We start from the raw sequence: 61539 nt of genomic DNA on the forward strand, positions 1-61539 counted from the left end.
CTCCAACATGGCCTGTAGCTGTCCACTGGGTGCACAAGCTATGGGGTTTCCCAGTGGTGCAGGCCAAGGTCAGCCCCTCCTTGTGTTCTGCCCAGGGCCACTCTGACTGAGCTATAAAGCAATCTGAGATGGCTGCTACTTGTGCTGGGATTGGAGTTTCCCAGGTGAAGCACAGCTGTGAATCTAGCCTGACTGCTCCATGCCAGGCCTGGGGCCACTTAACAAGAGGTACAGGGGGCTAGGAGCTCACTGAGGCCAGCTATTGCTTGTTTGAGATGATGTAGGAGGTCGTGAAGCATGAGCTAAAACCAGCCATTCATATGAAAAAGTCACTTTTAACAATTGGGGTATGCCAGTGGGTCATACCCCAAATTGGGTGGGACGGAGTACAGGAGGTTTCCAGGGTGGGTCAGTGTTAGCCAGGTTGATGGAGTCTCATATACGGCACCCACCTGCCAGCTCTGTGGCTCTGTTGGGGGGAGGTTTCAGAAAGGGGAAAATGGCTTCCACTTGCCTTTATGTCTGGGAGAAAGCTGTGCCTCAGCTCTCACCTGATGCCAGACACTTCAGTTTCTCCCCCTGTGCCACTGGTGCCTTTCAAGCTGCTACCCTGGTGCTAGAGCTCAGAGGGAATGAGTCTGAGTAGGTGAGTCCATGAGTGGGTTCTTTAAGAGGATCTGCTTGGGACTCCAGAAGTTTCTTCCACCAACTCAATCCCGGCGTGTTTTTGCATCCAGGAATTATGGGGGCTTATCATCCTGGTATTGGAACCCTGGGCTGTGGGGACTGGTATTGGGTTGGGACTCTTCACTCTCAAGATATCCGTCCCAAACTTTTATCCACCACATTGGATAGGATGAGACTGTTCCATGTCTCTGTCCCTCCTACCAGTACGGATAGATGTAGTTTCTTTAAGTCTGTAGTTGTCAGACTTCTATTCAACTCGATTTCTGACAGTTCTGATTGATGGTCGTTCTATATTTCAGTTGTAATTCTGATGTGGTTGTGCAAGGGGGCGAGCCATGTTTACCAATGCTGCCATCGTGGCCAGACTAAACATACTAAATCTTGACCTCATGGATCTTACATTCTAACCAGAAGAGACAGTTAAAAATAAATAAATATGGCCCTGGCTGGTGTACCTCAGTGGATTGGGCGCAAGCCTGCGAAGCAAAAGTAAATAAATATGTAACTAATAAAACATGAAGAGCCCAAGAAAGAAATAAAGCAGGATAAAGAAATAATAAAAGCATTATTAGGAAAAGCCTCCTTGATAATTGATATTTAGGTAGAATCTTGAACTAAGAAGGAATGAGCCTTTCCTGTTCCAAATGTATCTAAGAGAAATCTAATAATTAATGAGGGAAAAATTTTTCTTTCTAGAGATATTCTAGCTTAAAAATGAAAGCATCACCATTCCGCTACTCATAATGAAATAATGGAATTAGGCAAAATTCGATGATGACCTCTAACATCACAAAAAGAGATAACTAAGTATAATGTGCCTCCCATTAGGAACATACAACATACTCCATAACATATTTTTGGTTAGGAAAATCTGATCAGCCCATTAGATTTCATTATAATCCATAAGAAATATGAAGGTATAGAAACATGATAAGATTACAAGAATAAAAATCAGGAAAAAGTGACAGTCTTCAGAGCATAAACAAAACAAAATAGTATATTTCAACAAGTAAATTGCAAGAATGAAAATAAAGAGAAACAAAGGAAAAACCAATAGATTAAAAGAGACTTAAAAGGTATATCTACTGCAGTAGATTACAGAAATTACCCATTCTTCATCCCACCCTGTGCAATGGAACTGTAGTGCTCTCCAATGTGACACTGTGACTTGGCATAATGATTGACTCTGGCCAAAAGAATGAAACAGAATCGATGGTGTGCTAATTCTAAGTCTAAACCTCAAGATGCTTGCATACTACTGCTTGCTCGCTCACTCCTTTGCATCACCACGAGAACATGCCTGGGCAGCCTACTGGATGATGACAGACATATAGATTAAGACCGAATCATCCGAGTCACTCCAGATGAGCCAGTATGTATAACCAGCCAAACTCAGGTATGCAAATGAACCTATATAAAATCAACAGGGCTACCATGCTGACCCCACGTACATTAGCAATTTTTTTTGTTTGTTTATCTGCTTGTTTGCTTGTTTTACCTCCAAAGTATTGTGGGTTTTGTTATAAAAGTGTTGCTGTAGCAACAGACAAATGATACACCCAGAGAACTACAATATAGAGATCTTATTTGTATTTTGATCTGAACAAACTATTGAGTAAATGTGAATGAATTGGGAAATCTTAAATCAGGGGTGTTGAACTTTTTGGCGACTTTGGGCCACAATGGAAGAAGAGTTGTCTTGGGCCATGCATTAAATACACAAACACTAAGGAAAACTGATGAACAAGAAAAAGGTCTGTACATAACTTGCAAAATATCTGCCACCACAGATAAGCAAAAGTCTCGCATAATAACCCTAATTATGCAGCAGCCCTTTCAATACATCTTTTAAAATCATGGAGCAGGTCCCAAGTTTGTGATCACTAAAGTAGAAAATGTACATATCTAAGTAATAAAATGTCATTGATTGTTTTAATATGTTTTTATTATAAAAGTAAAAGGAAAGAGAGCAACATAAAACTAGTGGGATGTTGGGCACTGTATTTGAGAAATTAGCGCATCAGTATCTGGTTTGGCAGAAGTAGTTGCAGTTCCCAGTGAGTTCCCAAGGTGCTCATCAGATATTTTGATTCTAATTTTACTCTTAATGTATTTCATTCTTGAAAATACTTGCTTGCAAATGTAGGTGCTGTCAAGTAGCGATGATATGAATGAGGTGTGATTGTGAAGCCAGGGATATTTGCCTGAGAAGACAGGACCTATAAAAGTCCAGAAAGAACATGATCAAATTTTTCTTTAAGTTGAATGTCAGATTACACCTCTATGTATTCCATATGAAAATTGGCAGGTAACATATTTATGTCAATACTCATTTTAATTGATTTTATGGCAATAATTTAACTATGATAAAATTCACCAATTTTAAGTTTATAATCAGATGAGTTTTGAAAGTATAAAGTTGTATAACCAGCATTTTCATCAAGATATGAACCATTTAACTTACACCCAATAGTTCTTGCTTATTCCTTTGATTATGCATTCTTTTTTAAATGTAGCCTTAATAAAGTTTGCCAACCTCCATAGTGAACTCTAATTAGCTTGCATCAAAGATGTTAACTACATGTCCATTGCTAGTGATTGGTTCAGGAATTAATATAAAAATCTAATTAAATCAGGCTTAGGAGAGGATTACTATAGACTTCTAGTAGAGAATGACCATCCTGTTTTGGTCTTAACTAGAATAAATATCTCACCATAAACAAACAGAAAACTGGACAAAAGTAATCTAAGAACTGTTTTCAGACTTTAAAAAATAGTAGTGCAGAACTGTGATCACTTAAGGGGTACACCCCTTTTCTTCCCAAAGGAACTGTCCAGACTGCAAAGAGGGGAGGTATAAGCCATGCAGAGAAGACTTATCTACAGAGCCAAAGAAACAGCGATCGGAGTTGGGGAGGCTGAACAGCTGCAATTTTTGAGGCAGAGTACCAGAGAGAAGGGCACAGAACTAAGCAGGGGGAAAATGCCAGAAATCCATGTCCAACTCAAGAGTCTGAGCTAAATTCTAAGATACTCTATGACCGGTCAAAGAGCAACTACAATGAAAAAGCAAATATCAGGGTGCTATAAGCTGAATAGCTACCGGCAATGTTTGAACTTGGCCAGACAGACCTATGAAAACCTGAGACATTCAACAGAAACCCCAGAAAGGCCACACACTTCAGTCTATGTTCCTTTGCTTCCTCTAATAGCCTTCCAACTTAATTACTGCAGGACATGTCTTGGTCCTTCCTACCAGAGAAATAAGCAATATTTTTAGTATCAAAAGTAATTTATCCACACTGAGATAAAATGAACAAATTCATTGGCACAAATTCCAAAAGCAATACAGAAAGAAAATGAAATCTGAACAAACTGGTATCTATCAAGGAAATTTATTTTTTCCTTCTCCCATGGCTTCATTGTATCTTATTATGGTTCAATTGCAGTTGTGCCCATATCTTCCCCATCATTCTCTTCTGCCCTACCCACCACCCACCTCCCACATTCAATCCTCCTTTGTTGTCTTCGTTAGCCTTTTGTCTTTTAACAATGATGTGTCTTGCTTGGAGTGGGCCTCTTTGCATCGATCATAACTGGGATTCTATGTGCTTCCTGGACTTGCTTGTCTATTTCCTTCACCAAATTAGAAGTTTACTTTCACTGGTTTTTCAGATATTTTTCCAGCTTCTTGCTCTTTCTCCTCACATTCTGGCACCCCTATGATGAGAATATTGGAATGCTTAAAGGTCCCAGAGGCTGTTTATATTACCCTAATTTTTTTAGGCATGAAATTTATTTATTTATATTTTTAAATTACTTTATTGTTCTATTACAGTTGTCTGCATTTTCTTCCCACCCCTCCCCCCACTCCAGCCAAACCCACCTCCCTCCCTTGCTTCTGCACTCCTCCTTGGTTTTGTTCAAGTGTCCTTTATAGCAGTTCCTGAAAACCCTTCTCCCCACCATCCCCTCCCCTCTCTCCTCTGGCTATTGTTAGATTGTTCTTAATTTCAATGCCTCTGGTTGTATTTTGTTGGCTTTTTTCTTTTGTTGATTATGTTCCAGTTAAAGGTGAGATCACATGCTATTTGTCCTTCACTGCCTGGCTTATTTCACTTAGCATAATGCTCTCCAGTTCCATCCATGCTGGGGAAATTTAAATTGTGATTAGAAACCTTCCTCTGAAGAAAATTGGTGGTCTCATTTTCTATTTCACCCAGATGGAGAATTCCATTAAATATTTAGGATGCTATAACAGCAGTCTTACACAAGCTACCCTAGGACAGAGAAGAGAGAACACTCCCATGTCACTTCATGATGCCAAATAACCCTGATACCAAAACACATTACAAGAGGACAAAAGTGCTGACCAATAACCCTCAAGAATGTACATGCAAAAGTTAACAAAATATTAATAAATGGAACACATCAATGTAGAAAAAAGGATATCGTAGCTAAACTGAGATTTATCCTAGAAATGCAAAATTGGTTTAACATTTTTTTAAATATTTTATTTATTTATCTTTAGAGGGGAAGGGAAGAAGAGAGGGAGAGAAATATCAATGTATGGTTGCTTCTCATGAGTCCCCTGCTGGGAACTAGCCTGCAACCCAGGCATGTGCCCTGACTGGGAATCGAACCGCGATCCGATCGTGTGGTTCGCAGGCCCGAGCTCAATCCACTGAGCTATACCAGCCAGGGCTGGTTTAACATTTTTAAATCAATCAATATAATTCACCATATTAACATAGTAAAAGAGAACAATCATACCATTATCTGGATGAATGCACTAAATGAATTGGACAAAAACTAACATCTGTACAGAATAAAGACTCCTAGAAGACTGGAATAGAAAGAAATACAACCTGATATAAAACTTTTACCAAAAGACCCTACTGCTACATAAATCTTAATGGAGAATAAAAAGCATGCTGCCACTAAGATCAGTTTCTCTGAGTCATTTTCTATGCAATGCAATGATAAATTAATTGCTCTAGCCAGTGCAGTTAGGCAAGAAAACGACTGCAACAAAAGAAATATACTGTCCTTAGTTGCAGATGACACAATTACATAAACAGGAAATTCCATATTTTTACTTATCCATTCCCTTAGGGACAACCACCCACGTTGCCTCTGAATTCCAACAGTGAACACCCTTATTGATGCACATGGAGGAGAATTTCTGTGTGACAGACACCCAGAAATGTGATTGCTGTTTCATACGTACACTGTTAGTTTAATTTCCAGAAATTCTGCACCAGTTTCTATCCTAACCAGTAGGGAATTGTATATTTTTCTCTTAAACTTATTTTAAGTGTATTCAGCTGTTGAAAGTGACAGAATAATCTGTTGAAGTGATCATTTTGCTTTGTTTCTGGATCCTCTGCATTTATACTCATAAGGAAGAAAGGAGGAAGGAGGCACGGCCAGGCCTTGGTTTCCTAGGCCTGGACTCGGCACAAGTTCTGAGGGAAAAGAAACAATCATATTGGGTTTCAGAGCCAGAAGGAGTTGCCAACAGAAACCCACTACCTCGAAGACAGCCCCTAAAAGAGGTCTTCATGCTTCAAAGGTCTAGGTCCACTTAGAGAATTAAAGAAGCTTTGGGAAAGAGCAGAGAATGAAGCTTTATGGAGTGTGACCTGGTGGGCTCTCAGTTGCTGATTCTCTAGGACTGCAAATCGGCCGTGGGGGTCAGGGCTGATCCCCCCTAAACTGCCTTCAGTGAAAGGCTATAGAAGGCTATCATTAGGGAAGAAGTGTTACCCTCTTAGAAGTCTAAGTGAGGGTCCCCCTGGTTAAACTTGATACAGGGGAAATGAACCACACCCTAGAGTGATTGACCTTGAATAGACTGTTGTGTTGGCCTTTGAGGACCTTGTAAGTCCCCAGGGTTCTTGTAAAAGCCAAGCAATTGGAAAAGAATCTGTGAAATAAAATGCCTGATAATGAACTTTCAGGCAATCTTAGCAGGTAGGGCTAGATTTAGCCTCATTTAGAATGTCTCCCCCCCCCAAAAAGTGAGTCCCTCAGGGGGTAGTCCAAGAATCTCTTCTTATCTCATCAACCTCTTTCCCTTGTTGACTTCTAGATATCTAAAGCTTTCAATGACATCTATATGTTGATGACTTCTATTTTTACATACAATTAATGCATGTATACATTCACACTCCTCATATTCCCTATAACCAAATCCTCTTACTTTTTCTTTGTTGGACTTTTCACTGTTTTTAACGTGTTTGTTCTCTGTCTTCCCAACTAGATTGTACATGCGCCAAGGCAGATACCACACCTTTTTTATTTATCGGATACGTAACTACTTGTGCCCAGCCTAGGGCCTGGTAGACAGTACATGATTAATAAACACAAATGAATCAGCACTATCCCTAGAGTTATAGAGCACTACAGAGTTAGTACGTAAAAAAGAAAAACACTTCTTAAAATCTCCCATTAGTCACGTCATCCTACTTTCTTTATGAACAATCCTAGAGCACAGGGACATGTTTATTCTTTACTCCATCGTTTTCTTCTCTTATTTCTAATGCACAGAGGACCTTCTTCCATAAAAATGCAGCTAAGTTAATGCCCTAATACTGACTTATGACTCTGAAAAAATGTGTTTGCCTTATAGGTGGTCCATTTAAAAAAATAGGGATTCACCAACATCATTCAAACACAGAGTCTCGAAATACATTTCCTGGGGCAGCAAAATTTACGAGAACTACGCTGGAGGTAGGAGGAGACCGAACAGAGGCAATAAAAGGACAGACTGAACAAGAAAATATTTCTTGGTACCCAACTGTACTGTTAGGACTGAAGGGTAACCCAATGGCACAGAAAAGATACATTTAACATCGTTCTCTGAACTATGAATATGCTTGTACTAAGCCATTCATAAGATTAGCTTCTTTCTTGTAATGTCTGGACTCACCTTTTTCTAAATGTTTCTAGACAGAGTAACAGTCCAAAACAAACCCTCCGGTTCCGAATGAATTAGAATCATTCTTCAACTATTACTTTGCTAACATCTGACTGAGGAAATGTATGGTATCCACAGTCGAAATTTAATTTCCCACCATTCTATTTCAGATTAGAATAAACATCACAAAGGATGGGGTTAATATGTAGAGCACTGAAGAAGAAGGCTAGGGAGTAAGAAGACAAGTGATGGACAGTTCAGAATCTGTACTTAAGCAAGATGATGGGGGGAAAAGTTTTCAAGTCCTGTCTACTTTTCAGTGTGGGTTCAAGAAACTTTCTTCCAAGACAGCAGGTAAGATAATAGATAATGCCCAGCATCTTCTACTTAGCATTGCATGGTACCCCAAGCTTAAAATAACCACTATAGATAATGAATGCTGTGGTATTGCTCATTTACTTAATGAAAAGTGTACTCATCTGTGACATTACTGTCTAGGCCCAGGCAGCTACATTGCCCGAAGCAGAGAACATGCTAGCGGTTACTAGACTACTACCAATCCTGCTACGTTTAACTCATTAAAACGATTGTGGAGCCTTTTAGTATAGTGGACATGGCCTGTTTGTCACTATTTCTATTTTTATTTCTTTGGGATATCAGCTACAAGGGCTAAATCAGATCACAGCAAATGACTGCAGCTAAGTGTGAGGAGATGTGAAGAACAGTCTTCCTAACTTTACTACCTTCTCAAGAACAGTGCAATATAACACTGAGGATTTTAAACTCAGTCAGACCTGGATTTGCCAAGGGGAAGTCATTTTTACCATTCTGGGTCCTGGGTATCTTATCAGTAAAATTGGAATAATAATAAATGTGTTGTGCAATGATTAGTAATATCAGAAGCAATATATATCTAACAATAAGGCATTTCTCAGGTGGTTAATAAATGGTTCTTGTTAATATAGCTCTCAGAAGTTTGCCAAAAATAAGTGATTAAATAAAATCCTCATCAAATCTTATGAATTTTTCCAATATTTTCTTAAAGGCTTACAGATACAAGCACGACACCAGTCGTATTGATACCGAGAAACAGCTATAACTACACAGAAATACTGCTTATAATAAAGCGACTCTCCTGTCAGTTTGGTAGAGTTTACACCAGAATTAACCATGAGTGCAAGTTAAGTAGAAGGGATTCTATTCGCAGCTATAATAGCATAACTTGTAGCAAACCAATAAGTGTTCATATCAAAAAAAAAAACTAGGAAAAAGATTTTTTTTTAAATCTCTGTTTGAAAACACTGAGAGCTACGGAGGCAGCCAGGACTTACAGGGCCAAGATCCTAAAAAGAAGTAAAGCAGAGAAAGGTGAGCTGACAAAAGGTCCCCTTTGGGAATTTCCTGATACTTAGCTGGAGCTAAAAGGCGAAGAATCTGTGTTGTTCCTAAGAAGAAAAATAGCTGAAACAGTTCCTGGTAATTGCCCAGGACAAAAAAAAGTAGAGTCCAGAGTCAGGAAGACATCATGGGTAGGGGGAGAGGGAAACCTGACACAGAGCCCAATTTTTAAGATACACAAAGGAAGAGGCTCTGAATGAATCTAGGTGGACAGCCACTTAAAAGCAACGCAGAGTTTTCAATGGACTGACAGTACCAGGGAGATAAATGTAAGAGCATATGACCCAGCAATAAGAAGAGACCCTAATAAACTATCCAAGTGTAGACCCTTGGAAAGTTAGATCCCAAGAGTTTGGGCAAAGCAGTTTTACATTTGTCTTAATAAAATTACAACAAAGATCATTTATGGCAACTCGGTTGCTGATCAGATTAAGGTGATCTGACCCCCACCCTAGCTTCCTGACAAAGAATGGGGTGAGCCCTTTCTCAAAGAAGATAAAAGCATCTGGAACATAAGCAATTTTTTCATATACAATATCCATTATTTAATTAAAGATGACAAGGTATACCAAGAAACAAGACAAAAAGAAAACCCAGATGACATAAACAGACCCTCAGATTACCTAGATCACTGCTGTCCAACAGACCTTTCTGCAATAATGGAAATGTTTTATGTACATTCTGTCTCATTAAGTACTGATCCAATATGTGTGGCTACCTAACATGAAGAACTGAATTTTTTAATTTTATTTCAAATGTCCCACCCCCTCCCCCTAGGGTACTAGATGAGGAAACAACACACTATAAACCCAGAAGTGAGAGAAGTACTGACAGAACTCCTGCCAGAGTGTTCTCTCTAAAACCACAAATTTGCCTGGCTGGTGTAGCTCAGTGGACTGAGTGCGGACCTGCGAACCACATGATCACAGTCTGATTCCCAGTCAGGGCACATGCCTGGGTTGCAGGCCAGTTCCCAGCAGGGGACTCACAAGAGGCAACCATACACTGACATTTCTCTCCTTCTCTCCTTCCCTTCCCCTCTAGAGATAAATAAATGAAACCTTAAAAAAATAAAATAAATAAAACTACAAATCTGACTATGTCACTCACTGTATGAACCATTCTGAGATTCTTCAATGCTTTCAGGGTAAGTTAAACTCCTTAAAATGAGAGATCTCCCTCCTCGTCTTTCAACACTCTCTCTTTCATTTTATGTTTCAACAACACTGAACTACTTGTATTTCTCTGTATATGCCACTTTTTAATGTTTCTATGTCTTTGTTCCTCTGGCCCTTTAAACTTCCTTCACCTACTTTCTGCCTAAGTAACTATTAACAGCTGGGATTCTTGGGGCTGAATAGGAAGCCAGCTCAAACTAATGGGAAAAACAGAAATTTACTGTAAGGATAAGGAGGTGTCTCATGAAACAGAAGGGCAAAGAAGTAGTTGCGTATCTGTTATAGGCAGCATTAGAACCAGAGGCTTGAATGCTAGGAGAATGGGTTCTCTCCACAGCTTGTCTCTGCTTCTCTCTGTGTATGTCAACGTAACTTAAGACCATTGTTATTATTGTTTTCCCCCTACCAAACAGCAGAAAACAAGTAGTTGATGGTTCTCAAGCTTTGTTGAGTTATATATTTAAAAAAAAACTACAGAGGCCACAGCAATCTTGAGAAAGAACACAGTTGGAAGTGTTATGCTACCTGATATCAAGCTATACTTTGTAGCTACAGTAGTCAAAATAGCATGGTACTGGCACAAAAAAGATACAAGGATCGATGGAACAGAATAGAAAGCCCAGAAATAAGCCCAAGTCTACATTGTCAATTAATATATGACAAAGGAGGCAAGAATATACAATGCGGTAAAGACAGTCTCTTCAATAAATGGTGTTGGAAAAACTGGACAGAACATGAAAAAATGAAACTAGACCACCCCAGTAGGGGGCATGTGAGAGATAACCACACTTTGATGTTTCCCTCCTGTTCTTTCTTCTTCCTTTCCCCTCTCTCTAAAAATAAATAAAATGATAGATTTTTTTAAAAGAATTTCAGATTGGTAATTACAAAATAGTCACAGGAATGTCAAGTACAGCACAGGAAATAGAGCCAATGGTATTATGATAACAATGTCTGGCACTATGTGGGTACTATAATTATCAGAACGGTCATTTTATAAGTTATGTAAGTGTCTAACCACTGTGCTGCATACCTGAAAAAATAACAATGCAGATCCAAAAACAGAAACCCCCCCTAGGGAGGAACACTGATTGCCCCAGCGTGTTTCAGGTATCTGCTCTTGCCATAATGATATGCATGGGGGACAGAAGCACCTTGAAAAGCTGAGGAAAGAATTCAGGGCAGACTATAAATACCTTGAGTGGAATACATTCCTACTCAACCTTTATGACTTAGCTCAGGCGGCCCTCCTGCAAGCGGCATGCCCTCCACACCCGCTGTGGGTTGGATGCCTGTGTTCTATGCATTGCTGCCCCATGGATACGTCTAATTGTCTGACGCTGCCAATAAACTTTTCAATAATCTGTTTTAATGTGAGCGTCTTGTGAAGTCTTGAGGACAAAAGTGTAGTATATTCAGCTTTATACCCCCAAATTCTGAGGAAACACAAACAAACAAAGCCATAAAGAATATGTAAGTGTATTGAAGTTTTATGGAAAAATGAGGAACTGATTACTTCAATTAACTTTCACATGGATTTTATTTCTAAATCTCTAGCTATAAGAAGTTATCATTTCAAACTTCCTTTGGAGTCAGCAGTATATTTATCCTTTTTCAAGTCAAAACCAAGTGATTGAGATAATTCCAAACTTTAGTACATTATCACTTCTCTGAAATAATTAGAAGTAAAAGAATCCATGTAACTTGATTATATATATTTAAAATCACTACATTAACCTATTATGGAGAAAGAAAGCATGTGAAAGCTACACAAATAAACTCCTACTATACTTAAGAACTTTCTGAACCCAGCTCATTTGATAGCCTATTGACCAATAAGTTAAATAAAACTCCAAATCATTGATAAAAGCATTCTCTGCCCTCACCAAAAGTGCAGGAAAGGGTAGCATTTTACTCGCTACTGTTAAGGAATGCATCAAATATGGGGGGTGGTGGCAGCGGCGGGGGACAGCAATGAATAAAAGGTAAAACCGAGGAAAGGGAAGCCTGGTGAAAACCAGCAAAAACAAAGCTCTGCTCTCCCCCTGCTGGCCTTTTGGCAGTACTGCTCTTCAAAGTCTGTGGAAAGGCCCAAGGAGGAGTTCTCTCAGGGAATCCCCAAAATACTTAGAAGTCCTCCTATTATCCATATAAATAAGCCCCCTCAAGTCAAAGCATCTCCACCAAAGCCATCAGTACCTTCTCTTCCTATCGCCAATAATGGCTAATATTGGAAAGACAAAACATGTGGATATTAATGGCCTGACTCCTAATTTGCCAAGAGAGTAATTCAATAGAGAGGTGTCTATAATATTTTCTGGTTTTCTGAGATATGATCCTTACTTACAGATCATATCTCTGTATGATCCTTACTTACAGACTGAGATGCAGCCTGAGAGCATGGGGGAAAAACTGCATTTGGAATTGGAATTGGAAGACCTAGGTATGAGTCTTGGCTTTCTCCATAACCTTTACTAACTGTTACTTTTATATTGGTTAGGCAGAATTCCTGTTTTTGAAAGTGAGTTTCGTCAGCCTCTGAAGTTATGCGACAGAGCTGCTGGACACTGTAATGCAGCAACCCCAAACCAGGGGGCTGCTTAAGCGTTCACGATACTCCAAAAGGGTTAAAAGAGTCTTCAAAAAACTTAACTGAAGCCAAATGCAGCCTCTCACAATAATGCCAGCTGGTCCACTGATACAGATGGGTTCTTAAAACACTCACCTAATGGGGGAAGCCTGTATCACAGGGGACCCACCCTCCAGAAGATAATTCCAGTTTTTTGTGGGCCCCCTCTCATATAATCTAGCATAAGGCATAATGCCTGGCATGTAGCTAAGTTCTCAATAACGGTAGTTAATATACATGTATGCTAAATAACAAAATCCAACTGAGTACATTTTAAAGCTCTTACTGGCTTTACTCAGCAATTCATGAATCAGGCAGTATCCTATCTCGCAGATAGAAAGGAGTGCCAAAGAGCTGGACAAAATGAAAGTCTTTTACAGACAGAAGGGAACAAGAACAGGAAAACCATAGTAGGCATTTGCTAATTGGTTAAAGCAGAGTTATTTTCCTCATACAGAGCAAAAGGAAGTTTTGGAGGCTAGTTAGGTAACTTGCTGATCAGTCAAGTACTGATTGGTTCTGGGCCTTTTCTGGAAGAGCAAACATAGAAACGTACTTGAATTTTGGTTTCCTAACATGGGACTTAGCACAAGCCGTTCCATCTTGGGCCTAAGCTGGTTACTATAATATATTACATACCATAGTTTGCCCTGTATAATGTGGACTTGTTTGCCCAAATTTTTGAGGGAAAAATAATACATGGGTAGTACCTGAAATAACCTTGTATCTGTTCTTGTGTTTTGTAATTATTTGTTACACAAAATTTCTCGTACTATAATATGTTCAAAAATAAATGCTCAAATTCCTTAATAATACCAAAAGCAAGCATCTAAATATAACTAAATAAATAATGAATTTAAAAACTGAAGTGAAAGATTTTTTCTCCTGAAAGTTTGGCCCCAAAATGTGGATGTGCATCATACACGGCAAAGCATGGCATTATATCGATACACACACACACACATACATAAGTATATACGCATGTTATCCACACACACATTCATTTACTCCCCACAACAACATTGTAAGGCAGAGGATACTATCCCTGTTTTATAGAAGAGATTGGACATGTAGAGAATTAAAGTAACATCCATAGGTTATCCCACTAATAAGTAGCCAAGCCAAGATTTGAACCAGGCTTCTTATTCCAAAGCCCACTTAGTTAGAATTCTGTTTTGTACACAAGTGATACACTGAAGCAATTTAGCTTTAGAAAACAATTACTTATGCATCCTTCAGAATAACAAAAATTAAAACCATCAATAACAACTGATCATCCCAAGGGTTGGTGAGCACTGGTAGGAGTGTAAGTTGGTGTTGGAAGGAGTGTAAGCTGATGCAATCACTTGGGGAAACTCTTTGGTAGTACCTGCCCAAACTGCTTGCACATTGCCTGCAATCCAGCAGTTCCACTATCCACTATATACCCAAGAAGTGTGAATATACGTGCACCACAGTGTTCAGAGCAGCACTGTTGATAAAAGCCATAAATGGAATCAACCCAATGTCCATTCACTGCGAAACAGAGAAAAGAAAATATTGTCACTTCCATGTGACAGAAATACAATTTGGCAATGACAACAAACTACTGCTACACACAACACAATGGACCTCACAGGCTTGATGTTAAGCATAAGAAGTCAGACACAAAACAGTATACATGGTACAAGTCCAAATGTCAAAAACAGGCAAAATTAGTGTATGGTGAAAGAAGTTAGACTAGTGGTTACCTTTGTTGACGGGTGACAATAACCAGAGGGCAGTGTAAATAAGGCCTCTGGGGCACTGGGAGTGTCTGGACCAGGTAGTGACCACACAGACATAAAAATTCAACAACCTGTAGACTTAAGACTTGTATACTTTTCTGTGACAGACTAAAATTCAACATGAAAGCTTACAAATAGAAAAAAAACGACTAAGAATCCATCCTCCTTCATTTCCCACATCCCCTTTCAGAGCACCGCACCGTCTCCTCCCAAACTTGGGACCCATTCCGTGCTGGTGCTGATGTCCTGTCTTCCTGATTCTCAGTTCCTTTGGACATCACCAAGTGCCTTTCATGTGGGGCCAAGGCTCCACCTCACAGGGAACCGCACGAGCAGCTGCTGTTGTAAACTTCAGTTCGACTCTCTGACCACAACTCTCTGTTCTTCCAATATGACCACTGTTTTCACCTTCTATTTTGATTTTGAGAGCCTAAGTTCTCTTCACATTCTCATAGCCAATCAGCTTCCTCTTATTTGTTTCCAGAGATTTATAACTGTAACCACTCCTTTACTCAACTAACATTCATAAACTGTGGGAATACTATAGTAAACCAAACCAACATGGTGTTTTCTTTCATAATTCTCACCATCCAGTCATTTCCTTGACAAAATTCTAAACTCTGCTGTCCCTTGTCCTTCTGATGCACCTGCCAATTCCTCTGCTTTGAATTAATCCAGTTGTCTGACTTCACTGGTCCCTTACAAGAACACCTATACACTCGAACAGAAATTGGAATTTTCACATACCAGATTTATGTCTCTAACATATTCATGCTCTCTGACTTCATACAGGCCCTAAATGCGGCTCTTCTATGCCCCTAGTTATAGTTATCTCTTTATTTCCCCTAACCTCGAACTGAAATTGAGCGATTCATTTACTTACAATACCGGCAATAAATGATAGTATTATCAGCAGTAGCTATCAGCTCTGTTGTGGTACTAATAACTCTGTCTACCGTACCCATTACCTTACCACCAATAGAAATCACAGATTTTTTTGTATCAAGTTACAATTGTTACAGATACCTCAAAATATCATTTATACTCATCACTATTTTGAAATTATGGTAGTTATTAGAGTTGATACTAGAATATGCCATTTTAAGCATTTTTAAAACATATCTACAATTTTTTAATACTTTTCCCCCCAAGGAGTGGAAGCTAGATTCTCTCTCCTTGGATCTGGACCAAGCTCAGTGACTCACACATAACCAACAGAACAGGTGGAAGTGACAATACATGACTTCAGAGGGTAAGTCACAAAAAATGAAGTCAATTTTGCCTTGCTTGCTGGAACATAAGCACTGGAAGCCCTAAGCCATCACATAACAAATCCAGCTACCTTACAGCTAGCATGCTGTGAGGGAGACCAAACTAGTCTAGGAGGGGACACCACAGGGAGAGGCTTGGAGGACCAGAAGAGTGAGAGGGAGAAACGGAGAGATAGGAGGCGGAGGGTGGGAAAAGACTGTGCACTGGCTAAGCTCCAACTGTTTTGATTTCGATTGGTAGGGACAGAGTGCTTATTACAAGATCCCTGTACTCTGGCTGATGGGAACACAAACTATTCTCAGCATCGGAAATTGCTTGGACTACTACTTTTTGGTGGTTCTTTTGCAGACCCCGTGGTGTTTCACCCTTCCGCTGCACAGAGCAATACTCATCCAAAGGTACAACCTGGGCAGACCTCCAAGACTGTGTCACCTCCTCCTCTCTGATACCAGCCCATCAGCTTCCCTGNGTGCTTATTACAAGATCCCTGTACTCTTCTGATCGGAACACAAACTATTCTCAGCATCGGAAATTGCTTGGACTACTACTTTTTGGTGGTTCTTTTGCAGACCCCGTGGTGTTTCACCCTTCCGCTGCACAGAGCAATACTCATCCAAAGGTACAACCTGGGCAGACCTCCAAGACTGTGTCACCTCCTCCTCTCTGATACCAGCCCATCAGCTTCCCTGAATCCCCACCTCTGTCTCCTCCATTCAGTGAAGCCACTCGTCTCCGTTCAGGTTCCCCTCCCTGCTCTGTGGCTGAACCCTGGCTGCAGGCAGTAGGCCGGGGTCACTAAAGGATTTACCTTGTTTCTCTTCCGTCAGCAATCATAATTCTGTTCTGCCTGTTGTCCAATATCTGAACACAGTTGTTTTCAGTAGGAAAGCAATCTGCAGAAGCAGAAGTCCAAATTAATTGGACCGAATTGCATTGTCTGATCTTAAATTCACACTCAAAAGTACCCAAAAAAGTAATAAAAGTAAAGCTTCTTGAAAATGTTCTGTGGTAGCTGTTATCTCTAATTTCCCACTCTTTAACTGGGTATATTTGGGCTTCTATGCCCCACTTCACTGAAAAGCTCTTACCACACCATCTACAAATACCTCACTGCTCTAACTAAAGAATACATTTTAGTTCTTTTCTTATTGGACCTTATACAATTATGCTATCCAATATGGTGGCTCCTGACCACGCGTAGCTACTCAGTACTTGAAATGTGGCTACTCCAAATTGAGAGGTACTATAGATAGAAAATGCACACCAGGTTTCTAAGATTTAGTATGAAAAAAGGGATAAAACATATTTTATTAATAATTTTATACTACATGGTAAAATAATAATGTTTTAGATTAAAATAATGTTTTAGATTAAATAATGTTTTAGATATTGGGTTAAATAAAATATTTATAAAATTGATTTCACCCATTTCTTTTTACCTTCCTAATACTGGTACTAGAAAATTTACCACTTACACTTACATATATGACTCTCATCACACGTCAAATGGCCAGGACTGTTCTATAGCAACGTCTTGTACCAACAGAGCCCTGTTTCCAACTCTCTCCTTCTTTGGTATGTGCGACTCTGCCCTGCCCTTGTTTTCTGTCTACCTCGCTGTCTGCTCCTTTTCAGACTTCTCCTCCGAAACCTAAATCTATTGTTCTCAAATTTTATCATGCTGCAAAGTCACCGAATTGCTTGCCAAAAATGCCATCTTGAAGCTTATCTGTGGGGATTCTGATCTAGTGCTAACATTTACCAGAAGTCTGATATTTAGCTCAAATTCTTCTCATTGTCTGCCTCTTCTTTCCAACTGTGCACTGTGTATCTTCACTTAGATGTCTTAGACTTAACATATCCAACATTTAATTCCTTGTCTCTATTCTCCTTAACCCTTTTGTCCTCCCGGTTACTCAAGCAAGTACCCTAAAATCATTGGCTCTTTCTTCTTCACATCTGTATCTAATCCATTACTAAATCCACTTGTTTAACTTCTATCTTCTCTATGCTGTCTTAACTCCCTTAGTTTGAGGTATATCAGTCTTGGCACTATTGAAATGTTGAACCAGATAGTTCTTTTTGTGAGGGGTTGTCTCCCGCATTGTAGGATATTTAGCATTGTCCCTGACCTCACACCACTAGATACCAGTAGCAACCCCTGGCTGCAAAAACAAAAAATATCTCCAGACATTACCAAACGTCTAAGGAAGGGGGAGGGGATCATCTCATCCTAGAGCCATTGAGTCGACTGACACGACCGTTATTAATCACCTGTATTAAGGCAAGAGATTCCACCTGGCTCTCCTGCCCAGTACTGTACCTCTTCCCTATTTTCCATACACCTTACAGTTTTACAGTTTACTTCAGAATAAAATTTAGTATCTTTAATATTGCATAAAAAGGGCATTATCTGTCTTCTACTTACTTCTTTCAGCTTTCCACTCCGGCTATGCTGAATTCCTCGTAGTTTCCTTAAGGATGGATGAAGGTCATAAGAAGTATTAGTCAGAAAAAGTGACTGACTCACTAGTAGCTTGAGATAAATGCAAAATTCCTAGTATGTTTTATACAGAGAATATGAGTAAGCATGTACTTTGTGAAACATAGAAGTATATCCCTATGAGTAAACTCATAAGTGAGTAAACTATAAGGCATGCCTAAGCTAAAATAAAATTAAAAAACCATGAAACAGAGGATCATTTAGAGTTAAAAAAAGGCAGGGGGATGGAAAAACTAAGCTATGGGTTGAGAGTTATGTTGCCATTAAATTAGCCATCCATAGACGATACCTAGTATAATCTCGTATGTGCTCTATCCTAAATGAGTGAATGAATGCATGTAAGCAAATAAGCCCGTGCCTGTTCAGGCTAGTCAGTAAGCTCTGGTTGTAGTCAGGCACCCTTCCCTGCACCTGTCCAACAAAACAGGTGTGTGCTGTTGGTTCAAAGCACTTTCTACCTGTGAGCTTCCTCCTTGGGACCTGAACACCAGTCCTCATAAGCATACCCTCAAAGGAAAAGGCTGATGTGACAGATAGAATAGATGAAAACTGCTTAACTCCTGATTCAGGTGAAGTCCTTCCACTTGTTTGCACCCTATCCTAAATGTATCAGCTTAACTCCAATTCTTTCCCCTTGTTTTTCATTGAGTGTTCAGAGAGATTCAAACAACCATGTTATTCGAGCATCTAATTTGGTCTGTGAGTCTTCTATTTCCTTATCTCTAGGACAGATTGCCTAGTAGTATAATTGGAGGCCACCATCACATCGAGTTAGTTTTTCCATATGACACCTCAATTCAAGTAACAATCTCCTCTCAGAATCCCCCTGCTTTGGTAACTCTCCTTTCATCCTGCTCACATCCTGTTTGTTGTGACATTTATTGCACCACACTGTGATTAACTTTCCACTCCTTTGTTTCTTTCTCTACTCTGTGACCTCTTTGAAGGGGAGGGATAAGTCTATTCTTTTATCTCATTATTAATAAAATGCCAACCACAAAATAACTAGGGAAAGTAGTAACTATTGTAATGTGACCTCCTGAAGAAAGAGTTGAGCAGGTTAGCTATTGTTTTTGCCTTCCTTTCACTCCCCAATGCTAAGACTGGGATAATTTGCTGAGCAGCAAAACCCCGCCTGGTTGCACAGCTGCATGCAAGTTGTAGGAAAACCCATAGGCCCACTGCAGAAAACAACTTACATTAAGTGAATACAGAATTACTAGCAAGCTCGGGCCTTCGTGTGCTGTATTTCCCTGTCTCACTTTTTTTTTTCTCACTTGGCTGATTAAAGAAAAACAATAGCTGTGACGTAGCTAGGGAGGGGGCATCTTTTCCATACTACTCCCACCTGGAAAGGGTTGATGGCTGAGACCCCTTTGCCTAATCTTGAGCACTCAGATTCTAAATGAATACACAGAGCCATTTTTTATAGTTTAAACGAGATGCATTTTGGAATACATGTAGCTTGAATAAAAGAAACTAATTAAAATGTGAGACCTTAAATAAAGGGTCTGCTCTTGAGGCTCTTTAACTCGTTCGCTTCTTCGGGAATTTGAGGCTCGGGGTGCAAACGACTTGGCTTCACGGTCAAACGTAGAGATTTTCGAAGAGAATGCAAGGCAGCCAAACCTGTGTCTTGGAAGGGACAGACCCTGGGACCAAACAAGTCCCTAACCTCAGAGAACTGACCGGAAAAACCAGTCCGCGCCGGGAGCCGCTGTGCCCGCACCTCGAACCCTCCGCCGCTGCCCGCCGCCCCGCCCCTTCCGCCCCGAGGCCGCCGGCCCTTTTCGGCTCCGGGGTGCTTCCGGGTCCCCCGCCGACGCGGTGCCGGGGCGCTCTAGCTGCGCTCGCCGTCCCCTCAGTGGTAGTGGAGCGATTCGGGAAGAGCGGACCGCCGAGTTTGTTGTGCGTGGTTACGAGTTCTTTTCGAACCCGGCGGCGGACCTCGCGCCAAGGTGGAAAGGGCCGTGGTGATCCTAGGAAGGAAGGAGCGGGAGCGTGCAGACGGGTCCCTGGATAGGACCAGCACCCGGGCCGTGTTATGGAGGCCGGTGAGAAACGGGAGAGGAATTTGCAACTGAGGGTGGGCCTCCCCTGCTGCGGAGTATATACCCCCGACCCCCGGTCTCATCTCCCCAGACCCCGATTCATCCGCGGCCCTTGATGTCAGGGCCCAGCTGAGTTTCTGCCACATCTGTCGCGTCCGCCGCTTGTCTCTTCCGGAGACCCGGAGTTCTCCAAGTTCTCGTTTAGGCTTGTACTATGTCGGGTGAAGGCTACTGTGGCCCTGAACCCCGTATACAGCGTGTATCTCGCCTATTTTGTTTCTGTGATCAGAATCTTCGCAGCCCTGGATGTTGGTTGAAGCTGGAGGCGGACTAGTACTCGTTTATTATACTGATACCATGAGTGTAGTAGGTGCTCATTCGACGTATCTGACGGCATGAAACATTTTTTATAGAGCCATGAACTAGAGGCCTTATGCATGTGACCACCACAGGGGTGGGGAGGGAATAATTGCAGGATCCTGAGGCCTGGTCACATTGATGTGGGGAGATTCAGCCTTCTTGGTGTGCGATTCTGACAGCCTCAGAATAATTTTATTATTTAAAAAATAAATAAATAATTTTATTTTAAATAAATTTGCATTTATTTAAAAGACGTGAAGTAGTCTAAGTGTCTTGTGCTGAAGTTTCAACCATAAGTGGGACCCACGTGATTTCCTTGCCCTCGCAGAGCTTAATATGTAAGTAACAAGCCTGTGATGAGTGCTGTGAAAAGGGAAGTCCCCGAAGTTATTAGTTTCGCTTTGGGCGCTACAGAAAATAACACCGTGTAGCTCCTGTCTACCAACAGCTGGGTAATAATAAAGATTTTCAAATCACAGTGAAAGTCTTGTGTGAACAGAGGAAGGAGGACCTATAACAACAGTATTTGGGAACGTGAAGACAGATTGGTGAAGACACTGGCTCTGTCTTGTAGAATGAGTTAGCATTATGTGACACAGAGAAAAGCCGAGGGCTGTCTAAGTAAAGGGAACAATATAAATGTTAACAGGGTAAAAAGAACTTTTCGGATAGTGTAGTTTACCCTGAATACTGTGGCATTTAGAACAAGTAATGGCATGCTCACAAGCCCAGACTTTATTTTCTACGAAGAGATAAAAGTATTTTTTAACAGAAAAAAGTACGTTTGGGGTCACATCCAGAATAAGAGAATGAGGAGAGTTTTGCTCATTTCTCTTGGTCTGGAGATAACCTCTTGTTGAAATCCCTCTTCAGTTAGTTCTCTCTGGCCTTTAAGGACCAAAGGAATAATAACAAGTTGCAAATGGGATTTGGAAGCCTGAAGGGTTTGCTACATTGCTTCCAAAAATTATCTGAAGGTACACTGGACAAAGCATTAAAAAATCCGAAGGGAGCCGTGCCGGGTGTGGCTCAATGGATTGAGTGTGATTTGCAGGGTCACCTGCTGGATTCTAGGTCGGGGCACATGCCTCGGTTGCGGCCTGTCCCCGGTAGGGGGCGCGTGAGAGGCAACCACACATTGATGTTTCCCCCGCTGCCTAAAAATAAATAAATAAAATCTTTTTAAAAAATCTGAGGGGAGTGCATTAGCTGAGCCTAGAGTAAATCTTTAGGACCTAATTAACAGGGGTTCTTCATATGAAGTAAAAAATTTTTTAATTCATGCAGCAAACACTTAAGTGTCGCTGATATGTGAGCCATTGTGCTTGGCTTGGTAATCAGAGTTCTAAACTTCAGTTTTCATATGTAAATGGCGATGGTAATACCTTGAAGTTGTCAAGACTAGTGAGATGCTATTTGTGCTATATCTGTACCTGGCCCTTACTATGTCTTTTAAGTCGTGCTGTGGACTACGTTTTTGTTTAAATTCTCTTTACCTTCCTTATTGGCCTGGGCCTTCTCGAGGATTGAGACTATCTCATCTTGGCTCTTTAATTCTTGTATTAATGCTCATTTTTATATATGACATAGTTAGTTAATATTTCACGATAATAGGCACAAAAAATTGACATTCGTAAGATGTATGACTTGTATTTGTGTGCCCATAGCTAAAGCTGCTGATTTGTATAGTAGGGATAGATAAAAATATTTTATATTCATTAAATAAGAGATAACCTGGTAAATGCTTTATCAATTATAAGACCCTATATTTCACCCCACCACCCAAAGGGCATTTTTCATGAAAGAGAAGGTCTCTTGAATTAACCTAAAAATTCAGTAAAATTTTTGTTCAGTTAAATTTCCTCTTTTTTTAAATATATTTTATTGATTATACCATTACAGTTGTTCTATTCCCCCCCTTCAATCCCTTCCACCCGCACCCTCCCCCCCCCCACCATTCTGCCCCCCTTAGTTTATAACCACGTGTCTCAAGTTCTTTGGATTCTATATTTCCCCCTCTATTCTCGCCCTCCCCCCTATCTATTTTCTACCTACCATTAAATTTCCTCTTAATACTACTTTTTCCACTAATTGGAGACTGGTAACAAAGTAAAAAACTGTATTAATGAGATATCAACATATTGGAACATAGTATTGTCATACCTCCCCTAAAAATTTTGGGGAGAAAAAATTAGTTCCCTTTTTAATCTGCACGTCCTTCTGCTGTAGTTTTAGGACAGTTTTATTTTAAACTAAGCAGGTCCTATGATGTGTTTATAGGGAGTTCAGATTTCTTTTAACAACAGGTAAGAGGTGGAACATAATTTGAAGCTGGCACTAGAGAAAGATCTCTGCTACTGGAAGATGAAAAAAATTTCGCATAGTAAATGAAGTTGCCAGAATTAGCAAATAAAAATACAGGATGCCCAGTTAAACTTGAATTTCAGACAAACAGTAACTATTTAGCAATATTTGGGACATAATTAAAATAAAAAGTGTTTGTGTATTATCTAAAATTTAAATTTAACAGCATTCTGTATTTTATCTGGCAACTGCAGTAGTAAATAAATCTAACTCCACAGTGACACCTAAGGGTTGGATGCTTAGAAAACAGTATAATTGTGCAATCAGTTTAATTCCTTCAAGTGCTCCTACCAAAATTACAGTACAACACTCAAATCTCCAAATGTTTGGAAGCTACTGTTTACCAGAAGAGAATGTTTTCAAAAACCAATAGGGTTATGGCTAACTTGAAGAAAAAACCAACTTTAACTCTAAATTTTCCAGCTAAGAGCCCAAGTTCACAGTAACTGAAAATTAAAGAATTTAAACAGATGTGGAAGATGTCCAAGAAGTAGCAGGAAAAAAATGATTTAATAGGAATTCAACTTCACTGGCACCATTTATACAGTCTACTAATAAATTCTTGTGAATGATGTAGTCATTTTAACCAGGATTAAAGGAAAAGAAGCCCCCAGTAGCCAAGGAAAAGAATTCCCTACTGGGTAAAAATATTACTATGAACACATAGAATTTCTAAAATAAGTTTTCTAAGTCAAATTTGATTTCCTTTATCAAATATGGTTAGAGTAGCCTAAGTCTTTGAATACTAAGAACTAGTCTTATGTTCCAAAAATTCTATTATAAATTAGTGCTACAAATTGATGATAGGTACCTACAAATATAAGAATCTGTGGCATTAATAAGACATTAAGCATTAGCAATTTCATAATGTGCTGAACAAATTTTCTTATTTACACTAACTTACCAGAAGTCAGAGCCAGATTTGTGCTGTATATCTGCTAAGGTACGTATAGCATAGTTTTTTGTATTAACAGTAGTACCTCGAGTCTTTTTCCACTCTTAATTTATCTTAACCCACTTTTCTCTTTGAAAAAAATCTAATTATTTGTGTGATACAAGCTATTTTGTCTGGTGTGATTGGGACCTATTTTGGGGAATTAAATGTTAAAAGTTGGTTAAAATAGAATAAAAGAAGATAAATATACTCCATTTTAAACAATTTAAAGTTTTAAGTTAAAATGTTCAATAACTTTTTAACAATTTATATTGTATTTTTTAACTTTTAATAAAATTGAGTATTTTAACTTAAAACATCAAGGTGTGTATTTACTCACCCTTTTTTTATTACAAGAGGCCAGAGTCTGCCCTTTGTATGTGGTTTTACTGATTATAGTTTCTCTCTGCATAAAACATGTAAGAAAGTGTCCTCAGTATTTCTAAACCAGTTTTTAAATGGGAGCAAAGCTTACAAAAACACTTGCAGTATTTCAGATTCCTAGATTTTTTTAATGCCTCTCTACCAACCAGATTTCAGTTTTTCATATCTACTTTCAAAATAGATTTTCCCTGTTTGTTGAACCTTCTCTTAAGAATTAAATACTTTTTGTATTTGTTTTGAAAAACATTAGTTATGAAAAAATTTAAATAGAAAGTATGGGAAATAATGAAACAGTTGTGTGCATGCCACCAACCATACCTTCTGTAACTCCAAAAAACAGTTCCTTCTTTGAAGTATCACAAATTTGGTATCTGTTACTCTCATGTATATTTTAGTATGTATTTATGTTTTCATCCATGAATAATTTATATTATGTGTTTAAAATTTTACATAACTGATATGTCCTTTTTCAGCTTTTTTCACTTAGATTCTCTTTAAGATTTGTCCATGTTGATAAATATAATTCATTCAGTCTGTTTATTTCAACTTTCCTTATGAGTCCCCTCTATGAATAACACACAATTCCTTGTCCTTCACAGTTAGGTTATTACCAGTTTTTCACTGTCAAAAACAGTGAATGCTGAATGTCCTTATATACAACTTGTGCTCATTTGGGACATGTTTCCCTAACACAGACCTTGGAACTGAACGTGCAGCAAGGTGCTGTCATGTACGCTTCTTCATTTTGTGAGGAATTGCCAAAAACACTCTAAAGCAGTGATTTACATTCCTACCAAAGTATAAGAAGTATGTAAACATTGGCCACATTTTAGCCAGTGCTAGGTCATCAGGTTTTTCAAATTTTGCCAAGTCATTGTTTGAGAAATGGTATTAGTTTGCATTTTCCTGACAATTATGGGGTTGAACATCTTTGCATGCATTTATTGTCTAATTTATTCTCTTTGGTGAGTTGCCTATTTATATGTGTTTAGTTTTCTAATGCTTTTGTTATTTCCTAATTGATTTGTAGAAGTCAGGATTTTTTTCAGGTATTTGCAACTGTGGCTTTTTTCTCCTTTAGAGTTAGAGAAATATTTAATTTTGACATATGGTCAAATGTATCCATCTTTTTATTTGATATATGCATCCTTGTTTGAGAAATTCTTCTCAACCCCAGTGTCACAAAGTCTTCTATTTTTTTTGTAAATATTTTTACAGTTTTTCTTTTCATGTTTAATTCTTTAATCCATCTGGAATTGATTTTTACTTGTGAGAAAGAAATCTCATTCTTCTTTTTTCCACATAGGCAGTTTTCCAAACATCTTTCATTACATCCTTCTCCCATTAATGTGTAATAACCATTGATTTATAATACCGCATCATACACCTTTCTCTTCTCATGGGATCTGTTTGTCTCTATTATGCTGATACCACAGTTTTAATGATGATGGCTTTATAGTAAATAAGTATCTTACTTTCCTTTTCTTCAAGATTATCTTGGCGTACTTGAACCTTTACTCTTCCATGTAAACTGGTTTGCTAAATTCGGGAGGAAATTGGCAGAGTACCTGATGAGGTTTTGATTGGAATAGTATTGAATTTATAGATAAATCCCTGGAGAGTTGACATATTTACCATAGACTTTCCACGACATATTTCTACACTTATTAAAAGTGTCTCTTTGCCTTTCTGTCTGATAATTTTTGCTATGAAAGTTTTGCATATCTTTTGTAAGATTTATATGTTTTGTAAGGTATCTTGTGAATCGCAGTACCTGCTGAGCTAAAGCCAGCCCCGTTTTGTAAGGTATCTTAAAGTTTTGGTTTATAGTATCCTTGTTGAATTATCTTGCTAACAGTTTGTTTGCTAAAACCTCTAATATTTTCCATGTAGATATTTAATCTTTGAGTAATGTTCCTTTTCAATTCTTACCTCTTTTAATATGCTATTAAATGGAAGCTGTGGTAGCAGATATTATGTAGTTCTAACTTCACAGGGAAAGGTTCGAATGTTTTATGTTTATAATATTTATTGTAGGCTTTTGGTAAATACCTTTTTTTCCTTGTTTACTAAAAGTTTCTTTTAACCAGGCATTGAATTTTATCAAATGCCTTTTCAGTTTTCAAAATAAAGTTTGCAGCACAAATCTGACTCCCTTTAATGTTTTCTTTAGGCTGATCAGCACCTAACTTGTATGAGACAGATCCCTCAACAGAATTAAACAGGAAATTTGCCAGAATCAAGAATGATGGATCCGTGTTCAGTTGGAGTCCAGCTTCGTACCACGAATGAGTGCCATAAAACCTACTATACTCGTCACACGGGTTTCAAGACTTTGCAAGAATTGTCATCAAATGATATGCTTTTACTTCAACTTAGAACTGGAATGACACTTTCTGGGAACAATACAATTTGTTTTCATCATGTAAAAATTTACATTGACAGATTTGAGGATTTACAGAAGTCATGTTGTGACCCATTTAACATACACAAAAAACTAGCCAAAAAAAATTTGCATGTAATTGACTTAGATGATGCCACTTTTCTGAGTGCAAAATTTGGCAGACAGCTTGTACCTGGTTGGAAGCTTTGTCCAAAATGTACACAGATAATCAATGGAAGTGTGGATGTTGATACTGAAGACCGGCAGAAAAGAAAACCTGATTCGGATGTATGTATAGCAGTTTTTTTTCCACTGTGTTATTTCCACAACATGAGGTTTTGTTTAACTATAAGAAAGTCGTATTTACATTACTATTATACAGTCATACCTCAGTATTTGTTGGCTTCAGAACTCATCAAACCCTATACTTGTCGCATTTTGATGAGGAAAAAAGTGTTTTGGCATCCTCGCACTTGCTAGAACTTGTATGGGTTACAACACTACCCTGCAAAAGAAAATGCTTCATCAATTGGTACTCAGTGGTTTCAGCATTCATCACGAGTACCAAGCTACCACTGTACTAATTACCATGCAGTAATATAAAGTTGGGGAAGTGAAAATAAATAGCGTTTCTAAATATTTGCATATACCTAGATTAAATGACAAAGAAAGTAGGCTTGGTAACAGAATAACATAATATACCCAAGACTTCCAAGCTGTAACTCTTAGTGCTAAGACATTAGGGGAGTGGCTTTTAGAACATTCTGGCAAAGCTAGGACTTAACTATCTTAGTTTTTTTCTGACACTGAAGTAACTCAGTAGGATATGCCAGCCAGCAGGGGTCTACTATACAGCAAGGTGAATTTTTCTTTTCATGAAGGACTTGAAAATTACTGCTTTTAAAGGAACATCAGAGAAGTGGTATTTCTTATTTCAACTTTTCTTTCTCCTTAGGCACTATCCCGTTCTTTGGGTTTTTGAGAAGCTTGTGAGTTTTCTTTGTTTCTAGCTCTGAAATTCTGTTAGGCTTGATTAAAGCTAATTTTAGGACTCCCTCTGGTCAAAAAGCAAACATTTTTACATTGTAAGTGATAAATCTCTTAGAACTCCCTTCCTTGTTCCCAGGGTTCCATTCAGATTCTTGAACCATATCAGAACACCTTAAGCTTTCCTAAAGCGCTCTCTGGTGTAGGACAGGGACAAGCATGTCAGAGGGGCACTTCTCCAAGTTTCTCCAGGTAGCCACTTGATTCTTGCTGCTGGGGTACTTTTCTCAACGTTATCTTTCATTATATTCTTAAACCAAAGTAGAAGATAATTAAAGATTTAAACTTTATGTAGTGTTTTCCCTTTGCACTCCCCTCAGAAGCATATCTCCAACCCAGTGTTATCTTGCAGTTCATACTGGGTTCTCGCTACTGACACGACGTCTTCTCGCTACTGACATGACGTCTTCTCCACTTGATTCATCTGCTGCTCTTGTGGAGTATGTCAGGCTGTCTCCCCCAGGTGACACACTGAAACACTTACCCATGGAAATTTTGTAATACATTTCAGGACTCGGAACCATATTTCTGCTCTTGAAAACACATACTATAATAATAACAGAACCTTTTCTTAAGGACTCAGGATTATTATTAGGGACCTCAGTTACATGCCATTGGGTTATAAAGCAGTTTTTCTTACTTCTCTCCCATGCTGGCAGCAGCCATTTCAGTTCCCATCATTCCTGTCCTCCTCTCCTCCTAATATACCAGAAATTAAAATTAGATAATAAAAATAGTATATGTAAATTAACTAATAAATTTTAAATGTCAAAGTCTGTGTCGATTTTGTTGCACTTGGGTTCTAAAACCTTTTTCCTTTTTTTGAGTTCCAGACTGTCTTCCAGCATAAGGAATCATTTAGATTAAAATTAAGTGAAATATTACTATGACCTGATGTCAAGATTTAAGTTGATAATTTGTTTACCTTCATTCAGGGAAGAACTGCTAAAGCTTTGAAGTCATTACAATTTGCAAACCCAGGGAAGCAAACTGAATTTGCTCCAGAAACTGGTAAAAGAGAAAAAAGAAGGCTTACAAAAAATGCAGCTTCTGGTTCAGACAGGTAGGCTATATGTTACCTAAGTCATATGTTAACTTTCCACTTCACATCTTTTTTGTTCCTCTATCTTTTTCTTAGGGTTTGAATTTCCTGGGTAAATATTTCAAATTGAGTAATCTGGAATTGATGAGAACACCTGAGGACCTCATTAATAATTAAGATATATTTTCAACTCTAAAAATTTGTTTCTGAGAAAGTATTGATGAAGTGAACAAGATAGTTTTTTGGCATGAGAATTAAAATAATTTAAACAAATTATACTTAGAATTAAAATAATTGACTTTTTTGAAAAGCACTGATATATAATTGTTGTATCTCTGCTGTATGAGTGGTAGCTAAAAAGTAAATTTTTTGAGAAATTTTATAGGTATGAAATTTAAATAGTTATGGTACAGTCAACAGAATGAAGGCGGAAGCTAAATTGTTTAGAATATGACTTTGAGCATTTCTAAAATATGAATTGACAAAGAAATGTTAGTATAGTCATTCAGAATTTTTTACAGGTGCTGTTTGTCCATCTGTTAAGGTTTTCTATTGCGTCATTTAAGTATTTTTAGGCCAGATTTGCGAGAGTCCATTAGAGAACAAGAAGCAGATTAATTGCGGTGTAAAAACCAATAAGTTAGAATACTGCGATAAAAATAAAACAGTGTTCACAAAACAATAAAGAGATTGGGTGCCAAAAAAAGTACCACTGTTTATTAGCCATTCATTCTTTTGTTAAAGGGAAGGGAAGTTTTAACAGAAAAACTTACTTTTTTGGACAGGGTTCTTGTCCATTCTTTTCCTGAGTTGTTTTTAAATGGACTTTGAGAGGTATATTCAGGTTTTTTGTATTTGTCTCAGCACTTTAGAGTGAGGTCTTTTCTAGCAATGGAGTTCATGTACTATTAACAGTAGAGTAGCCGTGAGTCTGGTAAGTTATGTACCAGTTTGGTGGGACTTCATCCCTAATTCAGAAGGTTTATCTCCTTAAATTTTTTCATTACCTTACTTTCGATTAAATATTCAAAAACGATGTATTTGTGAGGTGTAATTCACCTTGTGCTTGTGTTACAGACAGGTGATACCAGCGAAGAGCAAGGTCTACGATAGCCAGGGCCTTCTGATCTTCAGTGGGATGGACCTGTGTGACTGCCTTGATGAAGACTGCTTAGGGTGTTTCTACGCTTGTCCTGCCTGTGGCTCTACCAAGTGTGGGGCGGAATGCCGCTGTGACCGCAAGTGGCTGTACGAGCAAATCGAAATCGAAGGAGGAGAAATTATTCATAATAAGCATGCTGGGTAATTTGTGGTGTCAGTTTATGGGTCTTTAAAGTACTTTCTCTGTTTCTAAAATTTTGTCATTTTAAAATTGATTACCAAATGACAGAAATTTGGAAACCACCCCAGCATGCACTCAATGTGCACTAACATTGTAAATTTAGGTCAGCTATTTCAATGGTCACTTTAAGCCTGTCTGGGTCAGTGTAAACAAGTAACTTATAGGCAGTCCTCAGTTTGCTTCTATCCACACATTTTGATGACAGTGATTTAGTTAAATAACACCAGTTCATAACGGCAAGCTCAAATTTCAGTTACCACATTACATTAATTATTTAGTACCTGATGTACAAATTTCCCTGCTAGCTTTTCAGTCCACTATGTGAGTCACGTGTTTTTCATGACCAATGCCAATCACATTACTTCTCTCAAATTCTGCTGTACATTGATCGCTGCACATCTTATTAATGAGTTCACACACAGCAAAGCATACAGGTGTATTTGTTTGCCCTGCGTGCAACATCTTTTAAAAGTTGATAACGAAAAGAATGGGCAAAGAAGTGGGAAATGGTAATGCTAGAAGTGAGATTTGAGCTGAACACATTAATGGAATTGTAGAGGTCACTGATGGTGGGGACGTGGACACGGCTGCTTTTCTAGAGCCCCCAGACGGGTGGCCAGAGAAATGTCAAGTGTGTGCGACAGAAAGGACCACTGTGTCCCAGAGGAAGCAATGGTGACAAACTTCACATTAAAGGGAATTACAGAAACATTTCACAACATTGAAAGTACAAATTATGAAATGGGAAAAGCTAATCTAAACGTAAAGAAGTATGGCAGTTTTTCATGCTGTATGTTATTTGGGGGAAGAAGATAAACATTGTTTAAACTGCTCTTAATTCGTTTTTTTACAGTGAAATAACACTAAGTCTCAGTCTTTCTGATGTTCTTAATTAGTGTACTAAAAACATACTTTTTGCAAGTTTTTCATTTACAATTTAACTGAATAGAACAATAAGAATTTCTCCAATTGATTATTAAGAAAGATGACTTAAATAGCTACTTCTAATGGTCCCATACTGTCGCACACAGACTGCCTGTGACCGGGAACGGTGCCTCCTCCAGGAAAAGCTACTTTTGTTACAGCTGAGTAGGTGAGCGTTAAATTATTTGGGGAATACATATCTATAATAAAATACACAAATTCTTCTTCCTACTTAATCTGTTTAAGTTCCAACACTAAATCTTTCATTGTTGAGACCATGTATTCTTGGTGAAAATGGGTTCTTTGTGGCAAAAATCTTACTCTATATATAAACCATGAAGATATATAAAGTGTTGATTAGGATTAAAAGCTAAAAAAGGCTACTGATGGGAGTAATGATAAAAAAGAAAAGGTAGAGAAACACTGGTTGAAACTATTTAGAAATTAAAACTTGATGTTGGAATGTGGGTATTGTTTGGAGAATGGGAGTGGGTGATGATTTATCTCTGCTTTTTCTTTTTTAAAAAACAGCTGCCTGTTCTAAAATCTTCCATCTAGGATACTGCCATTAAACTAGGTTTTTATTTTGTTTTGTTTTCCCTACATATAGTACTTTAATCAAATGAGCTTTAAACAACTTTAAATATATTTTAGCCATTGAAACTAAATTTTACAGCCAGTTTTATTACCAATAGAGGTTTATTTTTATTTCTGAACACTGCTAGAATCTCTTCAAAAGACTGGTTTTACTTTAATGGAATGCCATTGCAACCACAATATTAAATGTCATTCTTAAGTTGTAATTGTTCACTGATCTGGTTGTCAGTAGTACAGTTAATCAATTCTTTGATTTATATGTTTCAGCAGAGCACTGGCAAAAAGAATATTTTAGCTTTATATACTAAAATCAGATGGTAGATTTGTTTTCTGAATTAAGGAAATAATTTCTTACAAAGGACTTAAACATAGACTCTAATTTTACCTGAACTTCTAGGATCACTAGACCTTTTTAATGGCGTTACTATCATCATTTTTGTTGCTTCTAATTGTTATTTAGTATATTACTTAGGCTCTTCATAGGGACAAATTAAAATCTGAAGAGTTTTTTGTTTAAAATAGGAATATCTTCAACAGAATAAATGACTTTAAAGTTCAGATTGTTTCAGCATTACATTTTGTATTATTTTTCAAATATGATAATAAAGTTTTTCAAGGAAAAGTTTCTTAGATAACCACTATGCTAATATTTGCTTGTTATCCTTATTTAGGAAACCAGATTTTTAATGACCATGCAAAAGGTTTAGAGAGAAATACCTGATTTAGAGTAGGTTGTTAATAAAAGCTGTGTTTTGGAAAATATCACAAGCCTACTTACTGTTTCTTATTATAAAATTTCAGATATACAGAAAACAATGAAATCATCTAGACCCTTTTTACCCTTTGGTATGATTCAAGGTGGCTGAATTGTTTTAGAATGCTGTTACTCTAGAAAGCAAACCCAAAAGTTACAAAGATACTCAACTTCTGCTGTATGTGCGTCCTGGTGGAGAAGTTAATGTGGGGCCAAAAACACTGATCTTGTGTAATGTCGGTCACAAATGTTGGAGTAAAACTGCATGTCTATATTTGAATAATGTAAATGGCATTGCATGTGCCCTTTTTCTGTTTGTCATTTACAAATATAATAAAGTAGGTCTGGAATATTACGTGTAAGATTCTTCTGTTTTCAAAATACTACATCTAGTTCTACATAACAGCCTGTTCCACCATCTTGGCAGCCTATTCTAAAACTGCTTGCCTGGTGTGGATTCAACTAAGTAATTTTTAGGAGATGAATCTTGAGACCTATATACATATATAGGGTGAGATGAATCTTGAGATCTATATACATATATATATGTGTGTATAATATATATATATAATATATATAAACGAATCACCCTATATATGTATATATATACACATATATATACATATATAGGGTGATTCGTTAATACAGAGAATATAATTTTCTCAAGTCCTAACATATTTTTTAACTTCTTGGAGGTCAGAAACTCCTGTGAGAAGCTGATGAAAGCTATGAGCTGTCTCCCCAGAGATGCATTCATGTACTCACAAGTATTTCATGTTCCGAATCCCTGAACCTGTGTTGGAATTCCTGAGTAATATGAAATATTCTGTAAACCAGTTGATTTTTTAAAACTGAAGATGGTTGTAGGAAGTGCTGTTTGGCTTGTAATAGAACGCTGAAGATGGTTTTCGTTGAGCAAAATCAGAGCCGTTCCGTTCTTTGAAAGAGCTATTGGGAAAATTAGCGCCCAGTGTTTGCCACCTGAAGAAGGATAATTTACAAGTCAAGCAACAATGTGGAAGGCTGAGGTGTCTTACACGTACTAAGATTTGGTAATCAGAGATTTTCTAAAAATCACTATGGTTAGCTAGAAATAGCTTAACATCCTTGTACAAATTTATGTGACACTGCCTTAGTTTTTGCTGACATCTGCTGGTATCTTCATGAAAATAAACTCTGCTGCTACGACTGAACACTTCATCTCATATGTTCTAGATTGAACTTTAAACACCGGTAATTACATTGAAGTGAGAAATTTAAAAAAATTCTCTTCAGGTAGAAGGGTTTCTCTTTTCAGTCTTCTTAGGCCTTGCCTATATTAGATTTTATCTTTCAAGAATATGAGTGAGGATATGCAAATATGCATAGGCACTCTGGGGCTCCTTTTCATTTATTTTTATAAAGTGGAGAGACTTGGAAAAAGAATACTCTTTTCTATGTATTTTTTTAAAATTCTCAAACACTTCATTGAACACTTGTTTGAAAGGTAGAATAGACTTGTGGAGAATATGTGCTCCAACTTGCAGATGTTTTGTGATGGCATAGTTCTCAGGATTGATTCATTTTACTGGAATAATGTAACTTCTAAAAAATGGAATAAACTAACCAGATGAAGCAACTGGGTTAGTAACGCGACATCTTTAAACACAACTTGGAAATGTTTACAGCCCTTATGGAAGGCAGTAAGTTGTGGAGTGGCACAACTAAAATGTATTGTTTCTTCCCTTGACTGAAACCATGAGGGAACTATTTCTTTGTGAGACCCTAATGATTAGAAACTTCAATTTGCTCATTTCATATCACTACAAGCAGGCAACTATGTTTTATGAAAGAGTTGCCATAATCGTCCTAGGGTATGGTTTTGAGATAAGTGGACTCAATGAAATGTTTGCAAACTGCAAAAACTGCCCCAAACTCCCAACTTCACCAGCTACCCAAGAAACACAGAAGTTTTAGCCTTGTGATTTTCATCGTAAACATGCTAGATAATACTTTTTTTACCCAGTTCTTGTCAGGGGGACATGTTGAGGTGAGGGCATATTTTAATGAAATAAAAATCAGACATTGTCCTAAGGTTCAGGATCTTTGTCTCATCAGGAGAAAATATCTGCCCTGGCCAGTGTGGCTCAGTTGGTTGGATCGCCATCCAGTAACAAAAGGTCACCAGTTTGATTCCTGGCTGGGGCACGTGCCGGGGTTGGGGGTTCAATCCCCCATTTGGGCACATACAGGGTGGGGAGGCAGGGAACCGATTGATTGGTGTTTCTCTTTCACATCAATGTTTCTCCTCCCCCTCTCAAATAAAAAGAAAATAAACCTTCTGGCGGGGGCGGGGGGAGGGTGCGGGGAGGACATTGAAAATCCAGTTGAAAACCTTAAATCAGGCTTTAATAAGAGAAGGAGTAATTCAGGATATAAATACTAGCTCTGTAAATATCCCTTTGTCCCAACAATCAGAACAATTTGATAAATCCAAATTAAATTGGTTTTAATTGTCATATTCTGGTAGCTGAAATTTATGACTTACAATACTTCAAGGTAGTATCGTAGTCATTGGTGGCGTAAGATGAAGTAAGCAGCAATACTGGTACCATGTAAAAGTACTTTACAAGATTCGGGGTAAAGTACCAATTTAATTTTGGCATTAAAATAGGTAAAATAAATCAGGGTGTTCAGTGAATTGTGGCATCGTTAAGGTTTTTAACCCCATGCTTTCCCCAGAGGTTAGTTAGCCTCTTGATTTGGATTGGACTTCTACTCTTTTTCAAAATACAGTAAGATCAGACCACAGAAAGAAAGTTTAACACTGTCAATCTGAAATCATCTGGAGAGAACTGTCACTTGACCTTTTCTTTCTTTTTTTTTTCTCTTTAGTGAATGAGATTTTTAAAAACACAGACAAGCTTCTAGTCACTTGTGTCTCCATGAATGAGATTATGCAAAGGGAATTTCTACATAAAATGCAGGCCCTACAATTTGGGGCATGCAAATCAGATTTTTGTTTTCAAAAATAATTTGGCTCACAGCCTTTCTAAATTGGGCCACAAGAGGCCTTCCCTATAGGAAATGTTAAAATGGAAGAGAAACATTTCCAAAACTTTTCAGTACAAGTTTCCAACTATGCCAAAAGATATACTTGAACAAACGTATATATTCTCCTTGATGTCTTTTGGTATAAAGAACTGCACATAGATTTAAGGTCAGAGAACAGCTCAAGATCACCAAGAGGCCACACCACACACTGAGTGACACCCACCAACCCACGTTATTGGGTCCCACCCAATCCCTCAGTCCTTTTAAAAGAAATGGCCCCGGGAAATTCTTCACCCTGGTCCCAACTGATTGGGTTTGGTTGGAGACTTGACCCAAGGAAAGCTAATCTTAATCTTATCCAGAGGCTAATACGTTGGGCAAATGTAAAGGAAACTGCTCAAATGACAGAGGTGATTGATTAACTGCACCAATCCGATTCAGGAAACAGAAGGGAAGGGAGACAATTCAGTCTTCGTAAGGAGAGATGAAGTGGCACAGGAGCTGAAGCACTGTGATGGAGTGTGAGGGTTCTTTGCTTAAACACCCGGGAGGTGGCAGTTGCTGGGTCTGCCACGGAGTCGCAGAGCTGCTGAGGGATGTGTGCCTCTGTTTTGTCTTAGAGACACCCAGTCACAATGAAGCCTGGCCATGCAGTCAAGACCCCTCTCAGTTTTGCATGTGTATTTCCAACGAACCCTCCATCACTAAAGAAAATCTTAACAAGGAGTTAGTTTGTTCACTCACAGAGCTTTACTAGTATCCTGCCCGTCTGGGTTAGAGAAGAGCCTGGAGGAGTGATGCTATGCTGCTGCATGTTAGTGGGTCTGGAGCAGGGGCAGAGAATTTGCATTCCTGGCACGTTGGCAGGTGAGGTTGAAGTGGCTAGTCAGGAAGGGGCACTTGAAGAACCACCGCTGTACCAGGGTGAGTCTCAATCTTGTATACCCATCAGAAAAACCCGTGGAACATCAAAAAGGACCTCTCCCTGGGCCTCACCCCCATACGTTTGATTTCATTGGTCTGGAGTTTGGCCTGAGCGTTGAGATGCCACTCCCCTTCCGGCTCAGTGTAGGGATCACTCGGGATTCAGCTGGGTAACTGAAGGGTGATTTTGTGTGTCAACTTGGCTAGGTTGTACTATCCAGTTTTTGGTCACACACGACCCTCACTATCTCTGTGAAGGTATTTTTTTTTTTTAGTTGTGATTATCACTTAAATCAACAGACTTTGAATAAAGCAGATTGCCTTCCATAAAACGAGGGAACCTCACCCACTCAATCAAAGGCCTTAAAAAGACTGAGGTGCCCCAAGGAGGGAGGGATTCCACCTCCAGACCTCCTTCAGACTTGAGCTGCAACATCAGTTCTTTCCTTGGTCCCCAGACTGTAGATTTTGGGCTTGCCAGACCCCACAATTTTCTGAGCCAATTCCTTACAATAAAACTTTCTCTCTGTATATACGTCTTCTTGCTTTCATTTCTCCAGAGAACCCTGGCTAATACAATAACCTAATTAGTCTCCATTCCAAATTGGTTCCCAGAAAGGCCCTGGCTCTCAATCAAAGAATATAAACCCTTCACTAGATTTTTTCTTCTTATTTCTAGCTTTAGGCAAGTCAATGAATATGTAGCTCCATTATTTTTTACTTCTTTATCCAGTTCCTATGATCAAATCTATTTGGTTTCTCTTTGGAATATTCTTAAATCCATTTTAGGTTTTTTGTTCATTTTTATTTTGTCTCTACTACCCCAGTTAAAAAGCAATAGTGTATTGTACACCAGTATTAATTCCCCTTATTGGTGGTAGCATTAAATGTAACTTTGAGCAGCCCCCCCTTATACTCCCAGACCACATAGTTCAGGTCATGCATTGACCTCACTCTGTGGCCCCAGGGGTGGGCACGTCACCCAGTCCTGGCCTTTGAGGGTGCAGCATCTCCCTAGAAAATGCTTTAAAGGCAGGTACACAACTAGCCAGGCCAATCAAAGCCAATAAACGTAATCTTTGATGGGGTTAGAGAAAAAGAGATGCTGTTTTTCGATGAGGTTTGCTAAGCTTACAGATTTAAGACTGGACCTATTGGTAGCTACCCTGAACAAGATTTAAGAAAAATCTGCCTTAGAATGAAAACATAGGTGAAAGCAGAAGCCAAAGTCCAAGCAGACAGGATTGGAGTACCTGGATGTAGCTGTGTCTGAAGTCTACCCTGGACTTTTCAGTTACATAAGCTAATCATTTTCTCTTCTTTCCCATGATTGTCCATTAAGTGAACGCAGGTAGTGACCAGATGAAGAGTAGCTTTATTCGTATGAGGATAAAAACCACCACAGTGCAAAAGTAAAACGACCCGTTTAAAACGCATGCCCTTGGAACTTATATACAATAGCGTCCCCCCTTATCCACAGTTTCACTTTTTGCAATCTCTGTTATTTGAGGTCAAGTGCAGTCCAAATATATTTAATGGAAAGTTTCAGAAACAAACAACACGTAAGTTTTAAATTGCATGTCATTCTGAGTAGCCATGATGAAATCTCACCGGCCACTCCTTCCTGCCCGGGACATGAATCGTCCAGTGTCTCCACGTTGCATAGGCTCCCTGCCTGTTAGTCGCATAGTAGCTGTCTGGGTTATCACACCAGCTGCTGTGGTATCGCAGTGCTTGTGTTCAAGTCACCCTTATTCTACTTAGTAATGGCCCCACCGTGCGACAGTAGTGATGCTGGCAATCTGGACACGCCAAAGGGAAACCATAAAGTACATCCTTAGGTGGAAAAGGTGAACGTTTTCAGCTCTTAAGGAAAGACAATAGATCATATGCAGAGGTTGCTCAGACCTAGGATAAGAATGAATGTATCTGTGAACTTTTGAAAAAGGAAAACTTGTGCTACTTTTTGCTGTCACACCTCGAACTGCAAAAGTTATAGCCACAATGTATCTTAAGTGTTTAGTTAACATGGAAAAGGCACTTTACTTTCTTGTGGGTATGTGGTCCATAGGGAAAAACATAGTATGTATGCCTGAAACTATCCACTGTTTCAGGCAGCTGTTGGGGATCTTGGGACATATGCCCCAGACTGGTGGGAGGGCACTACCGTGTATTCCAAGGAAGGACAGCAAGCAGCTGAGACCCATAGTCACATCTTTACTCCGCAAGTCCTTGCAGAATCTTGTCACTCATGGGGATGTGGCATGGGCTGTGGTAATTCACCACTAGGGAGGGGCTGAGACTCTATAATTAAAAATAAGAGATGTCCAATTAATAATTAATAATAAAGAGGCTTACAATATCAGTGTTTGGTATTTGGGTTGGTATCACTCGCTCTCAAATCACTTAGAGTGTTTGAAAATTGAATACTTGAAGCGTTCGCTCTGTGATTCTGTGTGTCATAGCTGGAATTCAGTTGTAGGTGAAGTGATCAGAAATTTTTAATCGCTAAGTCTGAATTAATTGACTTGTCAGGCAATTAAAGGCATATAATTGCCTCAAATTTGTGATTTATAATGCATCAGTAGGAAAGTTAAATTTAAGCACGAACGGCTCGGGTTCTTCTTCCCTCCCTCTGCCCTGACGAGACGAGTCGCGTGGTGGAAGGGGAGGCCATGGTGCCCTGCACACGGAAGGGGATCCCGCACAGGGTGACGCTCCCTGAGTGCCGCTTCAGGTTGCAACAGCGCCAACAAAACAAACGCATGGTGACTTTCAGGGCCTTGGTGTTATTTTGGAAAGCTGTGATTCCTACTTATGATGGGGGCATTTGGATATTTTCATCTCCTTTGATGTTCTACTATACTGGAGTATTTTTAAACCTTTTTTTCCATTTTAAAATTAGATAAAAGAAAAGATACATTATCCACGCCATGAATTTCATAGGCCCATCTCTTCGTAAGGTTTCTGCTCCAAACATGTTTATGTGGATATCACTGATTTCCTTGGGGAAAAGTGTATGCCTATACAAGGTGGATAATTTAGAGACACATTTGGTTTGCTAAACCTGTGCTGTTAGCCAAAACTTCTGTCTAAATAAAGAGACTTCAGGAAAATAAATTATTTTTATACTTCTACCTTGTTGACTTTTGTGCTTTAAAATTTAAATGAGTTGATTCGATACAATTAATAATTGGGACAATCTGATAATAAAATATCAGCCACACATATTGAGTCTAACTCCTAGCATCGTGTCACATTTGCTAGGTGTTATCTCATTGCACTTTCATAGGTGGCAAAAGCTATTAGGTCCACTCTACTGCATCCTACTTAGCTGCTCCTTTTCGGTTTTACCGTACAGTGTTATCAACTGTAGCCACCAGGTTTTACATTAGATCCGCAGGACTCATTTATCTTATAGCTGAAAATCTGTGCACTTTACCAGCCTCTTTCTATGTCCCCCAACCAGCAGCCCCTGAAAACCGCTTTTCCACTCATTGTTTCTAAGAATTTCACTGTTTTGTTTAATTCCACATACGAGAAATATCATGCGGTATTTGTCTTTCTCAGTCTGGCTCACTTCACTTCAGCTGCTTGCTACTTTTAGTATTATGATTTAACAGAGGAAAAAACTGAGACTCAAAGAATTTACTAACTTGCCTAAGGTCACACAGCTTATAAATGAAAGAGAAGGAAATCAAATGAGGTCTACTGATTCCCACGTGCAAATGCTGGATGAAAGGCAGCCACTTCCGGTCAAGATGGAGACACAGGTAAATACAGCCCGCCTCCTCACACAACCACAGCAAAAACTACAACTGAACTACACAACAACTCTCATTCAGAACTGTCAGAAAATCGAGCTGCATGGAAGTCCAACGACCGAGGAGTTAAAGAAGTCACAATCATTCAGACAGGAAGTGTGAAGACACCGCAACACGGAGACAGGGAGACACAGAATGGGCTGGTCTCACATACACGTGTGGGGGATAGAAATCAAGAAGGATACCTCAGGAGCAAGGGATCTGGGCTCCACACCATCCATCCATCCCAGGGTTCCAGTGCCAGAAAGATAAGTCCTCACAACTTCTGGCGGTAAAACCAGTGGGGGTTGGGGTGGTGGAAGAAACTGCAGCATTCTCAGGTGTCTCATCTTAAAGGGCCCGTGATAGACTTAGGACTCACTCAGACTCACTCCCTCTGAGCTCCAGCACCAAGGCAGCAGCTTCCAAAGACACCAGTGGAATATGGGGAGAAGCTGAATTGCCAGGCATCAGGGCAAATCCTAGGGAACAGCTTCCTGCTGAACAAAACGTCTCTGGCACTCTCCCTTTTCTGAGCCCTCCCCCTCCATGGAGCCACGTATCTGAGATTCCATCAATTTAGTTTACAGGGGTTGCCTTGCCCTAGCACTTACCTAAGGCTCCCCCCCATCCAACTTCTGGGTGTGCTTATCTACATTAGGCCATGCTACGAAGACTTGGGGGTGGGGGTCAAAGCAGCTCTACTTAGAAACAAACACAGGGAGGCTGCCAAAACGAGGAGACAAAGAAACATGTCCCAAATGAAAGAACAGATAAGCACTCCAAAAAAGAACTCAGCAAAATGGAGATAAGCAATCTATCAGATGTAGAGTTCAAAACGATGGTTATTAGGATGCTCAAGGAACTCACTGGGTACTTCAACAGCATAAAAAAGACTTAGGCAGAAATGAAGGTTACATTAACTGAAGTAAAGAAAAATTTACAGAGAATCAGTGGTAGAGTGGATGAAACTAAGAATCAGATCAATGATCAGAACATAAGGAAGGGAAAAAATCAATCAGAACAGCAAGAAGAAAACAGAATTTTTTTTAAAAAGGTATGGTAAGGAGCCTCTGGGCCAACTTCAAACATACCAACATTTGAATCATAAGGGTGCTGGAAGAAGAAGAGGAAGAGGAAGAAATTGAAAACTTATTTGAAAAAATAATGAAAAAAAATTCTTATTTTGGTTAAGGAAATATACATACAAGTCCAGAAAACACAGAGAGTCCCAAACAAGATGGACACAAAGAAGACCACACCAAGACACATCATTATCAAAATGCCAAAGGTTAAAGACAGAAAGAGAGTCTTAAAAGAAGCAAGAGAAGAACAGAAAATTAACTACAAAGGAGTTGTCATAAGACTGTCAGCTGATTTCTTCATCAAAAGATAGAAGGGATTGGCAAGAAGTATTCAAAGTGATGAAAAGCAAGGACCTACAACCTAGACTACACTATCCAGCAAACCTATCATTTAGAATGGAAGGGCAGATAAAGTGCTTCCCAGACAAGGTAAAGCTGAAGAGGTTCATCATCACCAAGCATGATTGCATGAAAGGTGAAAGGGACTTATTTAATAGAAGGAAGAAGAAGAAAACTGTGAACATTAAAATGACAATAAATTCACAACTATCAACAATCCAGTCAAAAAGAAAAACCAAACTAAGCAAACAGAACAGAAACAGAATCATAAATAGCATTTGGATGGTTACCATTTGGGAGGGGGAAGGAGGAGAATGGGGAACAAGTTACAGGGAGTGACAAGTACAAATTGGTAGGTCCAGAACAGGCAGGGGGAGGTTAGGGATGGTGTAGAAAATGGAGAAGCCAAAGAACTTATATGCATGACCCATGGACATGAACTAAACATGGGTGTTTGCCAGATGTAATGAGGGGTACTGGGTGGAGGAGGACAAAGGGGGAAAAATTGGGACAACTGTAATAGCATAATCAATAAAATACATGTTAAAGAAGTAATGATATACAGTAAAAATAAACAAATGAAGATGAAAAGCTAATGTGTGAAGGTGGCTGTATGGAAACACAGAAAGCCCCTGATACTCGACGATGTGATGTCATTGAACCACTGCATCAGGCAAGAAACCACCCGTCTCCAGACGTCACTGTGTGAGCTAATTAAAAGTTTTCACTGACCAGGAGAAAACAACAACAAAAAAGCAATGCCAATCTCTCTATTCATTGTGTTCTTTCTCCAATTGTCTTATACATATGATGTTCTTCCTACTCAGAGCTCATTGGAGCTGTTTGATTCTGATGGTTTAGGTATTATTATTATTATTATTATAGTTTATTGCTATAGTATTATTATAGGTTAGTTAAGGCATGCCCTGTAGTTAAAACTTTTATCTACTTTTGTACCCAACACTCAGCCACTTTCATAAAAAGGGAAAATTATTGTTCTGGAAGTTCCAAAATGTTTTTCTGATTCCACTGTGCAGAGTCGCTTTGAATAGTAAAGTGTACACACAATAAGTGATAACAACAGGTGTTCATTGTCACTCGGTGCAATTGTACTTGAGTTCTTTTAGAAATACCTTGTGTCCATCTTCATTGTATGATACCCATATGTCCAGAAGAGGGCGATGTTTCACTACAAACTTCCAAGGAAAAGACTTCGACCTGCTTTGGAGGAGACAACCAATTAGAAAGCAAATTTCTTAAGGTATTAGACTGCTATTTACTTAAGTGCTTTAGGAAGAAAATATTTCTTAATGTGGAGAAGAAAATTTTTTTCCTTTCTCAACCATTCTGTTTTATATATGTTCTTTCAACTGGAAATCAAATATTCTATTGAAGTGCAGATTGTAGTGGAAATATTGCAGAATCAGCCAGTACTTCAATGATAATTATTTACAACACAGAGAAGAGAGCATGGTCTTTGGTGTTAGACAAATGAGAGTTTGAAGGCTGTTTCTACTACTTCTTAAGCTCTGTGACCTCAGACAACTGATATGGTTTCTAGAAGCCTCAATTTTCTTGCATGTAAAATGTGAATGGTAGTACCTAAATGGTAGAGAAATATTGTGAGGATTAAATATGCCAGGTTGAGAGCCTAATTCAGACGCGTGCTCAATAAATGGAGATATTCTAAATTTCTGAATAAGCAGTCAATCTGAGCAAAATTATATGAGATTTGCCCTTAAAATGAGCCTTGGTCATTTCTACTCTGCTGCATAAGACACAGTGCTTGACACATATTGCATAGTCAGTCAACTTTCTTGACTGAAATATTTAAAAACATAAAAAGAAACCACGAAGCCCAAGATAGAACTGGTATTGGAGTCTAACAGGTGTGTTTCTACCTACTTCCTTTTCCTTTCCTTCCTTGATTTTAAAAAAAAAGTCAGTTCCCTCCTTTCTTCTCTGACAGGGGAAAGTGGGTTGGACCAAGTAAGAATAAGGTTTGGGGACTGAAGGCAGAACAATGGAACTAGAGGGAAGTGTTGTGTGCACTGTCCTCTGTCTTCTGTCGGTAGGCAGGAAGCCAGCTACAGAAGCATCACAAAGGCCGGGGGCTACAGGAGTGTGGTGTCCACAGCCTGCACCCCACCCTGACGGGCCACAGTCTCGGAGGTCAAGGCGATGCCCAGGGGAACTGCACAGTGGCTCTGCAGTAGCCAGCAGCGCTCTCAGAGGTGCAGGACAGAAGACGCGCCTGCCAGAACAGCACCCACGAGGCTAACTACCCATCCCGTCACTTCGTCGGTCCTCAGCCTCTGGTCTGGGCACTCATGATGCAGGTCATCATGACCAAACACAACCAGGTAATGTAAATGATGACACAGCTGTCCAGAGGGAAGTCACCTCCAGATGACAAACGCGGCTGCCATTGGGGCTTAAAAATAGAAGTTTCGTATATTTGTCACATGCCCAAAAATTTGTGAACTAATTTTCCAGCAAGAGAAAAATAGTTCAACTACCAAATGGTATAATATTTATCAATATAATGTAACCATAGAAGTTTTTCTGAAGAATTTTTAATGACTAGGAGCAACATTTTGACATAATGTTAAAAAATTTCAAAGATAAATAGGACAATTTCCATTTTTTAAAGCAAAATAAAGTGGAAAAGCAGAGCAAGAGATACACCATGATGGTGAGAGAATTTATCTTTGATTTAATGTCATTTTAAATTTTTTTCTAGCATTTGTTCTACGATTTACCAATTTCCTATACTGAATGCTCTTGTTCTTATCACCATGACTATGTAGCACCACAGAAAGGCGATGGGAGTTGTCATGTTAACAATCTGTAACCCTTTCTTGTCGCACAGAGAACATAACATGCAGCTCAATGGTTGAAGGACCTCAGGCAACTCTCTTGACAATTCATACCCTCAGTTTTTGCTGCCTGATGACCAACGGAGAGTAACTTCATGGGGAAGAGGGGCCTTCATGCCGCTGTTGTGACGATTAAGTGAGATGATGTTTGTAAACCTCTGCTCAGCCCGGGGCTCGGAACAGAGGAAGCATCCACTCAACTCAAATAATTATTAAGCAGCAGAATAAGTGTTACGTAATTTCATCCCCGACTTTGCTGATTGTTTCATTCGAAATTTTGGAGGAAGGAAATGGACCTCAGCCCCCACTAGGACATGCATCCCCGATGATAAAAAGACAAATGTGGGAAAGTGCGATTCTTCGGGAGTGGGACGAGGACAGCCCACTTGGTTCTCAGAGCGGCGCTCTGCCTGTGTCTGTGTTCCGAGGAGGAATGGACCAGCACACAGACTCTGGGTTCCTGTGCATCGCAGGGACCAGGGAGGCGTGAGGCTGCGCAGACCTGCGCAGGCGTGAGGCTCTCTTGGTGGAGCCATCCAACCCACCTCCCACCACGGAGACCTGGAGGTCCTGCAAGCCACATCATCAGAGGTTTAGGCTAAATGCGTCATTTAAAAGCTTGTAATAGCCCTGGCTGGCGTAGCTCAGTGGATTGAGTGCAGGCCTGCGAACCATATGATCGCGGTTTGATTCCCAGTCAGGTCACATGCCTGGGTTGCAAGCCAGTTCCCAGCAGGGGACTCATGAGAGGCAACTATACATTGATATTTCTCTCCCTCTTTCCTTCCCTTCCTCTCTTAAAAAAAAAATAGCTTGTAATATAGGCAGACAGAAACACCAGAGGTAAAATAATATCATCTGAGTGCCTTCAGAATAAAACTGGAAATACAGAACCTGACCATGGTTGGGTTTACCAAATGTACTTCACCTCCCTGAGCCCTCCCCTATGCCACTGCTCCACCCTGCTCCCCCCTGCATGGCCCGAAGCACCAGAAACTGTGTATCAGGCTTCCTGGGCCCCATCAAGAATTTCCTGAAAAATAGGGTTTGAAGAATATAAATATAAACAAACCTGCAGTGTTGCTTTTGTTTTAAATCTAGAATCAAGGTAAAAGATTGTTGAACTCTTCTGTATAATATAAGTCTGAGTCAAGTCACAGACTAAACTGTTAGCCTCAAACAGCCGTGTGAGCTCACGGCTTCCCTTATTTCCACATTGCAGACAACTGGAAATGCCAGGAGACAGTTTTGTTCACTCCTTTGTGTCCGTACCCACAACACTGGCTGGCTCGGTAAATACGTGTTGAATCAGTGAACGAAGCTAAGCAATATGCATACACTTCACTGCTGGTTAGAGGTGGAGCTGGGGTCACACGTAGGCTGGCCTAACTCCAGAGACTGAATTCTCAGCCAGTGCCTCTGCTTACCTCTTTCCCATTGGCTGCTGAAGTCCGGGAAAGGAGACAGAGCCTGTCGGGAGAGGTCCCTCCCTGCACGACACTTAGAGTGGGCACATCCTTGGAAATGACTGGCTGTATGGTGATTTCTCCAGGGTCACTGTTTAGACATTACTAACAATCCAGGGCTCCTCTAGTCTTGGAATATGTCTACATATTCCAAGCTGTGAAAGTAGGATACTCCTGTCTACTGTGATTCTTTAGGCTTTTGCTAATACAGAATAATAAGGCTACTCACCAAAAATCTCTAGAGACAGACAACCTTAGTTCTAGGATCACTTAGCAATTGCTTAAGGGCTTTGAAAGTCTCTTGAAGACAGACAGCTGAGGGAATTTTCCCTAAGAAATTATCAAGATTAGGACTTGGAAGTTAAATGCGATTCCTGTGTAATCCCTACACTTCTCAGGTTGTACCTACTCACAAGTGACAGACCGAGTTTGCATCTCTCTGTGTGATTAACGTCAAGCACCCTGTGAGGGTTGAAGAGATTCATTATCCAGAGAAGAACTTAAAAGGCAGGATGGACAACTTCAATTTAGACCATCGCTGGATGTGACAGAATGCCCTTCCGAGGGGTCCGCAGGGGGTGGGAGTGGGGAGGAGCACCACCCACCGGGCTCCACCCAGAAAGGCTGATAGAACCCACAGGCAGCAAGCACCCAAGTGGGGGAAGCGGGACGTGTGGGGTTAGACACCCTGCGTTTTAGCTCAGGCTCCATTACCAGCTGGGCAGCCTTAGGCAAAATCACTCAGTGCCTTTGAGGTGATTTTTGTCATCTGTGAAAGTGGCGATGACCATGCCTGACTTTCACGTTGTAAGGGTGCAGCAAGATGGCTGCAAATGCCTTGTAAGTGCTCTGTACAAGGCTGGGAATCATCGTCATCACCATCATCATCATCATCACCGTCATCAGTACACAAGAGTTAAGAGGACGTGAAGATGAGCGAGACATCGTATTTCCACCCAGTCTTATAGAACCTGGAGCTAGTACAATCTTGAGGGCCTCTTAAAGGAAAAGAATACAAAATTATAAATAACAATTCAGTATAATGCATCTGAAAGGCCTCTGTTGGGTTCACACCAAGTGCACCTCTGCCTGCACAAGAAGTGGTATGATAGTTGTCAGGAGCATGGACTCAAGGAGGCACACTACTCAGGTTCGAATCCTGGCTTAGCTGTGTGACCTTTGGCAAGTTGCTAAACCTCTCTGTGCCTTAGTTTTTCATCTGTGAAAAGGTTTGTTGTGAGGATTATATAACATGTAGTGGTGGTGGCACATAGTATAAAATATAAGTGGTTACAATCTCTATTTTCCTTCACCTCCTCGCAAGGATCTTTTCACCTGGAAGAATGCAATGTAAACATGCAAATGTTACTTGAGACAGTGTGGTGAGTGCTGGGAGGAAGTACAAACCTGGAGGTCTGGGGCAGAGGAGGACAAGTTCTACCTACTTGGACAAATCGGGAAAGGCCTCAAAGGCCAACCAGGGAAGGTTTCAAGAGGTAACGCATTCCAGGTGGGAGAAACAGCCCCCACACAGGCCTGGGGACTCCACATACTTGTGACGACAGAGGTCTACCCTTGCAGACTAGAGAGGACCTGGGAGAAGAACCTGGGAAGGCAGATCGGGGCCATGGTGTGAGAACTCGGAGGAGGAGCGGCAGGCAGTGGAGAGAGGATTAGAGCACGTGGGCTTGAGGGAGATGAGCCCAGCAGCAGGAGAGGTGGGGTGGGGTCAATGCCTGCAGTCACCCAGGCAGGGGGTGAGAAAGGCCCCTGGGGTCCTACATTAACAAGCCAGACTAGGTGAAGAGGGCCACCAACACCATCAGGAAGGACAATCATTTCTTTAAAGTCTGATGAGCGAACCTCCAGTTTGTAGTTTTTACATTTCTCCCACTCACATTAGTGGCTGAATTGAGTTTCTCCTTCCGATTCCGTCCATATGAAAGGCGGAAGGGCTTCTGCCTATACGAGCATGGAATCGTCACTCCTCCCAGTCCACGGTCCTGGATTCATGGGCTCTGGCCACCAAGGGCTGCCTTGGCAAAGGCGTATTCTCTCTCCTAGTGGAAGCCTGTCCCATCCCCTCTCATTAGGACTAAGACTTTTCAAGACTATCTTTTGCTGTCACCTTTTAGGATACATTTTCTTGGGAAATGAAGTGCTTTCACAAGGCTGCCAGACATTCCGTTTCCTCCCCAGGCAGGTGGGACTATTGCACACAGCACACTGCACAACCTACACAACTCGGTGTGACAGCCCAGCCACCAGTCAGGGCCTCATTACAGAGGGCACCTGTGGGGCTTCTCCCAGGTGTTTTCACCCCTCTGGGCAAGGCAGCTGCTGTGTGTCTCCCTGCAGGGTCTGCCTTCCTGGCCTTGGTTGGTCCAAGCCAGTCAGCATCCTTCCCTGGAACGTTTAGGATGGAAATTAAGGAGAGGATCAGCCTCCTCTGGGTGGTGGGAGCTATAGGATTTGACTATTGGGAACCCCCACCGGCAAGGGTCCCAGTCTATGGAGGAAGATGTCTACACAGCAGAGAAGGATGTTCTCCCAGGAGAAAAGTGAAATGCTTGTTAAATTCGAGTGCCTTTTCCCATTTTCCCTGAGGACTGACTCCACCCTTGTTCTGCTCTCGATTATGTGTGGTACCCTTGCAGAAATTTACTTTTTCTTTTTCCTAAACCATTTTGAGTTGAATATTCTTTACTTCATGGCATATACCCATGGTCTCACCTTGTGTTCATCAATTAAGCTTATTCAATGTGTTTCCCTTCTATCCATTGTGCTAAGGGTTAAACAGATGACCTCATCGCTGCTAACATAGAGAACAATGTGTTAAACCTTAATAATCACAGTAAGTGCTTACCTACTGATTTTCACATGTCAAAATAATTGTTCATCCAGTATTTTACTTGATTTGCATAAAAATGCAGGAAGACAGGCCAGCTAGTCTCTTCCTCACTTTACCAAAAAGTTAGGCCCAGAAAAATTCATTGACTTTTCTAAGTTCCCTCAGTTATTTTCGTCCAGAACCTGAATTTCGACTTCTATCTCTTGCTTCCAGATCCTGTATACTCTTCCCAATAGCATCTTGCTTTAGGGAGTGACCCAATTCTTAGACTTCCACATATTGGTGAAGAGGAGTGAGGCAGACAGCGTGGTCCAGATTACCTTCACAGGGTCCTCAGAACTCTGGTGAGGCAGCTCTCCACTCTGCCTGCAAGGAACAGGGCAGTACAGTTGCTTGTGTTCCATGGGACTATGGGAAATAACTCAGGGCCCCGAGTAAGCTGAGGCAAGAGAGGTGTGAAGGGTGAATAACTTAAAGAAATACCTACCCTCAAGGTCATGCAAGAGCTTTCCCTGGTCCTGTAACGCCATTACGGTCATAGCTACAAAATTCAGACTTGAAGGGCGTGGCAGAGCCCTCCTGAAATGAAGACACCTGTTCCAGGCTGAGTGTTAGGGGGTGTGCTGAGTAGAAGAACTGGGAGACCAGAACCAGGCGCTGGCAGCCAGCTCCGCCCCGCCAGCCTCCAGACATCATTGCCTCAAACCTTTGCTCGGTGCCTGGTTCACTTGGCTAACCGTGCTCTTAAGACATAAACACACTCACCTGACACACTGACGTCCTTAAAAGTAGACTCTTAGGTGAAGGAAAATTACCGTTACGTTCTGTTGGAAACCTAGAAAAAGCCATACAAATACTAAACACTAATATTTTTAACTCTACAAAGGAGATCCTAGAGATAACCTATCTCAAGTTAGATTTCTGTCACTTTTGACAAAGATTCCTAAATATTATGGCTGTACCCATAGCCTGCTCTCTTAGGTCAAAACATACTTATTCTTTTTTCTTCCTTTCAGTGTACCAAAGGCTTATCAGATCAGGAAATGGAAACTGATAGGGCTTGGGTGGCTTTTCTCCAGGTCGTACAGCCAGTTAGTGAGAAAGACTGGATTGGAATCCAGGTCTGCGGGTACACGGTGCTCAGTCCACTACGAGAGTCAGAGAGTGCTGCACCGAGAGAGGGTGTGTCCAAGGTAAAAAAAAAAACAAAACAACCATTAATACTAGTCATTTCACCTACGTGCAGTAAGTACTTAAAGTTTTCTGAGTGCTTTGGTATTTCATTTTCAACTCATGAAAGTTTTCAGCGTAAACCGTATCTCAGATAAGAAAATTGAACCACGAAAAGATTATATGACTTATCTGAGGAAACACACTGAGGAAATGGCATGGATGTTGTTTTCCTCCACCACCGTTTCTGCTTTTCCCCACCAGACTACGCGACAAGCCTAGCGTTATCCAACATTATTTGTTTCTTTAGTGACCACTCTTTCCCACCCTGTATTAGTTACCTGTTGCCACATAAGAACTGACTTCACAACTTAGTGGCTTAAAATAACAAACACACTAACTCACTGTTTCTGTGGGTCAGGAGTCCAGGTGCCACTCATCTGGGGGGCTCTGACTCAAAACAAGGCTGCAGTCAGGTGTCAGCTGGGGCTGCAGGCTCAGCCGAAAGCTCAACTGGGGGATGACTTGCTTCCCAGCTGTTGGGAGGCTTCAGTTCCTCCCTGGCTCTTGGCTGGAGGCCTCTCTCAGTCCCTGCCTGGCTTTCCTCGGAGGGAGCACCCGAGAGAACAAGACCTGGGAGCCCCACAAGACCCAAGCCCCAAATCCTGTGACCTAATCTTGGAAGTGACATCCCATCACTCTTGCCGTGTCCTATTCATTAGAAGCAAGTCAGAAGGCCCAGCCCACAGCCAACCAGAAGAGATGGCAAAAGGGTCTGACGATCAGCAGACCACAAACACCTGAGCCGTTCCCGAGGCTGCCTATCACCTATCACGTGTCCCAAATTAAAATCCACCTTCAAGAAGCCTAAGGTGAAATAACTCTAGAGCTTAAGTTTATTACCCTTCAGTTTTTAAGGAAAAATAGGGTTTTTTTAATCGTAAAGCAAAGAGGATTATTCATCCCAAAATTATAGCTGGCAGCGTGTTTGATATTTTGAAACCGTTGTGCAAAGAGGACACGTATCCCAGAGGGACCGATCTGAGAGTCAGCCATCCATCTCTCCCTCTCTTCAGAGCATGCTAATTTCATAGTTGGGACTTTTTTCCATGTGAACTGAAAGTCTGGCCTTCCAGACAGCAGGAGTGAATAACACCGCTGGCGTGTCAGAAATTGCTACTGACATTTCAATTTTGCTTAATTTTTTTCTCTTTCTTTGATAGTATTATGGAGAAAATTTACATTTGAATAAAAAGCAAATAGTGCATGTCAGAGTAAGCATCGGGGAATGTCAAATTGTTTTTTTCCAATTACAACTCTATTTCAAATAGGGTAATGCAATTAAAGGATAATTACTAGAAGCACAAAGCCAAGGTTACGATCAGAAATGGTTACCCTTTCACTTTAAGCCCTGTCTTGCTAAATAAAATACTCCTGAGGGGCAAGTTACTATTTGAAAATAGAATACACTCATCCAGGAACAACCAAATACTCCACAGTATTGACCAAAACATCTATGTGTGCATAAATGCAAGTGTTTAAAAGAGATGAAAAGACACTAAAGGTGAGCCACATTTTCCTTGGCTTCGTCACTCTGATTAATAATGTGATAAAGTAGCTGTAGGATGCAATATTAATTAACAATATATGAGTTGCATTTTATTGCCAATAACATAACAAGCCCTGAAATAGTAGTCAGACTAAACTGCTGACGTGGGCTTTTCTGCAAACTGAGCTGTAGTTTGATTTCTCATTTGTCCAAGTGAAGCATCAGCAGCTGAGTAAAACCAATTACCACAAAGCCCACCAAGCCCTCGGCAGCAACTTAGTGCATCCAAGCTTTGCCCAAATATTATTACTTTCAAATTAGAGCCTTGGCCTGGGATGGGGAACTGAAGAATTTCCATGGCTGAAAATAATTCAGTATGGCAGTCTCATTGTGTAGTACTTTGCAGAGGCAAATAGAAAGCAAAGGCTCCCTTCAACTTAGAGACATCTTAAGTCCATGGCTGTCCACTTCTGGAAGGCAAGCCTGGAAGTAGGAAAGTCAGGTATGAAAAGAGAGGCATTTTCCTAACTCCCTCAAGTAAAAAAAAAATGTTGTCAGAAAATTTCTGGGTCATAGTGTTCATTTTTGAGGGGAAGTGCTGATTTGGGTGCAGGGCACTTTAAGAAAAAAATGCAAGACCAAGAAGGGAAAGGACTGAAGCCTAGACAATGGGTGGCATCTCACCTCACTGTGTATGTAGAGAGAAACCCCATGGCACAAAAATCCACCAGGTAAAGAGAGAATGTTGAGTTAACATACGATATGAGGAATTAAGACAAGCATGGCAGGTTCCTGGAGAAGCTTGTTGTCCCCAGCATCCCTTCACTTCCCATTTTCTCTCTCTGTCTCAGTCTGTCCATCTGTCTCTCCCTCCCTCCCTCTCATGTAGTTACCGTCATTTTCTATTCCCTTGTCTTGCTCAGTTTCTTTCACAGCACTTGTCACTACTCTAAATTACATTTCAGGTAGTTGATTTATTCACTCACTTCTTCACTGCCCATATCCCCACCAAAATGTAAACTCCATGAGGTCAGGGGATGTGTCTGTCTGTGCATTGCAGAACAGTGCCTGGCACATAGTAGGCACAGAAATAGTTGAATCAAAGAATGAACCCATTCGCTGAACTTACAGTTACCAAATGTCCAGTGTCTAAGAGCAAAGGATTCAAAGGTGATGATCATCGTAACTATCGTTCATTGGAGTTTACTAAGTGCCCTCCGTGAGCTAAGCGCTTCACGTATCACAGCCTGTTTAGTCTCACAACAACTCTGCCAAGCATGTGTTTGTTTGTTTTTTTCAAATAAGGACATAGAGACTCAAAGAGCTTGGTTTACTTAATGCCACATAGCTAGAAAGAGGTAAATCCAGGAATTAAGTGGTGTTTGCCACTCCGACTGCAGGCTTTGTTGTCTTCAAAGATGAATAAGGTACAAATGTCCTCCCTGAGAAGCTCACAGATTTGTCCTTTGGGTCTGAAGTGTCATTGTCTTAGAAGTATCTTGGCCTGGCTTGGCCAGAGGGAGAATCCAGCAATGAGTCCTAAAGAACCAAAGATGGGCATTTGCCACTCTGGGAACTTCAGGAATGCCCTCTCTCCTGGCAGGACCTGGGGTTCCACACTGCTTTGCCTGGGCGAGGTCAGATGCTGCTAGAGGTTCGTGAGACCAGCATATATTCTCACATTCCTGGTTTCAGGTCTGTATGTGAGCCCAGCAGCTGTCAGAGATCCTATTTACTTTTAATAAGTCTAACAAATGGATGATAAATAAGTGATGAGTCTTCTGCCTCAGTGAATCCAGCAGGGGCAGAACCAGCCAGGTGCCTGGGAAGCCAAACTCTTTCCCAGCATTTATAACTGAATTCTAAACAGCCGACACCAAACTCCACAGTCAGTTCAGATCACAGAGTTTCTATGTATTTTACAGGTCACACAACTAACTATTCCTCTCTCTGGTCCCCTGGATTAAAGGAAGCCCCTCAGCCTATTCATTCTATGAATTTAAAAAAGGATTTAAAAAGGTCTCTCTCAGTTACAATGTCATTCATGTCCTTTGACCAAGAAGAGTTAGAGAAAAACTTCAGGACTGATCTGAGGGACACCGAGCCCAGGTTCCATTAAAGTATATTAATGCCAAGGTCTGTGCAATTAGCGAAAAGTCAATTCCCATTACTAGTTAACACTATTGAATATCTGCTTTCTTTAATAAAAAGCCATGTCCAGTACAAAGAGAATAAATCAATAGGTTGGCTGCATTTAGATCTATTCTGCTTTCTTCTAAATGCACAGAGAAACTCCCTGTCAGAGCGCCCCTGTCTGTCTGCCAAGCCCCGTCTGAGAGCTGGCAGCCAGCCCTGACGTCTTTGCCTGGAATCGTTCATTAGCACGATCTTGCCTTAGCTCTCATTTCTCTAATCAGAAAATTTGAGTTTTACCCTGTGCTTACAAAACCCTCTATTTGAGCTTACCCTTGATCTGTCTCTGATTTGGACTTGTTCAGAAAACAAGCCATCAGCAGCTATGGATACACTCTGAACCCCTGCACTGGCTAGCATCAGCCCTCCCTCAAGCGAGGGGACCGTGGGGCGGAAACAACCTGTTACAAGGGGCCGAAGAACCTTCAGGGTCTGAAGGAGTTTTTTCCCTGCAGGTACACGCTTTCCACTGTTTTACAGCCGGTTAACCCTATCTGCTGCCAACTTTAGAAGCAACTGGAAGGTTCCAGATTTTCAGTTGTGAAGAGCAAAATAAGATGCACCTGTCCCTTGAAGAGTCTTAGTCCTCTGCTTTCCCAGGACCACACGCAGAGGAAGAACACATTCACCCCCCTGCATGGAGGCTGCCCCCCTGTAGCTGAGCCTGGTTACCCATCTTCTTCGGTATGGCCCACAAGAAGGGGAAACCTGTTCAGCCACTGCTCTCATTATAGTGCTAATACTTAGTTTATTACAGATTAAAAGGACCCATTGAACCCCACTGTCTCTCATGTACTTGTTGATTATATGTAAGTTACCCCAGAGTTGGAATATTGTATTCCCATTGAAGTGAATTATACAGGGTCCGGAGCACACTAATGCCTGCTTGAGTGTGGTGGGTAAGGTAATAATATGGGTGTAATAATTTATAGTTTTAATGTGGACACTTTGGCTAAAATGTCACTCAAGGCACGCTTGAGTGTGATATTGTTATGTTACAAAACTACATACTTACAATTTTGTAATAAGAGTTTGTAATTAAAAGGGGTGTTATTTGTGCCAGACACTGTATTTCCCCAAATTATTTTATTTACCCATATGCTCAGTCTTTGAATGAAAAAGGATTGATATCATTTTCTTTAGCTCAGTTTCACCATGCAAAATTATATGATATTCCCCCTTTTTAAATCTTTGGGTCCGTATTATTATCCGTTGGTCTGTATTCACTCACTTGATATTCCTGCACCCTCTCTTCTTTCCTAGAGTGTATGTGGGGAGGGATCCGTGGGCTCGGTGGCCATGGTATCTCGGGTCATGGTTTCAGTGAAAGAAAATATTTGTATCCCATTCTTTTCAAGATTCAGCTAATTAGGATAGATTGCTCTAGGTTTTTCAATCGCTTCGAGTCCTTTATTTCTCCAACCAAGAAAGTGGACAGTTCTACAGGGGTGCGAGCTGGCCGAGTCTCTCTCTGCTTATTCCTTCGTGCCTCTTGCCGTGGTCACCTTCCTCACCCTCAGGTCCAGTCGGCCGTGTCAGATGATCACAACTGAGGCCCCGCACCCCGAGGCCACTGACGTCGCCCACTGAGGTTGCAGAGTTAAAGGAATGAACTCCCTGCACCACTTCACGGAGCAGCTCATGGGGTTGGAATAACTGAAGCACACAGTGGCGGGTTGCAGCATCCTAATACAAGGCAGGGAGGTGTTCAATTGTGAGGAGACGTTTATGGCTGCACAAATCGTCCGTTTTCCTTCACATTCAAGATTATAGATTTTGAAAAGACAGGTTTATTAGGTGACCAGGAAAGAGCTAGAAGTCATCCGATAGCTCCTTACCATGTTTCTTTCTTTCTGGCAGCCACAGCCGTGAAGGTCGAACTGTGCGGTTTTAGTGGGTGCAAGATCGACGCAGGACACAGGAGGCGCTATGCCGCTGGGACCAACAGGAAAGTTTTCCAGTTTCTTAATGCCAAATGCAAGCCAACATTCCTTTCCAAGAGGGGCCCTCAACAGATAAATTGGACTGTCCTCTAGAGACGAAAGCCCAAAAAGGGACCACTGGGAGAAATTCAAAAGAAAAGAACCTGTCGTGCAGTCAAAGTCCAGAGGACTTTCACTGGTGCCTCTCGTCCTTGCCAAGAGGACTCAGAACCCCGAAGGTAGGAAAGCTCAATGGCCACAAGCTATCAGGGCTGCCAAGTCAGCAAAAAGGCCTAAACAAGCACCTGAAGAGACAGCAATGGCTGCTGCTAAGTCTCCCACAAAGCCCGTGCCTAAACCAACGATCGTGAAGCCTGTGACATTTTCTGCACCCTGTATTGGTGGGAAATGCTAAATTGGTAGATCAAATTTTTAAATAAATACCTATTTTTAAAAAGGCATCAGACAGGCCAGCAGAATGTCCCCAGTAGGTCAGATGCCAAAGAGATACTGACTAAGATGAGTGACTAGATCAAGGGACCACTAATCTTCGTCATCCCAAGTAGAGGAAGGCTGTCTACCTGGCCAGAAGCAGTGACTAAATTCCCATTCTGGGATGGAGTTCACAAAGCGATAAGCAGACATTGTCAAAAAAATTAATACAGGATGAAGTACGGTAATGAATGTTGGGAAATGAATAAATGCAGTCCCAAGCAATCTGTCTGTGTGATGCTGATACAGAAAAACTGCCTCTTATGGGTTTGGCAGTTGTCTTTGGTCCTTTAGTGAATCCGGCTGTGATAACCCTGAAAAACATAGCAGGAGGCAGAACTGGATTAAACAACTTCACTTTTACAAAATATAAAGAGATGTTTAAGAAGTTGAAACTTCACAAAATTGCCACACCTGCTGCAACTCTTAGGAAACATCAAGCAGCCAACTTTTCTTGCCTTCGAGGAGGGGCGGGAGAAGGGGGGCTAGGAGGGCTGTCAGAGATGTTCCCCACCCGGCAGGTGCTGCTGAGGGCCACCTTTAGTAGGAGGCTAAAGTTGCCAAGCCAGAGCTGGCAGCGGTGGCTCCATAAAATGAGCACAGAATGGAATGCACTCTGACTTTGGAGTTCAAGTGCATGTTGAGATTTTTATCTGAAATGGATTCTGATTAATATCAATTTGGACAAAAGGAGAGAAACACTCCCGGATGTGTTTATACTTGTTGACGTGTATAAGGGATACACCTTAAATGTGAGTCATACCCTGGAAGAAAGGACTATTGAGAAGTGCACAGCACTGACACAGTTTTACCCAGAAAGTCGATGTTCCATTTGTTTCATCGACTCGTCCAATCCCTCTGCAATCAGAAGAGCAAGTTTTGGTTGAGGGCCCTCCACCCTTCCCACAACACTTTGTTCTTTTTCGTTATTGACTCAGTTTTTCACTCTGACACTATTTTCTAATCATTTTGGAAATGGACATACCTTCCATGGATGTTTGAAGCCTTGCCACTAATATGGAGAGAGAGAGGGTTGCGTTCCATGCTCTGAAGAGAGCATTGCGTCCAATGCCATGGACATCGCACCCACAGGCAAGAACACAGCAAAGGAAGTCCACCCCTCGGTGGATGATACCAGATACCTACCTACTGCCCTCGTTGTGAAACCAGAGCCTTTGCCTTCAGCCAAGTCAGGTGTCTCCGTGGAGACAAGACAGGATTGCAAACTGTTTAGATTTGGAGCGTAGCTGGATACGCCAAGAAGAAACAGGCTTTTCTACTTCTCTGCTCTTAGCTTAGATTCTTCATCCCCGGGATAGACAATCTTACATCATCTATTCTTCCTTCCATGATTTCTTACCAGAAATTCTCTTAAAGGGTATAAATAACAGCTTCCCGTCCCACACAGAGTAAAAGCAAACTCTCTGCAAGGTCCTCATCATCGAGACACCAGCCAAACACCCACCCACCCTCCTTATTCTTTCTTCAACCTCCAGGCACCCTGGTCTGTGTGTTAGTCCCTGAGCACACTGGGCATTCTACTGCTTCAGGGCCTCTGCACTGGCTCCCCGCTCTGTGTGGGTCACTCCCTATGCAGTGGACACTTGGTGAAGTCAGCTCTTAAAGGTCACTCTCTTAGTAGAGACATCTGAGCTCCCTTACTTAAAAATTTTACCTCCCCCACCTCCCAAGCAATTCCTATCCTCTTTCCTAACACATCATATAATTCACTTTTTCAACCTTATTTAGTCTGGCTCTCCAATGCAATGGAAACTCCATGAAGACAATGTTGACATTTGTGTCTATGTCCTTGGTGCCTAGAACAAAGCCTGATGTGTAGTAAGGGCTCAATAAATATTTATTAAATTAGTGAATTCATGCATGAGTAAATGAATAGCAATTATTTACCATAGGAATTTTCCATCTCTCCTTCATTCACATGTAAAGGCCAGGTCTATTCTTTTCTTTTTTTTTTAAACAACATGTCTTTTTAAAAAAAAATATTTTATTTATTTATCTTTTAGAGAGGAAGGGAAAGAGAGGAGAGAAATATCAATGTATGGTTGCCTCTCGTGGGTCCCCTGCTGGGAACTGGCCTGCAACCCAGGCATGTGCCCTGACTGGGAATCGAACTGAGATCGTGTGGTTCTCAGGCCCGCGCTCAATCCACTGAGCTACACCAGCCAGGGCAAGGCCAGGTCTTTTCATTGGCCCCTGGATGCATCAACACCATGATCTTCATTGTGAATGGCCACTAGCTCTTGCCGTGTTGCCAAGCCTTATGTGACATGTCATACATGTGTTATCTTATTTAATCTTCACAACCAGCCCCTGAGCTGAGTGTGATCATCCCTGGTTTTCAATGAATAAATGATGAACCAAGGAGATCGAGTAACCTGCCGACGCTGGCATATTAGCATGAGGTGAAGCGCAAACACAAGTTGAAGTTTGTCTAACACAATGGGTCTCAACCGGAGGGTAATTTTGCACCCTCTCCCTGGACACTTGGTAATGTCTGGATTCGTTTTTCATTGTTAGAACTGAGGAGTTGCTACTGACATCTAGTGGGCAGATAAATGTCAGAGATGCTGCCAAACTTCCCACAATGCACAGGCCAGCTCTCCCACAGTGAAGAATTATCCAGCCCCAAAGGTCAATTGTGCTGAGGTTGAGAAACCCTGGTCTAACTCCATAAACTGTTTTTAGTCACTTTGCAGTTTTGCTTGATTAGTTGCCAGTGGCCGTGAAAAGGGTATCAACCCTTTTGTGAAGCAATAAGACAGTATTCCTTGAGGGTGCCAAATGCTTTCATATCTTTTGACCCCGTGATACTATTTATGTAAATCTGGCCTCAGGAAATAATACGAACATGGAAAATGTCCACAGATATTTATCATGACATTATTTGTTAACAGCAAAAGTAGGAAACCACCTAATGTCTGCTAATCAGGGAATCATTAAGTAAACTCTGGAATATCCACTTGTTGGAACATTAGGCAGCCATTAAAATGATATTTTTAAGAATTTATAAAGAGATGGGAAAATGTCTACATAGAAACAGCAAATTTTAAAAAGTAGGTTTCTGCCCTGGCTGGCGTGGCTAAGTGGATTGAGTACTGGCCTGTGAACCAAAGGGTCACCGGTTCGATTCCCAGTCAGGGCACATGATAGGTTGGAGGCCAAGTTCCCAGAGAGGGGCGTGCAAGAGGCAACCACACATTGATGACTCTCTCCTTTTCTTTCTTCCACCCTTCCTCTCTGTCTAAAAAATAAATAAATAAAATCTTTTAACGAATAAAAATTAGGTTTCTAAATTATATATGTAGTATAACTAAAAATGACAAAAATTATACATACATAAAGGTGAAGCAGAAATAAACTAAAATATTAATAGTGCAATAGGACAAAGCCTGATTAATTCCTGTCTTTCCCAAAGATTTTATTTATTTTATCTTTAGAGGGGAAGGGAAGGAGGGAGGGAGAGAAATATTGATGTATGGTTGCCTCTCATGTGTCCCCTGCTGGGAACTGGCCTACAACCCAGGCATGTGCCCTGATTGGTAAGAACAAAGAAAGGTTCTTGGGCAGCTGTCCCTAAAGTGAACTTGAGACCTGTCATGGCACATTTGTCTCTTATATGGATTTATCAACTGTGTTTATTAGTGTTTATTATTTATTTTTCCTTTTAGGTAATAAAAGGGAGAGAAATGTGTTACATTGTGGTAGCTGGAGCTAGCTTCGTCTTTGCTAGTTCATAGCTACCAAAAACATCTTATTCACTTATCTTAAATTTGTTTTTTAATGTTTTAAAAACGTAAGAACTCCGTTTGGAACCAGGCCTGCTGTCAGGTAGTTGCTGTTTGGGGCCCCGAGGGGCACGTGGTGGCAGGATGCGCGTGGGTGACCTGCTCAGTGTGGACATCCGAAACCCAGGGCCATGAGGCCAGGGAGTAAGAGCTGGAGCTCTGGACTCAGACAGGCCTTGATTCAAACCCCAGCGCCGCCCTCTCTAGAACATCCTTGAGTGAGTTCTTCACCCTTCTGCGCCCTCTGTGGATCCCAAGCCTCTGTTTAAAACCTCTACGAAATGCTGTTAACACGTGACAGACTCCACGCTCTGCGAATACTAGGACTTGGGACCATTCACTTGAAAACTGTCCCACCACCAGCTTAGTTCTTCATCCCCATCCTCCGCCCCACTTTCCAGAAGATGTCTTTAATCTCAAGAAAACTTGATAGGGCTCCATCTACGAAAGCCTCATCCAAGACAGTTCACCTTTGGGCTTTTAAAAAAATTAAACCTGCCTTCACCCTGTGGACTGATGGGGATAAGGCCTGGCTTTCTGGCCGTCTTCGGAATGCAGCCTAGAACGAGTGAAAAGCAAAAACAAAGCAGCCCCAGAGAGAGCATCCTCACTTACTCAGACACTATTTGGGAAACGAAAGAACACGGAACTCGGTTATTTAATTAACCCTCAGAGTCTCTGCAACGCAAACATTTTCTCTGTAAAGCCCTGAGACCTCTCCTGTTTCCAACCAGCAGGACTTTATTTCTGCCTCTCCTGCTATTCTCTTTGCTCTTGAACCTCCTGTAATGCATCGGTAGATGACTTGTTTGCACAGAGGGACAGGATTTTCCCTCCCCCGAAAAATTCTTTAGGCATTAGAAATGTTCTGTCTTATCAATTTTCCATGTACTGGCCCTCTATTCCCTAATGGCACTGGATTGGTACACACCGCAGACACTGGCCCGGAAACAAAAGAAAAAGCAAGAAGATAGAGATACACACAGCCGGGCTCCTGGGCTATTCCCAGAGTGTCCCACTGACAATGCTGTGTGGAAGGGAAATTGTTCTATCAGCGACTGTGTTAGATTCATGACCCCACCACAACCTTGAATTGGCCTTTAGTTGTCGCTGATGGGAACTGAAGAACAGCGCCTGTCGACATGATTGCTACTCTCCAATGAATCAGAACATACAGGGCGAGGAGCAGCACATTAAACCAGCTACAGAAATATATCACTGCACTTTTATATAGATGTATTGCTTTTGCCCAGGCATATAAATGATTGGGCCAGCCACTTATTTTTTTTCAAGGACTATAAATTTAAAATAAGCTAAGGGTTTTAAAATTATGTTCTTTTTTAAAAAAAATCAAGGTAGCTATTTTAAGGCAACAGTCAAATATTTAAAGATCATCTTATGTGGATATTTCAGCCTCTGTCATTGGAGGGGGGAATCAGCTCTTGCCACCGGCACTCAGGTTACTTAACACGGGCATCAACTTATCATGC

The 61539-nt window shown here is 40.6% G+C and overlaps 2 protein-coding genes across 5 annotated transcripts; both read left to right on the top strand.

Moving 5' to 3' along the window:
- Positions 1-20160: 20160 nt before the first annotated feature.
- ARL14EP (ARF like GTPase 14 effector protein) lies at positions 20161-32892 on the top strand. 4 transcript variants are annotated; one of them, XM_037040428.1, is made up of 6 exons: positions 20161-20409; positions 26622-27119; positions 28814-28941; positions 29998-30222; positions 31294-31355; positions 32585-32892. In XM_037040428.1, exons 2-5 carry the CDS (start codon positions 26694-26696, stop codon positions 31349-31351), a joined length of 837 nt encoding a protein of 278 aa, XP_036896323.1. In that variant the 5' UTR covers positions 20161-20409; positions 26622-26693; the 3' UTR covers positions 31352-31355; positions 32585-32892. The 4 variants fall into 4 exon arrangements, 3 of the variants coding, with proteins under 3 accessions (XP_036896323.1, XP_036896321.1, XP_036896324.1); XR_005065655.1 differs by having other exon boundaries at positions 29998-31355; XM_037040426.1 differs by lacking the exon at positions 32585-32892 and having other exon boundaries at positions 31294-32281.
- Positions 32893-44925: 12033 nt separating this feature from the next.
- Positions 44926-56166, top strand: LOC118983193 (uncharacterized). Its single transcript, XM_037040543.1, is given in 5 exon segments — positions 44926-45086; positions 45823-45892; positions 49934-50110; positions 55596-55957; positions 55959-56166. Coding segments are annotated over 5 exon segments (978 nt in total).
- Positions 56167-61539: the final 5373 nt, after the last annotated feature.

This window comes from Sturnira hondurensis, unplaced genomic scaffold (genome assembly GCF_014824575.4).
Source record: "Sturnira hondurensis isolate 20B ecotype Veracruz unplaced genomic scaffold, ASM1482457v3 Scaffold0002638, whole genome shotgun sequence".
NCBI lineage: Eukaryota > Metazoa > Chordata > Mammalia > Chiroptera > Phyllostomidae > Sturnira > Sturnira hondurensis.

What these genes read in the sequence shown, in the direction of transcription:
- ARL14EP (XM_037040428.1), top strand. Translation starts at nt 26,694, where the DNA reads ATGATGGATCCGTGTTCAGTTGGAGTCCAGCTTCGTACCACGAATGAG. An exon ending in GCAGCTTCTGGTTCAGACAG is followed by an intron (nt 28,942 to 29,997) that starts GTAGGCTATATG and finishes CTTGTGTTACAG; the next exon opens with ACAGGTGATACCAGCGAAGA. An exon ending in ATTCATAATAAGCATGCTGG is followed by an intron (nt 30,223 to 31,293) that starts GTAATTTGTGGT and finishes TGTCGCACACAG; the next exon opens with ACTGCCTGTGACCGGGAACG.